Source organism: Juglans microcarpa x Juglans regia, chromosome 1S (assembly GCF_004785595.1).
Source record: "Juglans microcarpa x Juglans regia isolate MS1-56 chromosome 1S, Jm3101_v1.0, whole genome shotgun sequence".
Classification (NCBI taxonomy): Eukaryota; Viridiplantae; Streptophyta; class Magnoliopsida; order Fagales; family Juglandaceae; genus Juglans; species Juglans microcarpa x Juglans regia.
This window is the reverse complement of record NC_054595.1, coordinates 11,745,981-11,818,069: the sequence shown is the minus strand read 5'-3', so window position 1 is coordinate 11,818,069 and position 72,089 is coordinate 11,745,981. Positions and strand designations below refer to the sequence as shown.

Genomic DNA, 72,089 nt, shown 5'->3' with positions numbered 1-72,089 from the left:
TCGTAAAACGTTTCTCCCATCAGTGCCTTCATTTCTTAAAGAATGCTATGCATTCTTATATTCTTTCTTTTCACTTTCATTGGCTGGTATACACTGTTACTCCCCGTGTGTTGGGGTTAGCGATCTTCCTTTGGACTTGGACTCTGCCCGTGGCCGCTGGTTGTGAATCCTTTTTTAGTCAAGAGGCAGCACTATGTGCACTACCAGTACTACTTACCTGGCATTGCAATCTGCCCATTCATTCGGTACTCTTTTCATTCATTCATATAGCCGTTATGTATTTTCATGCATTAAAAGTTCATTTCGTTCAGTCCATTTATTTCAGGCCTTTCAGTCCTTCATTTTCAGTTCATTTTAGCTCTATTTTTCAGTTCATTTATGGAAAAACGTCATTTAAGAGCATGGGTTTAAACATCATCTTTTATGGCATCATTTAAAGCATCAGTTCATGGCATCCTTAAAACATCAATTCATAGGGACATTTTAAAACACTTTCTTCGCGTCAGTCAAAGCTTGAGACACAAGCTTCAACATTTCTTTTTATGGAAAATACATACAATAGATACTGTGTATAGTCATCCATTCACATGCGTACAATTAATACTTTAGGTGCGTAAAAAGGGGTTGCCTAGTAGGGTCGTACATACGTATACCTTTGAACACTTAACATGCTTTCGTAAAACATCTTTTGTGTCGTATCGTAAGGCATCGTAAAGTAAAAGCACTTCGTTTTCATTTTGTATCGTTTTGGAAAACTCTAGAAGAGTATGAATGTAATACTTACCTAGACTCCATGCTACTTTCATATCATGAAGTTCATTCATGTGCGTGTCAGATAGCAACATACATGCATACACATAACCTTGACGTCATTCTTTATCTAATGCATAAGTAATTAAACTTAGAAGACATAAACTACAATTCACTTGGAATACTCTCCTTCTATCCCTTGCTCTTATGTGCCTTTTACTATGTTAAAACCTTCCTTACGGTCACTACATCTTCCAAACTCAAGGTCTTATCTCGAGTGCTCATCCACTAAAGTGAAATCATGATTCACCCTAGGATTAAGACAAGATCTTCATCTTACTCTTCCTATTGACCACATTCCGACGCATGATTCTGACCGACGGAGTCACGCATCCCAATCCTAGATAATACACCCGTCACTACCTCCATGCACCTTAGCTCACACTAAATCCTCATTCCCATCCATACACACCACACGGCTCTAAGCCAACTCCGAGGCTTAAGTACCGTGTAATCATACTTAGGACAGATTACCCATTACATATGGTGAATCCGTCCAGCACATGTGTCTCACCAGATTACACATGTACCCTACCCCTTTATCACCTAAGACCAACATATAACACGTTGATCATATGCTCGTAGGGACAAGCGCCATGCTCCAATACCAACCTTTCCTTAACACGACTAGCTTGACTCTTCATGCTATCAGTCCCTTTTGATAGTTCATCCTAACACTTAACACGACAAGACTCCGTTCACAACTACGCCTTAGGTCACGTCATATAGCTCGAGACTACTCCCAAGCTATACCGTGACTGTGTCGCGTCACTCGACATCCCCCTACGTCATTTCTACACCAACTCCTAACTCATCACTAGTACGGTCCTCACGTACTCCTGTCACATCGTGACATCCTTTCACACCGTGACATCTCATGACGTTCCTGCTACGCCATTCCTACACTAGCTCCTTACCCATCACAAGCACTACTGCCAGTAACCATGTCACTTTGTTACATTCCCCAATCATGCTAACGCTATGCACTCTTACACTTGTACTGTCATTTCACACATACTCCCAATCATAAGTCAAACACAGTGACACTTGTCACCTCAGACTACATGCCATGTCTTAACTACCTCGAGACACTGTTCTACAGTTCCTGACACTACTCATCACGCTCTATACCCAACAATTACACAACAATCCTTACCTCTGCAACATGCCACACTGTGTATCACTGTACCTCATGGAGTACACCCCACGTGTATTTCCTTCACACACGCTACGCCACATCACCACTACGGCATACATGCCATATGGTGTATCACTCCACTACATGGAGTACACTCCACGTATACTCCCTTCACATTACTCTATACCACATAGAGTACACTCCACGTGTACTCTTCTCAATTCACACAACTCCACATCATCACTACAACACATACTTCACAACCACACCTTACAGCACGGTCCACAACACTAAGACTACAAAGATACGCCCAACACTTCACTACATGGCATATCACAATTACTAACAGCACAGTCCACAACCTAACCAACCAACTAACATCTAATATTAATAAAGAGGGATAGAGGGTCATACCATCGATGAGATTGACCCGTGCGTTACTCCCTGACCGTCACGGTTGATGACGTCGGAAGGGTCGTACAGGACGACTAACCCACGTACGGTGGCTATTTACCTTACATGGTGGTTGTTCGTTTGGATAGCTAAGTGTGGTCTTGGAAGGGCTCATGGTGGTCTCGTGGTGGCGGTGAAGGGCGTAACACGGTGTATCTAGCTGTGTACTATGGCTGTTAGCCAAGCACAGTGGCTAACCACCACGTAAAGTGGTGGTTGGGCTTAGGGCTAGGCTAGGTGATATGAACCCACTGGAATGAAATCTCTTGAACCTACAATCAATTTGAAAACTCCATAAGAAAGCCAAAATCAAGTCAATGGATGGAGAATCTAGATTCGATGAGAACTCGTTTCAAGAACCTAGATTATATTAAAATCTAGATCTGTTGAAGAACCCGTCTCAAGAACCCAGATTACAAAGGAGGAACGCTACAAAGGTTGTGATTTACCTTTGATAAGTTCAAAAGTTCAATTAAGAACAAAAGGAGTAAAACTCAACTCACAATGAATAAATTCATAAAAAATCATAAACTTCTTAAAATGAGGCAACAAAGAGTATTTAAACCAAAACCTAATTAAAATCCTAACCAAAATAAAACTCTAACTTCCAAAAATACCCCTGAGTGAATAGTGTCACGGCTACAGTGCGATGCTACAATAACTTGGCTATAGTACTTTTGAAACCCTAGTTCGCTACAGTACTTCTTAAAACCTTAGTTCAACAAAATAATAAATTTTCTAACATGCCCTTGAATAGACCCCCCTTAAGTCCATTTCATAATTAAACTCAATAATTCTAAAGTAAAAAAATAAGTCATTTAAATGAATTAAACAAGTTGAAACCCTTTAAGAGCCCAAAGCCTTTAAGTCTTGTCGTTACCCTCTTCCATAGCTTATCAAATGAATCAAAATTGGATCTTCATCCTTCAAGCCCATCTTGAATGTTGGGCTCTTGCTAAACTCGTCCCAAGTGGATTGCATCAATCCTTGAATTGCCACCTTGATCTTCTTGGCCCATCTAGAAGTTGCAAATGATCTTTAAGAGTAGGCTCATCTTGGTTCCCATTATTCCCTCTCTCCTTAAAAGGATTCGACCTCGAATCTCCACCTGGATCAAAGGGAAAATGGTTAGTAACATTAAAATAGTAGAAACATGATATTTTCCTGGAACATCCATTAGATATGCATTTTCATTAATTTGTTCAAGAATTTAGAAAAGTCCATCCAAGTTACTCCTGTCATCAACAGGTAATGGTACTAAATCTAAAGGAGTAAATAGATTAAGTCTATAAACAATTTCAAAAGGTGAAAATTGAGTAGTAGCATGAACACTCTAATTATATGTAAACTCAATGAATGACAAACAATACTCCCACAAATGTTCATGAAATATATCTAAAGCTTTCCTCACACCAAAATGACTACTCCATTTATATGTAAACTCATTGAAACGCAAATGATACTCTGCAAATGTTCATGCAACAAGTCAATGTATGGCAAATGATACTCACACAAACGTTCATGAAACACTTAAAGCTTTTCTTACACCAAAATGACCACTCCAATTATATGCAAACTCAATGAATGGCAAACAATACTCGCACAAACGTTCATGCAACACGTTAATCAATGACAAATGATACTTCCACAAATGTTCATGCAACACTTCAATGAATGGCAAATGATACTCCCACAAAAATTCATGCAACACATCAATGAATAACAAATGATACTTTCACAAACGTTCATGCAACACGTCATTGAATGACAAATGATACTCCCACAAACGTTCATGCAAAATATCAATGAATGACGAATGATATTTACACAAACGTTCATGCAGCACGTCATTGAATGCCAAATGATATTCCCACAAACGTTCATGCAATACAACAAAAGTCTTCCTTACACCAAGGTTACCCAACAAACCACCATGTCTATCGTACACAAGCAACTTACGTATAAAACTAGTAGGCATACAAAATCTATTCTCTCTAAACAAGTACCAATCTAGTTTATAGAACTTACCAAACGAAGCTTTCTCACATGTTCCATACACACTAGCAAAGCCATCATCATTAGCATGCAATTCCTTATCATATTCAAGTTTCAACAATTTTGTATCTAAAATGAAGACAAGGACATACCTTATTATTAAAGCATCAAGCACAAAATTTTCCTTACCTTGTGTGTATTTGAGTACATGAGGACAAGTATCAATACAGTTGTCCCACTTAGCATGCATTCTAGTCAGCAACTTACCTTGTCCATTCATGTGTGTCAATGACTCATGTTCTTGAAAGAAAGGTGGATTATGAATTGTCGCACCTGGCCCAAAATCAATGTAGAGCTCTATCTCCCTAATAGGTGGCAATCCACTAAACACATTGTTAGAAAATACGACCTCATATCCCTGCAACAAAGAGAAAACAATATTAGGCAAAGATACTTCAAGTTCGTTAGTACTAAGACTCGCCTTAGCATAAAAACTCACTTTTCTCTTTGTTTTTCTCTCACTTTCTTCACTCTCTCTTTTCTTTCCATTACTTTTTCTATTTCACTCACTCTTTCTGTTTCACTCTTTTTTTTTTCTATTACTCTAGTTTTCTTCAACTTTTTTTGTACTCTCGACCTCACAATTGTTTTCCAACTCATTCTCTCTTTTTCTTGAGGTCTTAACCTCACTGTCATTGTTTTTCTCTCTCTCTCATTTTCAGCCTCACTATTTCTTTTTTTCTCAATCTCACCTTTACACTTGCTTTTTAGCTCAATCTCACTTTCACTCTTGCTTTTTAGCTCAATTTCTTTTTCACTCTTTCTTTTTCGATCACTCTCACTCTTACTCTTTCTTTTTCGATCACTCTTACTCTTACTCTTTCTTTTTTGATCACTCTCTTTTTCACTCTTTTTTTTTTTAGCAACCTCACTTTTGAGTTCTAATTGGTCCCCATGGACCTGTGTTGGAGTTAAAGGAGCAAGTTTGATTATTTTTCCATCATTTTCAAAACTGTACATGTTCCTTAACCCATCATGGAACACCTTCCTATCAAACTGCCACGGTTTACCCAACAAAATATGGACAGCATGCATAAGAACTACATCACAAAGGATCATATCTTGGTATTTTCCAAATAAAAAGGAAACTAGCACTTGCTTATTTACCCTAACCTCCCCACAATCACTCAACCACTGCAACTTGTATAGTCTAGGGTGTTTTAAGGTAGGTAAATTCAATTTCTCAACTAAAATAGTGCAAGCCAAATTAATACAATTTCTCAAATCAATGATCATACCACATGCCTTGTTGTTGATGTGGCATCTAGTATGAAAAATGTTCTCGCTCTGCTTCTTTGTATCATCCATCTTAATTTGTGTATTGAGAGCACGCCTGTCAACAAGAGACTCATCATACTCTTCATTCTTACATTTATGTTCAATACAAGGCTCACTCCTCCTCCTCTTATCTCTCCTGCCTTGTAGATTTCTAATTACCATTTCTTGATGATCTATCATATCCTACACTTCACCCAACACCAAGTTTTACTGCTCAAACTTTTGTTGCATGGATTGCAACACAAAAGATGAGTTATCTACCATCTCTTTTGGTGAAGAGCCACTCCGGTGAGACATTGTAAAGTACTGTACAAAAGAATGTCAGTGGAAAACCTCACACACTCCCTTACGTGTTTACACTCGAATAATGACACTCCACTCGTGTTTTACTCTTAATTGGCTTTTTCCCGATAATAGTCTCACACTCTCTTGCCTTTTACCTCAATAGTTTTCCTGCTCAAGTTCTTTAAGAAGTAGTTGAACTAAATCAAGACAATAAAACCTTGTATTATTCCAACCAGTAATATAGATTCGAGAAACAAGAAACAATGAAGGCATAAAATGATGCGAGACTCAAGGAATTTATACAAGGGAAAAAGAAATTATGAAACAAGATACCAACTAGAAAAATGTATTCAGCCCCTTTGATGATAAACCTCAATCAATAAATATCTTTCTTTCTCTTTGTTGTAACTATGTAGCAACCTTTGAATATGCTACTTTTTCTTTTCTTTCTTTTTTTTTTTTTAATTTTTTTCCTTTTTTTTTTAATTTTTTCTTTTCCTTTCCTTTCCTTTCCTTTCTTTTCTTTCCTTTTCTTTTCTTTTCCTTTCTTTTCTTTTATTTTCTCTTCTTCTCTCTAATTAAATCACAAACAGCAATACTCAGTTGTGAAAATCAAGCAATTGAATTCAAGCACATAAGAATTGACAATGAAATAGAAGAGAATCAATGGAACGACACTCCAAGTAATTGACAAACTTAGAGATGCATGAAACTCTAGAATTTTGAAACCCTAGGTGATGCAAATTTCAGCCAAACCCAAAAACTCTAAGAATTTCGGCAGCCTACTTTTTGTTTTTGTTTTTTTATTTTTGGCAACCCTAGAACAATGAAGCCCTAGAATCAAAATTAAAGATGCAAGAATTAAAAGATAGAATTAGACCTAATTGGAAACCTTGCTCTGAATACCAAATGATGTGAACCCGCGAGAATGAAATCCCTTGAACCCACAATCAATTTGAAAACTCCCCAAGAAAGGTAAAATCAAGTTAATGGATGGAAAATCTAGACCCGATGAGAACCTAGATTATATTAAAATCTAGACCCGTTGAAGAACCCGTCTCAAGAACCCATATTACAAAGGAGAAACGCCACAAAGGTTGTGATTTACCTTTGATAAATTCAAAAGTTCAATTAAGAACAAGAGGAGTAAAACTCAACTCACAATGAATAAATTCATCAAAAATCATAAACTTCTTAAAATGAGGCAACAAAGAGTATTTAAACCAAAACCTAATTAAAACCCTAACCAAAATAAAGCCCTAACTTCCAAAAATACCCCTGAGTGAATAGTGCCTCTGCTACAGTGCGATGCTACAGTAACTCAGCTACAGTACTTTTGAAACCCTAGTTCGCTACAATACCTCTTAAAACCCTAGTTCAACAAAATAATAAATTTTCTAACATGCCCTTGAATAGACCCCCCTTAAGTCCATCTCATACTTAAACCCAATTATGAGAGGAGAAGAGAATCGGGTGAGGGAGAGGGCGCGGGCGGCATACGTTGGGGGAGAGGGATGAGAGAGAGAGAGGGAAGGGAAAAGTGAGGGAGAAAGAGAGGGGGCTTGGGTATTTAATCCAAGCCCTTCATCTTGGGATCCTCAAAACAATCTAACGGTGGGCTTTAAATACTGATTTGGAAATGCGTAAACATTAACCTAACTAAAAGCACTGAGAGGAATTAAGGTAAAATATTATTTAAATTAAACTTTAGTTTATAAAATAATATTCCTTTATCATTAATAAAATGATGAAGTCTTATTTAATATCTTTAAAAGAATAAAACCATTTAATTAATTAAAGGTTTCAACATAATTTAAATATCATAATATTTTAAATAGCTGCAAACATTTTAATAAATGATATTAAAATGATTTCCAACAATTATAATATTTTTGAAACTCTTCAAAAAGATTATAATTGTCTAATTTAAAATCAAGCTTAGTTCAATAATACTGGAAATAGCCTATATAAATATTTTCAGCGCAATAGAATTTGCTTATGTCAGAAGGAAGGAGCAAGGTATTACAAAATGACAAACTGCTCAGACCATTTAGCAAGGTGGAGATTAAGGAAGCAATAAAAAGCATGACACCTTTGAAGTCACCAGGTCTTGATGGTTTTAGAGCCTGTTTCTACCAAAACCATTGAGAAACAATTGGAGATGATGTGTGTGCAGCTGTGCTTGACCACCTCAATGGTAACACTTCTTTCTAACCTGTCAATTTTACCTATATTGCTCTAATTCCCAAGAAGGACCAAAAGTAGTAACTGAGTATAGGCCTATTAGCCTTTACAACGTTTTTTATAAAATTGTTTCCAAAGTGCTAGTTAACAGATTCAAAGGAGTTTTGAGAGAGATCATCTCAGGCAATCAAAGTACCTTCATATCTAGCAGAATTATTACTGACAATATCATGATTGCCTACGAGGTTTTGCATACCATGAAGGTGTTGAAGAAGGGAAAGAGAGGGAATATGGCCATTAAGCTAGACATGTCAAAAGTTTATGATGGAATAAAGTGGCCATTTGTGAAAGCAGTAATGAAAAAACTAGGTTTCTATGATGCTTTGGATAGAGCAAGTTATGGGTTGTATAACCTCAGTCTCATACTCTGTGCTAGTCAATGGATAGCTAGGTTAAAAAAAATTTCCTTTGAGGGGCTTGAGATAAGGGGATCCCCTATCCCCTTATTTGTTCATAATGTGTGCTGAAGGGTTAAGTTCACTGCTTAATCATTTAGATCTGATTGAGAATACTAAAGGGGTCACAGTTGTGAGAGGGGGAAGTAGAGTAAATCATCTGTTGTTTGCAGATGACTGCATTTTATTTGGGAGGGCTTGTGTTGAGGAATGGAAGAGATTGCAAGAGCTATTGCTAATGTATGAAAGAGCTTCTGGCCAATTTATGAATAAAGAGAAGACAATAGTATATTTCAATTCAAACACTCCAGTGGCAGACAAGAATTTAATCCTAAGTGAAGGGGGTCCATGGTGCAAGGCATCTATGAAAAATACCTTAGTTTACCAACCATAGTTGGTAAATCGACGTATAACACTTTTAGATGTCTCAAGGAGAGGGTGTGGCAGAAGATCAACAACTGGAAGAATTGCTTTCTGTCGGGGGCAAGGAAGGAGGTGTTCATCAAGGCAGTACTTCAAGCAATCCCTTCTTACACAATAAGTGTGTTTAAGCTGCCCAAAAAGCTATGTAAGGAGATCAATATCATGCTGTCCAAATTCTAGTGGGGAAATCAACAGAAAAGTAATTGGATACAATGGAGGAGTTGGGAAAAAATGGGGATAGCTAAGGGTAAGGGAGGTTTGGGGTTTAGAGATTTGGCTAGCTTCAACTTCGCTCTCCTTGCTAAACAGTCTTGGAGATTGCTACAAAGGCCTCACTCTTTGGTTGCTAAGATCTACAAAGAGAAATATTTCAAGAACACCTCCATCACAGAAGCAAAATTGGGGAATGCCCCCTCTATGATATGGACGAGTGTTTAGAGTTCATTGGGGTTACTGAATGAGGGGTTGAGGTGGAAAGTTGGGATGGAGCAAAAATCAACATTTGGGGTCAAAAATGGTTGCAAACTCCTTCAACCTTTTGTGTTCAATCCCTTATCTCGATCCTGGAAGCAAATGCAAAAGTTAGAGAACTAATTGATGATGATTCAAATGATTGGAATGAAGACCTAATCAGGTCAATATTCAATAAAGAAGAAGCCGAGCATATATGTAGTATCCCCATGAGCACTAGGGGTGTGGAGGACAAATTGATATGGGGTCCCTTAAGAAAAGGTGTTTTTTAGTTAAAAGTGCATGTTTTTTGAAAGAAAATAGAAAAAAGTCAATGGCGGGAAAGTCTTCAAGGGAGGCTGAGATGGATAGCAGGTGGAAGTCCATATGGGAAATGAAAGTTCCTGGTAAGGTGAAGCTTTTTATGTAGAAGGCAGGAAACAACCTCCTTCCTACCAGAGAAAACCTCTTTACAAAAAAAGTTATTGAAAACCCTTTATGCCCCATCTGTTTGAAATGGGAGGAGACTGTCATGCATGTTCTCTAGCTTTGGCCAGTAGCTAGTGATGTGTGGGCTGAGTCTCACAGAGCAATTTAGAAATCGGGTGCTATGGAGACTGACCTACTTATGCTTTGGGAAGATCTAGCAAGGAAGCTCAACAAAAATGAATTAGATGAAGTTGCAGTCATCATGAGGGGAGTGTGGATGCGAAGGAACAGATTTATTTTTGACAAAAAATTTCATAGCCCAAGTAGTATTATCAGATCTGCCAGAGAATCTCTAGAAGAATATCATTCAGTAGAGGAAGGGACAGCAGAAAGAAGTATGAGTAACCATTGAATTTCAATTGAAGTTATCCAGAAATGGTCACCACCAGGAGAGAATAGTTTTAAAGCTAATTGGGATGTAGCTTGTGATGTCAAACACATGAAAATGGGGATAGGAGTCATTATTAGAGACGAAAATGGGGAAGTCACAGTAGCTTATTGTGGAATCAGAGGCAATGTGGATCAACCAGTAATAGCAGAAGGAATTGCTCTTAGAAAAGCCATGAAACTTTGCAGTGACTTGGGACTCAACAAAGTGACATTTGAAGGGGATGCTCAAAACATCGTCAAAGTTGTTTATAACCCAGATGAAGAGTTATCATGCTATGGTAGTATCATTGAAGATTCAAAGTCTTTTTTATCTGCTTGGTCCAACTGGGCAGTTCAATATATACATAGAAACACAAATACAGTAGCACATTGTTTGGCTATGTTAGTTATACGATCAAATGTAGAGCAAGTACGGATAGAAGAGGCACCAACTTGTATTTTTTCTTATTTACAGAAAGACATGGAAGGTTTTGTAGACAATGTTCTATGATTGAATGAAAGAATGAGGTACTGTTTTCAAAAAATATATATATATATATATAGATAAATTAATTATATATGTATAAATTATATTTCAAAATAACATCAATGCAAGTCTTAAAAAGTTAAAACACATATTTATGAAACTCAATAATACTTCTAAGTTCTCAAGCCAACTATTAAAAAAAATCACTAATCTTCATCATGAAAAATGGGAGTAGGAATTTGATTTTTAGTTCTCAAGAAAATGAGATTAAAAAAAGTTAAGAAAATAATCTTCAAATGTGAGAATTGGAGTGAAAATTATGAAAATATAATAAAAATATAAAAAATACAAAATTTCGGTCGGTATACTGAAAATCGGTTGGTACACCGAAAATCAACCGGTATTAATCGAAACGCACCGAAATGACCAGTATTTAACTTTGTACGAAACATCTATCTCTTCATGCTGATTATTATTCCAACAAGGTAAATACCGGCCGTAGGTATTCAAAACCTTGGTTGTACTGCTTGCAAAATGGCTCTAAAACAAACAAAAAAAGGTGTGTTGCCCTCAAGAGAGACTGATGAGGTGGAGATAGCGTAAGTTTGCATGGCCCCAATGATTTGGGCCACACGTGATCTAATGGGAAGCAAGCAATGTCAACATGGCACTTAAGAGTTTTAAAAGTCACCTTAAAAGTCAATATAGCAATGTCAAAGTAGTATCAGCAAGGGTAATGAGCCATTTTTTTATCAAGTATATTAATTACCAAATAAATCTTTGTGGCCTTGTTATGATTTATAGCGTACTACATATTTCCCACTATCGTATAACATAAGAACAAAAGATATGTTGTTCAAGAATGAATAGAAAAATTTTCTCTAATTTGCTTGAGTGAAGTTTCTATTTAAAGCTCACTCGCTAAACTAAGTTGGACCTAAACTAAGATGTCCAGCGACAGTCTAACGAAGTCCCTACCGCAAGCTCACCAAACCCAACTGTCCTGCAGGGACTATCTAGCTAAAACAATCCGAAGTGCATATTTTGTAGTTTTTAGAGCAATTTATCAAGTGATAATTCTGATAAGACCCTACAATTACTTTAAGATGAAGATAAAATCAAATAGAGTAGTTTTTTAAGAAGTCTTAGATCTTAGAGATATGTGTTTTGTGTCCCTTATATAGATAATTGTAGGGTCTATAGATTATTAAGGAAACTTCAGCATATGCCATTGACAGCCCAGTTTGCCAACCCGATGACTTCCATGCAACATGATTTTCAGAAGCTTGATTTACGCCTTGATAGGCACTGCACCTATGTTTATATGATTCCTGTAAATCAGCGATATGTACATGATCCTAGGAGAGTTTGCCTTATACATGTTATACATAGCTATGGCTATAAATCTGTAATTACTCGACATACAATACACGAGAGTTTTTACCCAACATTGTCTTACTTCTTCCATGGTATCAGAGCGTCTTCGTGACCTCTATCTATTTTTGCTCAAATGGCTTCATCTCCTTCATCCGATTGTTCTTCTGTTAACCCAGTGAACATCCAGAGCCTTGTTACAATTAAGCTAACCAAAGACAATTATCTCTTGTGGAAAACTCAAGTCGTCCCTTACCTGCGTGGACAACGCTTGTTCGGTTTTGTTGATGGATCAAATCCATCTCCTCCCAACACCATACCCAATCCTAAAGCTGCATCATCGTCCGATGCTCTTCCAGAAATTCCAAACCCAAAGTTCAATACCTGGTTCCTCCAAGACCAGGCGGTACTCAACACCTTAGTGTCTTCCTTGTCAAAAGGCATCTTAGCCCAAATGGTAGGACTCTCTACCTCTAGAGAAGTGTGGCTTGCGCTGGAGCAAATCTGCTCATTCAACTGCTCAAGTCATCCAAACCCAACAATTTATGGCCACAACCAAGAAAGGAAACATGACCATCTCCGAATACTTCCAGAAAATGAAATCTTATTCGAACACTCTAGCTGCTATTGGCCAGCCTCTTCTGAACCAAGAGTGCACTTCCTATCTCCTTGGTGTCTTGACTCCACTTATGATGTAATTGTGACATCGATATCCACTCACATCGATCAAATGTCTACTAAAGAAATGTTCTCAATTTTGAGTCGTGTCTTGAGCAACATCAATCCACTCTTGAAACCATATTTGGATTAGCAAATGTTGCTATTCAAAACGATTCTCGCCATCATGGAGGAAAACAACACCACCAACAACGGTCTCCTCAACACAACCAACCAACTTATGAATAGAACAATTACTCCAGAGGACACGGTCGTGGTCACCGTGGACGAGGGAATCAATCCCATTCATCGGGCCAGTCTCAGTCTTCCTCTTCTACTCCTCGGCCTCCCTACCAAGTGTGTGGTAAGACTAGACACACAACTATTCAGTGTTACCATCGGTTTGACCAAGCCTACCAAGGTATACCTCCCAACATGGCTGCCTATTTGACTGCACCATCATCTACACCAGATGCAAACTAGTATCCTGATATTGGCTCCACAAATCATCTAACACATGCTTTTTAGAATCTCACCATCCATTCCGAGCCATACACAGGCAGTGACCAGATTCAAGTTGGTGACAGGGCAGGTTTGCATATCAACCACATTGGTTTAGCCACCCTTACCACTCCCTCAAAATCTCTCTCTTTATCCAATTTATTACATGTTCCTGCTATTAAAAAAAATTGATTTCCATGAGTCAGTTTACAAATGAGAACAATGTTTTTATTGAGTTTCACGCATCTAATTTTTTGGTGAAGTACGAAATCACGAGGACAATTCTGTTGTGTGGCCAAACTAAGGATGGCCTCTACACTTTTCCTTCCTCCATGCCATCCTCTCCATCTCCCCAAGCCAACACTTGTCAGCGTGCTTCTCTTGAAGTTTGGCATTGTAGGATGGGCCACCCTTCTTATTCAACAGTCCGACGACTCATCTCAAAATTCTCGCTTCCAGTCTCAACCAATAAAACTTTATGGGTGTGCTCCGTTTGCCAACAAGGGAAGAGCCATCGCCTTCCGTTCTTAGCTTCACAATCTTTTTCTCATTCTCTGCTTGAGTTAATTTTTTTTTTATGTATGGGGACCTTCCCCCACTTTGTCGACAAATGGGAATAAATATTATGTCTCTTTTGTTGATCACTTTAGCAAATTTACATGGCTTTTTCCTATTCCTCAAAAATCCGATGTCATGAAAGTTTTCTGTTCTTTTAAAAAATTAGTGGAACGCCAGTTTAATTGCCAAATTAAATCAGTACAAACCAACTGGGGTGGTGAATTTCGTTCATTACATACTTTCTTTGCCAACATTGGTATCCAACATTGCGTCACTTGTCCCCATACATCCGAACAAAATGCATCTGTTGAATGGAAACACCGCCACATTGTTGAAATAGGTCTTTCTCTCCTCTCCCATAGCAGTGTTCCTCACGGCAACATACCTCATAAATCGTCTCCCTACATCTCCCCTTGGCATCTCTCCCTTTTAAAAACTCTATAAACATTCCCCTGATTTTTCTCTCCTAAAAATCTTTGGGTGCACCTGCTTCCCTTACCTTCATCCTTTCAATCAACATAAACTTGATTTTCACTCCAAGCGTTGCATCTTTCTTGGCTTCAGTAACCTTCATCGTGGCTACAAATGTTTAGACCTCAGCACTGGCAGAATATTTGTATCTCACCACGTGGTCTTTGACGAACATTCATTTCTGTTTCGCACCCATAATCCTCAACATAATCTACTGGAAGCTCACCCTCCAGAAACCACAAACCTCCCACTACTTTTACCTCTGTCGTCTACCCATATGGAGGACATGTCCTCAATTGAAACGACGTCGCCCCCCTTTCTTCTTCGTCTACCTCTTCTCCACTACCTGACCTCACCAAAACTCTCATGCAATAATCTGCATCAAGTTCTCTCCCAACATCACCCTCAATCTCTTTCCCTCAATCTCCTATGATTGCTGCTGCTGCGGAATCCTCGACGCCTCGTGCTCATCCGATGATGACAAGAGCCCAGAATCACATTGTGAAACCAAAAACATACACTAACGGCACTGTAAGATATCCTCTGCCTTAGACCTTCCTCACCACCAGCTCCATCCCAGAAACACCCTCCTCTTATTCTTAAGCTTCCAAACATGCTGAGTGCGTGCTGCAATGGATGAGGAGTTTTCTACCCTCATGAAAAATGGAAAGTGGTCTTTAGTTCCTGTCCAACCAGGTATGAACATTGTTGGCTGTATGTGGATATTCAAATCCAATGGGACTCTTGACTGACGCAAAGCACGGGTGGTCGCCAAGGTGTATCACTATCAACACGGTGTTGATTTTGCCGACACCTTCAGCCACGTGGTTAAACCCACAACAATTCGGTTGGTGCTCAGCATTGCAGTTTCTCACAATTGGCCCATACGACAAATTGACATCTAGAATGCTTTCCTCCATGGGAACTTGTCTGAAGAAGTCTACATCCACCAACCTATTGGCTATGTACACCTGAGTTTCCCTCACCGTGTCTGTCGATTACATAAAGCACTGTATGGCCTCAAGCAAGCCCCCAGGGCCTAGTATTCTCGGCTTAGTGAGCACATTAGCACTCTTGGTTTTAACAACTCTGCCTCGGACTCTTCTTTGTTTATTTATCGGAAAAGTTCAGTCACTCTCTATGTACTGTCTAGATAGATGATATCTTGATTACTAGGTCTAGCTCCTCTGCCATCTGCAAACTGATCTCTGATCTCACAAACATGCTCACTACTAAGCTCGTGTCCTCACCAATGTCTTCCTCACAGCAACTTTCTCTTTTCTCTGGATCTCCATGTGCTGACCCTTCATTATACCGCAACGTTGTTGAAGCTCTACAGTACCTGTCCTTGACCCATCCAGACATCTCGTTTGCTGTCAACAAAGTGTGCCAGTTCATGCACAAGCCCGCCGAAGAACACTGGACAGGGGTCAAACGAATTCTAAGGTATCTCAAATTCACCATTGATTTTGGTTTACAACTTCAACCAAGCACTTCCACCCAGCTCTCCATCTATTTAGACGTCGATTGGGTAGGTTGCCCTGACAATCAGAAATCCACTTCTGGCTTCTGCATCTACTTCGAATGTAATCTGGTGTCCTGGAGTTCCAAAAAGCAATCTATGGTTGCTCGGTCCAGTAGTACCGAAATGGTATACTGCGTCGTGGCTCATGCCACTGCTGATTCTCTATGGTTACAAACCCTTTTACTTGAACTTGGCATCTATCTGTCCCAATGTCCGGTTCTGTGGTGTGATAATATAGGGGCGACATACTTAACAACCCACCTAGTGTTCCATGCTCACACAAAGCAGGTCGATATTGACTATCACTTCGTACGTGAAAAAGTTCAGCAAAAATCACTAGAAGTGAAGTTCATCTCTAGCAAAGATCAGTTGATTGACGGGCTTACCAAACCGCTTGTTTCTACTAGGTTCTCTTACCTTCGGACCAAGCTCAACGTTCTTCCCTCTCCGTTGAGCTTGTAGGGGCGTATTAAAGAAACTTCAGCATATGCCATTGATAGCCTAGTTTGCTAGCCCGATGACTCCCATGCAACATGATTTCGGAAGCTTGATTTACGTCTTGATAGGCACTGCACCTATGTTTATATGATTCTTGTAAATCAACGATATGTACATGATTCTAGGAGAGTTTACCTTATACATGTTATACATAGCTATGGCTATAAATCTGTAATTGCTTGACATACAATACACAGGAGTTTTTACCCAACATTGTCTTACTTCTTTTATAGATAATGTCTCTTTTACTCAAGGTGAGGAAGACTTTGAAATTATAAACCCACATTTGGTTAAAAAATAAACGGAGGTAGCATGTTAGCATTAAATAAAATGCTTGAGCAAAAAATTTTCATGGCCAAGTAATTTTTCATGTTCTAGCATTATATAAAAACTTTTCCATTGCATGACGATGCTAGATAAAAGCAGTAATTGTAATGTTTATGAGATAATTGCTTGATGTTTAAGAAAATAAATTAATGGTGCTTAATAGAAAAAACTTACATTGGAATATTGGTCTAATGCTTAAATGTCAATAACTAAGTTAGCTATTTTTAGTTATTGTGCAACGGATATATAAATACCTTGAAATTGACTTGTTTTTATGATAATCCTTGTAAATCTGGAAAGATCGATATTGGATTACATGTGGAGCCTGGTTTGTGAATAGAAAAGACGCAGACAGAGGTTTGCTCAAGATGCGCTTGATAGTGGGCTCAAGCGATGGTGAGACAAATTATTTGCTTAAGGCTCACACAATAGTGGGCTCGAGCGAAGAACCTAGTTTTGCCGTTTAGGATTTCCAGCACCGTTTACACTATATAATGTTTATTCTTTTGGAGGTGTGTTCAGCAATTCAGAGTGAACAAAAGAGGTAAAGATGTGAGAGCATATCGAGAGAGTGAAAAAGTCCTAGAGAGTGAGAGTTGAGATTGTGTGCATAGAGTGGTACTCTTGTAACTCACTATGTGAGATTGTAATCTTCTTTGGAATAAAATTCCCTGCAACTCTGTGACGTAAGCACATTGTTGAGCTACATTAATTTTGTGTCATGTGACTGTTGCTTTTATTTGTTTGTCATCGCTAGTTTCACAACAATTGGTATCAAGAGCTAAGGTTCAAATTTGAGTGAGAACGATGGATAGAGACGAAGTGAAAGCACCTGGGATCAAGAAGTTTGATGGCACTAATTTCGGGTACTGGAGGATGCAGATAGAGGACTATCTCTATGGGAAGAGACTCCATCTTCCACTGTTTCGATAGAAGTTGGAAAGCATGGACAATATTGAGTGGAATCTGTTGGATTGACAGGTTCTGGGGGTTCACAACATTATTAAGGAGAGAACCACAATGAATCTCATAGCAACTTTGTCATATATGTATGAAAAGCTGTCAGCAAATAACAAGGTGTATTTTATGAAGAAGTTCAATCTGAAGATGTCAAAAGGTATGTATGTGGCCCACCACTTGAATGACTTTAATTTGATCACAAATCAATTGTCTTCCGCAGAGAATGAGTTTGATGATGAGATCAAACGTTGATTCTATTGGCATCGCTGTCAAATAGTTTGGAGACTATGAGGATAGCAATGAATAGTTCAGCCGGTAAGATGAAATTGAATTACGATAACGTACATGACATGATTCTTGTTGAGTAGGTACACAGAAGAGACTTTAGTGAGTTATCGGCTTCAGGATTGGCCCTGAACGTTAACTATTGGGCAGGAAATATGACAGGTCAAATTCCAAGAACAAGGGTAGGAGCAAGACGAAATCTGAGCAACAAATCACTTACTAGAGTTGTTGAAAGTCAAGCTACATCAAGAGAGACTGTTGGAATTAGGAAAGTACTGAAAATGATATTGTGAATGCGGAGACAAAGCTTGGATGTGGATTGTGGCTGTTGGACTGGACATGAAGGAAGCCCTCAATGCAGGAGATATTGGCTATGTTTAAGAAAGAGAGATCTGACGGTCTGTGGGTTAGGCACGAGTGCCTTTGGGTTGGGTAGAAATTAGGTGAAAACGTGGGAGAAAATCAGAGTGCAGGGCATAGGGCTTGCAGGTGGAGGCATGGGTCAACTGAATGGTGATATGACACGCTAGATGATAGGTTGTGCTTCCGGCATTTGAAAATCACATATTAATATTGCACTATAAATCTTTAAAAATTTCTACAAATCCAATTGACAATTTGTTGTGTAATTATGATCCTAAACACCTAAAAAAAAATTCAAGTAATTTTGGGGTTTACTTTAAGGATCACAAATTGACTTAACTCTCTAATATGAAATTTCAACTAATAAAATCTGCAATATTCACGTATTTCAATAATCCAAAATTATTAAGAATTTTCCTAATATTGGTCTATTACAACCATCCAAAATAATCCGCTAAACCTTAACAGGGCAAAAATAAAATTTTGGGTCGATGGGCCTAACTAATCGTTATATAGATGCTAATCGTTATTAAGACAATCAGCCAGTGATAAGCGACATGGTTCAATTGTTATACAGAGAGAGAGAGAGAGAGAAAGAGCTCTTTCACGAATTAAAATGGCTATACAACATTACACACAATAGTTCGACATAATAGATGTCAACGTTGAAGCTAAAAGCTAAATTTCTAATAGGAAAAATGGAGTTCAAGCACAGGTTTTAATGCACCACTTCCAACAGACTTGACCAGCAAAGTAGGCAGCAACTTTTGGGAAAAGACCTATATATGCAAGTGCAGCTTTCGACATTTATTTGGAAACAAAACGCATATGCCTACTCCAGTTCGTTCCTGTCAAAGCCAGCATTTTTGGACACCTGCGTTATGCAGACGTGAGAGCTTATAAACTATCAGATAATTACAGTATGAAATTACCATAACGAACATATGTTGAAACTCAACTTAAAAAAAATTGATTTGCAAAATCTTAAAAAAAGCAATTAAATACTAAAATGACTCCTCAATTTTACTATACTAGCTCGATTCCCACACGAAAAATGTATCAAGTTTAAGTGAGTAAACGAATGCTAGAACACCATAATATGCATGTCTATAATAGTCTAACAATAACTCATGTCAAAGTGAAAATCATAGCCTAGTAGGACACAACTGAACAATCAAAAGAGTCTAACAACACATGTCCAACCAAGGGAAATAGTTCGACAGCATACACCAACATAGATGTTTAGTCCAAGTTTTTTTATTGTCTACGAGGACCCATCAAAACCAGAACCCAAAATACTGTAAATGCAACTACACCATCTTCATGACATTATCATGGATGGAAACAAGGCTACAGCAATAATGTGCATAGAGAGCAAAAGTGCTCTCCACCCAGGCGAGCACCAAGGGAGGCAAAGTGCCCACCACATAAGCAAGCACCATGAAGGAGCATGAAGCTCGCCACCTCAATGAGCAACGTGGAAAGGGAAAGTGCTCAACCCCCAAGTGAGAACCAAGGGAAGCAAAGTGCTCGACACCCAGGCAAGCACCATGGGAGGCAAAGTGTTCATACCCCAGGAGAGGACCATAGGAAGCAAAGTGCTCGCCACCTAAGCAAGAACTGTGGGATCAAAAGTGATCACCACCTCGACGAGAGCCATGGCAGACAAAGTGCTCGTCGCCTCGGCAAGCATCATGAAGGAGTGTGATGCTCACATCCTCAGCAAGCATTGTGGAGAGGAACAGAGCTCGTCCCCTAGGCAAGCGCAATGGAAAACAAAAGTGCTCGCCACATTAGTGAGCACCCTGGGAGGAAAAGTGCTAGCCTCCCAGGCGACCACCGTGAATCAGCATGAAGCTTGCCACCTCGGTGAGCAATGCAGAAAGGGAAAGTGCTCGCCTTGGATGGAGAGCAACAAGGGAAGCAAAGTGCTCGTACCCCAGGCGATCACTGTGAGAACAAAAGTGCTCATCACCTCTGTGAGAGAAAAATTGCTCATCACTTCGGCGAGCATCGTGAAGGAGCATCAAGCTCACCCCCTTGGCTTGTGAAGAGGTAAAGTACTCACCCCCGAGACGAGCACAATGAAGAGCAAAAATGCTCGCCACCTAGGTGAGCACCACGAGAGGCAAAAGTGATTGTCATTTTGGCAAGGACCATGAAGGAGCATGAAGCTCAACACCTCACTAAGCATCGTAGAAAGGGAAACTGCTCACCAAGCGAGTGAGCACTATAGAGAGCAAACGTAATCACCACCTTGGCAAAACACCATGGGAGGCAAAGTGCTCCCCCGCCAGACAAGCACCATGGAGAGCAAAAGTGTTTGCCACCAAGCGAGCACCATTGATGCAGTGGTCGATCCCTGGGTCGCTCTAAACCCATGTCGACGCAGTGGCCCATCCCTGGGTCGATCTAAACCCATGTCGACGCTGTGGTCCATCCCTTGGTCAAACTAGATGATGCATGGCAGCACCGTTGTTTATCTTTGGTAGATATGGACCCTTGGCTATGCCGTGGTTCTATTCGTGGGTTAATATCAACACACGGTAGCACCCAGACAAGAACCATGGGTCGATCTAGATGCATGGCGGTGCCATGGTCCATCTTTGGGTAGATGTGGACCCTCGATGGTGCCGTGGGTTGATATCAACACATAGCGCTGCCGTTGCCATGCATCTCCACACCACCAAATGTTCCCTGCCTACCTGCTTATAAATAGCAACCATCACCACCTCTACGACACAACATTACTACTCTCAACTGCTCTTGATTGCGTTGACCCACCGTGTCGTGGGTCACTAGTTCTCATGTTTGGGTGATGCTTTCAAGGAGCAAAAATGAAGAGTGAAATGAGCAATTACATTTTTGTGTTGAAGAGACAGTAAAAAGGAATAAGACAACCTTTTTCATGGCAGAGCGTTTATAAAGGGAGCTGACAAGAGAAAGAAGAAAGTATGCAAGTGAAAAGGCTCTATGCAGAGCTGAAAAGATAGTAGAAGAGAGCAAGTAAGCTAATAATAGAGTCAATTTCATAAAATGGGCACAAAAAATAGAACGACATTTGAGTATGTCCATCAATTTTACAGGCCCATTGTTAGTAGCAAGTGCAATTTTAAGGTTCGAGGTCAGATATTTGAACAAATTTTAAGGTTCAGGGTCATTGAGAATCATGTTAGATGTATAAGGTGACGATAATGACCAACAAATAAGTTTTTTTACGTAATCAAATAACTCTAAAAATATGAAAAGGGGCAATTTTGGCAGCAAGCCTAGAAGAAAAATGCAAAATGTGATGCAAAACTCACTCTTTTATTATAAGTATAGATTTTTAGAAGCCTCTTTAGATGTACAATTACTCCCTAACTTTGACCACAATTATCAATCAACTCATTTCGTCTATATTCTGTCAACATGGCTAACAAGTAGGGGTGCTGGGAGGGCACCTGCACCCGGCCTACTTGGCACCCGCATCAAGCAGATAGGCCACCCACCCGACCCACTTGGGATACATGTTTGCCCGCATATACATACATAAATATATATATAGGGTGCGATCATAAAACACTTATCAAAAAATATATATATATTTTTAAATGAATATCAAGGGAATTAGACCAAGTTACATAACCTAAATCTACTCCCCCCCCCCCCCCCCCCCCCCCCCCCCCCCCAAAACACATTTCCTCCCCTCCTCCGTTTCTCAAATTTCTCATTCTCATGCTCTTCAGGCTTCCACCGCTGTTGCATCATCACTGTTACCATCACCATAGCCCGTCGTTTGCTCACTTTCCACTCTTAGCCCTCAGGTAAGAATCTCCCTCATTCTAACTTCTCTCTAGTCTCTTCGAAGTGCTAATTTCTCCCTCGTTCTTTGTTGTTGTCGATCGCTCACATCTCCTTTGGCGCAACCTGTCACCATCATCGTTCCCACTTCCCATTGAGGCCCACGATCCACGAGTGGGTGGATGGCCTGTAGGCAAATTAGCTCGCCCAAAATTTAACGGGCCTACCTGCTCCCTTACTAACAAGTTTGCACTAACATTGACACCACGTCATAGCAATGAACATGAGATTGCATGTTGACTAAAACATGTCAACACATCATCACCACATTAAAAAAATAATAATAATGAGGCAAATAAAAAATAAAGAAACCTTTCCCCACGAGGAGGGGTGACAGGCGTGAGCCCCTCCTGAAGGATGGGGCAGGACCCCCCATGGGAAATCTATTTAGTTGATAGAATATGAATAAAATAAGCCGATTGAAAATAATGATCAATCAAGGGCATAAATTGAAAAAAATAAATAAAACATGGGAAGATTATATTTAACTCCAAAGATAACGCATGAACTTCAGAGTGTGACTTTCATCAAAATTATCAGGAAATAAGTTACTATTCTCAATGAGGCAATACTTAAAAACGAAAGTATAACTGGAATCAGACAATCATGGTAAAAATTATGATGAAAGGTTAAATGAAGACATAGCTAATCATTTGTCATAGATTCAACATCAATATAAATAATGTACCACACAGTTATATGGCTATGACTTATCGAAGATAATGACCATAATTTATGTTAAGAGCTGAATGGCAGAAGGAGACAAGTATGACATTGAAGAAAAAAGAAGAGCATTGACTTGGAAATGTGCAAAAACTGTATTTCAACTCATAGAGAACATTGAACAGAAAAAAAAAAAAAAAAAAAAAAAAAAAAAGCAATAAACATACTAAGAGAACACAGACCAAACAATGCCTAATGCATATGAACTGAAAAATGACCACACATTAAAATTTTAGACTTTAATGTGAAATTAGGGTCAACCTTTGTTTTTTATTAGGTAATTACTTTACCCAAATATATATATATTTTTAGCTGTACCATTTGGTTTCAGGATAAATATTTTGTTTATAGAGCTTGATGTTGCATTTCACTGGTAAGTGTACAGAAGTATTTATCGATTAAACCACCAAGGATTGTTTCCACACAATATGATAATTTGACCGCACTTGGACAAAATACTGTTATATCAGTACCTTTTTTGCATTTATTCACACCTATGTAATATTCACTACCTATGGTAAATTTTTTCCACAACTTGAAGAAATATCACTTGAAATCAATACAGGTAAAGAACTAGCTTGTGGGAGATATTTAAAAAGAAAAAAAATATTTAGGTATCCATTACTTTTTAACAAAAATTGCAGTTCAAGGTCACTGGCAGGCTGAACCGAGGGCTTGAAAAACTTTCTATAAAAGGCGGCTACTGTAAAACTAACATATATTTCAAACCATGTTTTCTTAAGAATTTTATCCTAGGAAAATAGTAAGGTTTTTCTAAGAAGCATAGGGTCCTAGCTTATGGTGCTTGGCATGGTTTTCTGCTCTGTTAAACAAGGGAAATGATTAGCACAGTCCTAGGGTGTGAAATCCCCGAGCGCTCCTTTTGAAAAAAGTGGACAAATCTGGAACCCAATGAAAAAACACACTTTTTAATAGTAGACCCTACTTTTTTTCAAAGGGAGTGCGCAGGGTTTGCATATCCTAGGGTTGTATCTAGCTAGCATTACTCGTTAGACAATTGCCTTAACCAAGAAAGGCAAAGTTAAATGCATGCTTTAGCACCTAGGAAGTAACTCATTTGGCATGTTTATACTTTCTTTTTCCATTTTCAGACTTACTTTTGGCTTAGAAACTCAATTCCTTTTTACATTTGTTACATTTTTCTTCTAAGAAACTTTCTTCTTTCTAGTTGTACGAGTTTCGTTCTATAACCCACAGCTTCCTAGTAAAAACTTATGATGAGTAACATAGAGATTTTATCAAGGATTCTTTTTTTTATAAGTAATAATATCATATATATATATATATCAATAGGAGTAACCAAATACACTGGACGTATACAAGAAAACACCTAACCCATACAAGAGAGTCCCATATGACCCAAAAAGCCCAGGAAACCTACCCAAAATACACCAAACCCGAATTGGAGTGTAACACACCTCCCCAACCACAGCCCCTTATTTCCATAAAACTAATCCTCTACCCGAACATCCCACTACGAGAACGTCTTCACAATGCCCTCCCTTTAGTCTTCCCTCGACTTGAGCTACCTCCCTTAGTATCATAGCTGATTGCCCATGAAAGACACTTTAACTCCCTGCTTTTCTTAAAATTTGATTTGGTTTCAAGTGTGTGGCTCGCCTCAATCGCAGTGAGTAATGCTTTAAATTGGTCTTCGTATTCTCCATGTTCTCCATATGAAAGCCCCAGGACTTGCTGAAACCTGTTAACTTTATTCAGAACCAAATCCGATGGTGAACCCGCATATCGTTTATCGGAGGAAGAGAAACCAGGGGAACAACATTTTCCCCAGCCACAGTACCCAACTGCACTCCCGACTCTAAACCTTCCCCCACACGAGGCACCAACGACAAATCGATAATTTCCTTTCCGCCATATGGTTGCTCGACAGCTATATGGTTGTTGTCCATTGTTTCTGTCACCATTACAGGTTCCTCCCCTCCGTCAACAGCTCCCTCGGGAATAGAACAGGTAGGGGAAGTACTACCTTCTGTGACCCTGTTTGAATCTTCTAAAAGAGGCTCGACTGTTTCTTCCAAAGTACTCAAGACCTTGGAGGGACTCCCATCTTCAACTAAAAATGAACCCTAGACAGAAGTACCAACCCCATCTGCATCTGGTGCCTGAGGCCCTACAGCTCCCTCAAGAGGCATAGTGACACTGGCATGGACAAAGATGTCAGCGTCCAACGACCCTATTTGTGACGGCATTGAAACGCCCTTTGCCAGCACACTTGTGGCCTCCAAACATAAAGGATCTAACCCCCACCCTCCCTCATCCATTCTCGACCCACCACCAAAAGCCACGACTAGGTCCAGGCCCTTATCCACTTTAATCATCAAATCTCTCACATACTCCATAACTCCCTTTAATTGAGCTTTGACATCCCACAAAACCCCCTCCACCTCTCCCAATGTCACCTGACGGCCTTTGTCTTCTACAAGTGCCTTACCCTTTCCTTCTGCTGCTAAGCTGATCTCGATTGCTACCCGCCAGTGACCTCAACACCACAGCGTATGAAGCACCTTTGACTGAGGAAGGCCTTCCCACTGTTTTTCCATCAACAAACTCCCCACTTCGAATAGTGGCTTTGGACTCAATAACACTTCGAATGGATTGCAGAAAGCCTTTCCATCCAATGCAATTTGCGCCCTACCAAATCACCAACAAATATTTCCTTCTTCCATTCCGGAATTCTAAGAGTTGCAAAAAACTGGCCCTTGCGTTAACATGATGTTGAATGATAAAAACTCCATTACCCATCCTTAGCTCTCTGAAGAAACCTTCATGACAGTTAAGTTCTAAACAATCCACAATCCCCTTAGCCACCCACGAAACTGTCATTCCCCCTAGACACATGAACTTAGCTATCCTTTTACTACGTTCACAAATACGGAAACTATTTCTTTCATAAAAACGAAAGTTTTTTATTTCACTTTCAACCACCTCTCGCCTACCAACTGAGACGAATCCACATTGCATATTGTCATCGTCAAATCCCATTGCAAATTTGTGCCCACTGCTCCTGCTTCATCCTCTTAAGGTAAAAAGCATACCTGTGCCCACAAAATGGACTCCCGATCGCCAGAGTCTGTCAAGTTGCGGGGTGCCTACTGTGTTAACTGAAAAAACAGAAGAAAACTCAGGTCGCAGGTCGCAGGCAAAGGCTCAGGTCGACCTCGCAAGAACCAGATTTGTGCCGACTAAATGCACCTCAAAAATCCCGGTCGCCAGAGGGGAACCGTCGTTGGAGGGCCCTCAAAAGAGACGCCGGAGCCCATTGACCTTGTCTTGGCCGGTGGTACAAAGTCACTCGCCAGTGTTTGAGGGCACGACGCCAAAGGGCTCCGAGAAAGATAGAGAGAGAAGTCTTGCGAAAAATCTAGGTCGCCAGAGCCAGGACCTACGCCAGACGGCCCTCAACGCTGTCATCGGGGCTTGTCAACCTTGTCTAGGCCAGTGGTGCGGTGTCACTCGCCGGTGGTCGACGTCATATCCAGAAATGACAGAGAACTAGAGAAAAAAAAAATAGGTCACTGGCACTAGGACCTACGCCAGACAACCCTTAGCGAGGTCACCGGAGTCCGTCGACCTTGTCTGTGCCGGTGGTGAGGGGTCACTCGCCGGTCTAAGGTGGTTGCAAGATGGCGGCTGTTCTTTTCTCTCTGTAGGGTTTTCTCTTGCTAGGTTTTCTCTCTGTAGGATTTCTGCAGTCTATCTTTTATTAATGTTGAAAAGGGTGCTACCCCAATACACAAGTATCTTGATATCCACTTAACATTCAAGAGGAAATAGAGCTAGGAGTTCTTGAAAAGTAGAAATAGAAAAAGCAACACCATATTGGGCCATTATCCAAAGATAAAGGATGTTAAGAACAAAGTTTTAAATTCCGCTTCGGCGACGGTTTCGGTTAAGCTATTGGAACAGAATATTTCGGTACCAGTTCGTTTCGAGATAATCGTTATATAGATAAATTATATATATATATATAAATATAAACAGTTACATATATATATATATATAAAGAGAAAAACTGTATTACAAAATAACATCAATGCAAGTCTTAAAAACATACATATCTAAAAAACTTAACAATACTCCTAAGTTCTCAATCCAACTGTTAAAAAATGCACCCCATAAAGAATGAAAGTGAATCTTAATTGAAAGTTAATTGAAATCCAATTAAGATCCACAATAATAATGATTTCATGTTCTGATGGATATTTCAATTTAACCCCAAAATAAATAATTTGGAAATCCAAATATTCTCTCTCTCTTTCTTTCTTTTTTAAGACCAGTTGCCAATTCAAATATTCACCAGCCACATGCCAAAAGAGGTGATATTATGAAGCATATTTATAAGCGTAAGAGAAAAACACAGCGGCCGATGATGAAGCAAGATGGCACTAATAACAACACAACTGATAAAAATAATAAAAAACTGACAAGAAATGACAACTGCACAAATATGACAAAGCTGACAAGAAATGACATAGTAGAGGTGATTTCTCTAGGAAGGAGAACCGAGAACGGGAGATACCATTTTGTCCCTCCTTTTTCAAATTATTTACGAAAATACCATTCAAGTATATTCTGGACGAAATAAGCATTCCGACTGGAATACCAGAAACTGGCCGGAATGGCTGGAATTTGATCCGAGATGAAATATCAACCTACACTGTGCCGGTTACTGTTCTGGCATGAAAAATTCCGTCAGTTTAGGCTGGAATGGAATGGTAATTAAAACACTGACTAAGAATGAAAGACTTGAGCTTCGACACCAATTTTCCACAATCCTTAAAGTTGCACTACTTTCTTTCTCTTCACAAAAACCATAATAAGAAATATGAGATCATCTTCCAGAAAGATGCACACTAATGATTACGAAACTGCTCTTCCCAACATTTTAGGGGTTATACCACTTGAGAAGGCATCAGTCAACCTATGCAAAGAGATCAAAGATCATGTCCCATAAGATGATAGCAACCTCAACATGTAAAAGAAGATTACCTACTGATTACCCACTTTTCTTGCACATGTAACAATGATCAACCACTAAAATGGTCCACTCCCTCACATTGTCCACGGTAAGAATCTTCCTTGATGCCACTGTCCAATTGAAGAAAGCCACAAAAGCATCTTTACTGCAAGCATTTCTAAATAAATTTGGAAACGTACTCCTCATGGATTGACCTGCACTACACACCACACATCATGCCAGAAGCTAATTTTAAGCCCATCACCCGTCATAGATCTAGTATGGCAGGAAGAGTCCCCAAAACGTCTTTTGATGTTCTTCCAAAGACCAAGCCCAAAGACCCATTTACCTCATGTGAGCATCAACCTCCTCCCAAGCTTTCATATTTTGTATACCTCCCTCCAAAGACTCTTTCGTAGGCATAATGGCATAGCCATTTCTCAAAAAGGGCTTGGTTAAAGAAAATTAAGTTTCTCATCCCTCACTTGGCTTCTGCAACCAATGAGCATACCTTCAATCACTTCATAAGATGGAACTTGTACTCTTCCCCTCGTTATAAGAAATCATATTGCAAGTTCTCCCAACGATTAGCAACTCTCACAAGGAGTAGGATGAGACAAAATAGGTGGAAAATTTGAATGGCAAGATTTTAATTAATCTTCTCTTTTCAATAATGCCATCCCTGAATTTGGCTTTGAAGAGAGCTCTCAGCAAGGAAAGCCCAAAGAAGAGATCCTACAACGTAATATGTCCGCCAAAATAGCTGCTGCATTCTCAACTACACCTACAGAAAGCAATTCTGACTTAGCCAAGTTCACCTCCAGATCAGACAATGTAAACAACACAGGTAGCAGAGATGGTCATGGTTGGCCTCAAAAATACTGAAATGTCATCTGAATATAACAAATCAGAGATGCTAAGCCTGATTCCATTCTTGGGGACCACCAAAAAACTCAACAAAAAACCCTAGTGCACCATGGTAGAAATAATCTATATAGAGCCAACAATAACACAGATTAAAGAGGATAAGGGATCCCTTGATGTGTACCTAAAGCATTGCTGAAGAAACCCATGGGAGTGGATAACATTCACCAACAACGAAAAATGGACCGAGGATATGCATTAGGTGAGTCAGCCACACCATTTCTCTCCACACCTTCTCAGCAAAAAAATTAAGAAGCTCCAATTCACTTGATCGTAGGCTTTTTAATTTCCAACTTACAAATCACACCTGCCTCATTTGATCTTAGTCTACCATCAAAGCATTTGTTGGTATTAAGAACCAAATATCTACCTATTATTGATAAATGCATTTTGCGAGTTGGAATTTGTTTTTATAAGTAATTTTATTAGAGACAAATGTATAGGCGATGTCCATGTACACAACAAGTATACAACAGAAAACACCTAAATACATTCTAGGAAACAGAAAGCGATAGAAGAAAATATGAACAGAAGTTCCGTTAATCACTAAAGCAAAAAACTGAAACAACAAAGAGTGCACAAAGAAATCCCAGAATTGCTCCAAAGTATGCTCCTTGTCATTAAAACACTGCTCATTCCTTTCCATCCAAATGCACCACATAAGACACAAAGGAACCATCTTCCAAGCCGCATCCACTTGAGAACAACCATGGAACCCGTTCCAATATGCAAGAAGATCAACCACTCTCAAAAGCATCACCCAAGCCCAACCGATTCTACAAAAAATGCCATCCCCCAAAGCCCCTACACCACCACACAATTCAAGAGTAGATGATCCACGGTTTCCCCATTCTTTTTACACATGAAACACCACTCCATAAATATAATACCCTGCTTCCTTAAATTATCCAACCTCAAAATTTTTCCAAGAGAGGCAGTCCAAATGAAAAAAGCAACTTTGGAAGGCACGTGAGATATCCAATACACTTCCAAGGAAAAGGAGGACCATTATCGAAAGTCAAAAGCGTATAGTACAAACGAACAGTGAACATTTTACACCTCTTGGACTTCCACAACATCCTATCCTCATCATTACCACCAAGCCTCAGACTATAAAAAGCTGATGAAGGCTGAAACTTCATCAATCTCCCAATCCTGAACAGCTCTAGTTAAGCAAATATCCCACTGAATCGAGCCATTAGAACAACAAAGCAAATCAGATACAGCAGCAAATTAATCTGAAGCCAAACGAAAGATAGCCGGAAACACACTATTGAAGGCTTGATCACCACATCAAATGTCGAACCAAAAATGGATCCTAGATCCCTCTCCAACAGCATAACTAACATGACTAACAAAACTGTCCCAGCCCTTTCTAATGAACTTCCAAAAGACCCACGCCATAAGCTCCCCGAACTTCATTATAACGACAACCCCCACCCCCCCTCCCCCTCCCCCCCTAACCCCCCAAGCGCTTCCAAACTTCCGATCAATGACTTCTCTCCAAAGCAACTCTCCCTCCGATTGATATCTCCATAGCCATTTCCCAAATAAAGCTTTATTAAAGATCATCAAATTACGAACCCCCAAACCTCCAACCGAAATAAGAGAACAAACTTTATTCCATCTAACAAGATGGAATTTCATTTCCTCTCCCATGCCACCCCATTAAAAAGCACGAAACAACTTCTCAATCTGGTTGATCACCCTACAGGCAAAGGAAACAACGATAGAAAGTAGGTGGGGAGATTGGAAAGGGTACTCTTGATAAGAGTAAGTCTGCCCCCTGCCGCTTCCAACCAACCACCCTTGCCTCAACTTTCACTACAACCCCATCCCAAATAGCACTAGCCTTAAAAGGCACCCCCAACAGAAGGCTCAAGTACTTCAGAGGTAAAGAAGCAATTTTACAGCCCAACAAACTTGCCAAACTGTCGATGTTATACACCACCCCCACCAAAACCAACTTCGCCTTTCTAAGATTCACCTTGAGGCCCGATATAGCTTCAAAACATAATAACACAGCCCTTAAGGCTTGAATCTTTGACCACGATCAGCATCACAAAAAATGAGTATCATCTGTAAAAAGAAGTTGCGAAAGTGTAATTAACCCATTAATAGCATTACCAACCGAGAAACCTGATAGAGACCCTCCCCCAACAGCTCCACCATCCGATCCAATGCCTCCATAATAATGACAAAAAGAAAAGGGGACAAAGGGTCCCCTTGTCTCAAACCACATGAGCTATGGGAAAAACCAGCACAGTTACCATTAACCAACACTAAGAAACGGGCAGTAGAAACACAATGTCGAAGCCCCAAGTTTCTTGGGAATGAGATAATGAAAGTAGCATTGAGTGATTTTTCAAACTTTTTAAAGGAAAAAAACTCCTGAAAAACCCGCATCACATCGTCTTTCACAATCTCCCAACAAACTTGAAAAAAGGCCATTGAAAATCCATCCGGGCCAGGAGCTTTGTCTTTGACCATCCCATTAACCACCTGATAAACCTCATCTTCATCAAACGGCCTCTCCAACCAAGTCGCACTAAGAGGATCAAGAGAATAAAAAACCAACCCATTAATTTTAGGCCTCCAGGAAGCTAATCCGGTGAAAAGACCTTCATAATAATGCACAATAAGGTCCTGAATCTCAGGTGGAGATGAAATCGCACAACCATCAGAGTGAAGCATCTCAATAGCATTGTTCCTCTGGTGTGAGTTGGCCGTTCTATGAAAGAATTTAGTAAATGTATTCCCCCCCCTCCCCTTTCAACCAAAAGCCCTCGATTTTTGCCGCCAATAAATTTCCTCCATCAACAACACCCTCTCGAGTTCAGCCACTACTATTTTTTCTCAAAAGGACCTCCTCAGAAGGAATCCCATGCTCCTCCCCAGACTCCAAATCCTGCAACTCCTCCATGAGAGAATTTTTATGCTCATTAATATTTCCAAAACCTTCTACATTCCACATCTGAGGAGGTGGAAATAATCGTCAATAACACAAATTTTAGTCTATTTGCAAGAAATCTAACCAAAATCTTATAAACACCATCTACTAAACTAATAGCTGAAAATCCTTAACAACAGCCCTAGGCTTCTTTGGAATAAGGGCAATGAGACCTTGAGGCTCTTCTCAAAGTTGCCTCTTGAGTGAAACTCAAGCAACACCTTCATAACTTCCTCCTTCAATGCATACCAATATGTTTGGAAAAAGCCATGGAGTAACCATCTGAGCCTGGTGCATTATCTCCATTTAGGGCTTTCACCAACCCCCATTCCTAGCTTTCCTCAAATGGTCTTACCAACCACATGGCCTCATCCTTTTTTGAGGATGCAAAAGAAACTGCATACAACTTAGGCTGCCAATTCGGTGTACAAATTTTATAAAAACTGCACAATTCGAGGGATTAGAAGAAATTGTTCATCAACAAGGAGCTAATGGGATTATTTCTTCTACAAGAGTTTGCCACCTGATGAAAGTACTTTGTATATTTATCCACTTCTTGTAACTACAAGGCCCTCTATCTGTATATTTATCCACCTCTTGCAACTACAAGGCCCTCGGATCTATCTCCAAAATGCTTTATAACAGATGTCCTTTGCAGCTCACTGATAATCTCTATCTCACTTGACCCCTCTTCCTCAAACAATGGCCTCTCCTCAATCACCTCGCAGCCTCTTAGCTCTTCAGAAAGAAGTTGCATCTTTTTTTCCAATATTCCAAACACCTCTTCATTCAAGACGCAATAAGCTTTTAGAGTTTTTAGGTTTTACATGCCAAAGTATATATTTTTAGCCAAATATTTTCAAACTTGAAAGATCCTTTTCCACCATGAACATCCCCACAATCTAAAAGAAATGAAATCAGGGCAAAGTTTATCTAATAGCCTCTGAGACAATAAAAAGGTGTTCTTACCAATCGGAAATTGAAAATCAATCCAATCCAGAACAACCATGAATGCCTCAGTTATTAGACCATGTGAAAGCTCATCCCACCAGCAACATATCAACAAGGTTTTTCTCAAATATAAAATTAAGAAAACTCCATCATATATGGACATAAACAAGCTGAACCCTCTTTTTTGCTAGGAAAACAAGTTACACTAAACCACCCCCAATACACAAAGGCATGTTCCACCAACTCATGAGACAAGCTAGCTCATCCCAAAGAAACCTTCGCACATTGTCACAATTTGGCCCATATACCATAGCAAAGGCCCACTCAAACTTGTTTTCTACATTCTGAAAGCATGCAATAGAAAACTTACCAACAAATATATCATTTTTTCCACCACCCTTCCATCCCACATCAGCAAAATATCCCCCCCCCCCCCCCACCTTCCTCCCGGCACGCGCGCTAGAGAAGGCATCTACTAAATACAACTAGGGCTATCAATTGCCGACACAACCCATGAATTTGATGCAAACTCAATGCAAAATTAGTGGCTTAGATTTGAGGGGTCTGGCCCATTTGATTAAATAGGTCGAGTTAGGGTTGACTAAAATATGACCCAAACTCGATACTCAAACCCAACATGCGACATTTAGTTGACAATTGTTTTCAAAACTTATGAACCTAACACGAACTCAACACAAAATTAGGTTTTAGGGTTAAGGGATTTTGGTTGACTCATATAAGACCCGAACCCGACACGACAACACAATCTACCAGCCCTAAATACAAGCAACACCAACCTACAAGTTGACCAGTCCAAAACTTGCGAACGACTCCGCAAGACTGGCTTCAGGTTCGTTTCCTAAAAATAAATGATATCCACATTCCAATTTCTAAGTAAATACCCAACTTGAACGCACTTTCCTCTTCATCTAATTCTCCAACTTTCCAGGATAAAATATTGAGCTTCAAGACTAAGCTTGAGAGCCCTTCCCCTTAGCACAACTACGACTTTTCCTACCACTCTTAACATTATAATTAATGAAATACGGTAGCCTCTTTAACTCTTCTTGAAGCTTTTAACCCAATTTAGAGCTGCATGACATATCTTTCAAGTCTCTATTTCACTTCAATAGCTACAAACAAAGCAGTAAGTTCCTCCTTTCTTAGGCCTCGTTTGTTTTCACAAACCATCTCATCTCATCTCATCATTACAACTTTTCCAAACTCCCACACAAAATACAATAAACAATTCAACTTTTTAAAATCTCAAAACAAAAATCATATTAAAAAATTATATTCTAACAATATTTTATTCAACTTTCATCTCATTTCATCTTATCCAATTTCTATGATGTGTACGCTGGCCGAAGATACTTGCAGTGTTAGTTCCTTCACATGGTTCTTTGTTGTCTCGGTGGTAGGTTGTTTCCCCCACTAAATTGACTTGTGGTCATTGACCGGCTCTATTGTTACTATCTTGGGTTTCATTGGCATGGTCCGAGTGTTGTCGGCAATTTTTCAATAAGATTTGAAGACAAAGATCCTGTTTGGTTGTGCATGCAAGGCGTTTGCTATCCAAGATAAGGCAGCTCAAACCAAGACGTCTATCGGGGCATGTAACACCCCGTATTTTAGTGTATTTTTATTGAAGGATTATTTTTAATAATTCAAAAATATTTTTCTCTTGTTTTAAAATTATCGGATATTTTTAGATAGTTTATTTTATGATCTTTAAATTGTGAAAATTAATTTGAGATATTTTCTTAATATTTATTATTGTGATGCATTTAAACTGTTCTTTATTTTAAATTAATTGATTGTTGGATTTAATTATTTTATTTTCATTTTATCATTTTCGTTGGATCATTTTCTGTGACCCAAAATGTGAAGATTGGACCTCATTTCTTTTCCCCACTTTTCTTTTTCCTCTTTTCTTTTTCTTTCTCCTCTTTCCTCTTTCTTTTTTCTTCTTTTTCTTTTTCCCCCCAGCTCTCTCTCCCGCGCGCGACGTCCCTTTCCTTCTCCCTTCCCCATGCGTCCGTGTCTTCCTCACCCAACCCACCGCTGTCGCGCCGCCGTGTGCTACACCGCCCAGCCCAACCTCTCCCCCACCGGCCGGCGACCCTTCCCCGTAAATCCCCCCTATCGCGCCGCCGTTAGCCTCCACGAACCGCCCAAAGCCACGGCCTTCTCTTCGTTCCAGCGCCGCCGTCGCGCCACCTCCGGCCACTATTTCTTCACCACTTTATCCTCGACCTCATAGCAACCCAATGGACCCAACCTCAGCTCCGATCCGTCACCGGTGAAGCACATCCAACCCCATTTCCGATTTGGGTATTTTTGGTCTTCAACCACCCTTTACGCCGCCACTCACGGCAAACCACCACCACCATTGGCTTCACCGACCTCTCTAAGCCCTACCCTATCAATTTTGGGTCTTACTTTGTCTCCATTCAAAAGTGGATTTTTGAGGCCCACGGCCACAATGCATTTGGCACTGTTCTGTTGTTGTGTTGCTGTCTCTTGTACCTCCGTGATCCTCTGAAAATTATTATATAGCACTGTAAGTATTTTCTCAAATAACTTTCATGATTTAAATGTATTTTTGCACTAACTCATTTTATCTGTGAACTAGTTGGTTATGTCGGACTAAGTCCGAGGAGTTCGGGGGTCAGATGGATTGTGGACGGAGTTGTGTGTTTGGTTTGCATTGTTGGTTATTGTTATGGCGTTGTTCATGTACATGGCGTATTGGACGAATGATCATGTTTGTAAATGAAACTGGGTTTTCGTGTACATACATTCATGTTCATGTGTTTATTGAAAACTGGGTTTTTATGTGTTTATTTGAAAATTGAATTTTCATGTGAAATGATTCTGTGTGTTTGAAATGACTGGATTGACTGGTTTGAGAAAAAGGAAAAGAGACTGTAGGGATGGTGGTAAGCAAGGATGGTGGTAGAGTCCCGCCTGTGATTCCCGCCTACGGTGCCCCCAATAGGGATGGTGGTAAGCAGGGATGGTAGTTGTGTCCCGTCTGTGATTCCCGCCTACGATGCACACGATAGGGATGGTGATAAGCAGGGATGGTGATATAGTCCCGCTAGTGATTCCCGCCTACAATGCTCTGATAAGTATTCATTGTGTGTGATAAATATTTATTATGTGGAAAGGAACTGTAGGGATGGTGGTAAGCAGGGATGGTGGTAGAGTCCCGCCTGTGATTCCCGCCTATGGTGCACGCGGTAGAGATGGTGGTTGTGTCCCGCCTGTGATTCCCGCCTACGGTGCACGCAGTAGGGATGGTGGTAAGCAGGGACGGTGGTAGAGTCCCGCCTGCGATTCCCTCCTACAGTGTCCGATAAATGGTTTGTTTTGTGTGAGTCATTTTCTGGAAAAATGACGGACTATGTTTTTGGGCCAAAATGAGATTTTGGCGTGTGTTGGAAATAATCATTTTTGGGGAAAAATGGTGTTTTATGGCTAAGTGGATTTTGTTGTATGAATGCATGTTGGTTGCATTAATATGTTTTTATCCCGAGAGTTGTTTGGTTTATACTTACCTGTGGTACCATTTTATGGTATCGCAGATTTTGATGCAGATGAGGATGACGAGCCTTAGCTTGGCTCCGTTGGTGGAGTGATCTAGGATTGCTCCTGTTTATCGAGTTTTGTTTTTATCAATTTATGTATTGCCTTTGTAATATATTTGGGATGACTGTATAACTCTTTAAAGGTAATTTGTTTTGAATATTTGTATTTAAACTTTTGGTACTTAGATGACTTATTTATATTATCCGCTGCGATTTTTATTGTACAATTTTGCATGTTGCATACACTTGAGCACATTTTGTTGGGATGCGTGACCCGTGTTGTCATCATCCTGACGTCACAATTCTCTTATTTTTGTACGTGGGAGTCGGGGCATCACAGGGCAGCCCAACCAGCCTAGATCTAATATTTTGCTAGGTTCTCAAATTGACCTGATACATAATCAGGCCAACCGGATATCAGTTGGTGTGACTCGAATCTGGTGATTCATTTAGTGTGGCTCAGTTTTTTCGGAAAGTTGTGGTTGGTATTCCATTTTTCGGTGTGTTTTGCCATATTTTAGCCACTTCAGGTCAGTTTTCAGTATTTTTTGGCTGGTTCTGGAGGGAATTTATTGTTTTCCTGCCAGTGCGTCAGTATTTTGGATAGTTTTGCTCTATATACATCATATTTGACTGATTTGCTTCAGTTTAGCCGTTTATAGCCTATTTCATTGCAATTTATGGTGCTTTCTTCTCATTTCAAATGGTGTAATGTGGGCAATTGTCAGTTGCATCGTGTTGGATGGTGATTTACATTATTCCAGCTTATTTGCCGATATTGTTACTCTTATTGGTGATTTGTATTACATTATTGCAATTAAATCAGAACTTGTTATGTCAACTACCTTAGCTAATAATCCTATGACTTCCATGAAATTAAATAGAAGAAATTATGTTTATTGGGCAGGATCAATGGAAGTATTTCTCAAATAAAAATGCTTTATATGGTCTCAAGTAATCTCTAAAAGCATGGTTTGGAAACTTCTCGAGGCAATTTTGAAGTTTGGTCTCTAGTGATGCCAAACAGATCATTCGAAATTTCGTTTACATTCCGATGCAGATTATATTCTTCTTGTGGTAGATGATATTGTTATAACTGGAGATGATTCAAGAGGTATAGCTAAATCGAAACAATCTCTGCAGCAACAGTTTCATATGAAGGATTTGGGAAAACTTCGATATCTTCTGGGGATTGGAGTGGCTAGATCTCAAGCAGGTATTCAAAGAGAGCATGTGCCTGATTTGTTAAAAGAGACAGATTATGAGTGCTCATCCTGTTGATGTTCCTATGGATCCTAATCAGAAATTACTAAAGGATGAGGAATAATTATTTGAAGATCCTGGTAAATATCATAGAACCTTATATCACCAGACCTGATATTTCATATGTACTTGGTGCCATTAGTTAGTTTTTGGAGGCTCCTAGAACTTCTCACATAGAGAAAATGGTAGAAGGTTTTACTGATGCAGATTCGGCAAGCCCCCCATCTGTCCAAGAGATAAGCAAGCTACCTTAGGTTACTTGGAAAAGTGAAAAAAAAAAAAAAATTAGTGACAGTCTCTGCTGAAGCAGAGTACAGGGCAATGACTCATACTACTAGTGAGTTGGCATGGTTAACATTTCAATAGGAAATTGTGATAACCAAGCTGCTGTACATATTGCATCTAATCCATATTTTTCATGAAAGAATCAAGCATATTGAAGAGTTGTAATAAGGGTTAAAATAATATGTTAGCACGGGAATTTGTTACATGTGTAGTATAATTATTTTACTACAACATAACCTATATATATCAATAAGAGTTTGTGAGAGACAAAGTAAATTTGATGGCTTCCTTTTTCTTTACTTACTAATCTCTCAATGTCCTCAAACACATCACACGAGACTCCAGTGACATGATGGAATGTTCTGATTTTTAGCATGACCCAATTAGAAATTCCCGACTTCCCACTCTCCAATCAAAGGCACTTGGCCGGCAGCTTACAACACAATGGTTTCCCTTTATCGTCTATATTTGCCAAAAGAACTTGATTCTGCAGTCATTCTTTTGTCTTACTAAAGGTCCCTCCATACACCTACCCATTAAAGATAAATTAGAGGCCTCCCCAATTACTCGAGATATCCATATTCCCTCTGGACTTCAAAGTAGGAGTCTAAAGCCCATGTCTCTTTCTGCTCGCTAACTCCATTCCAAAGAATCAAAACCTGAAACGGGCTCTGTTTTATTTGGGTACAACCCTGGGACTGATGCCAAGGCTTCTCCTGAGACAAGGCTGCCCAAAGAATACCCCCCATGTGTCCAGACTCCAAACCCAACCCCACCCCCCCACCCCCCCGAAAAAAAAAAAAAAAAAATTTGAGAAGTGAAGTCACATTCTGCATATATAAAACAAACTTTTGTGAAAACTGCTAAAGTTGATACCGAATGCAAACAGTTGAAAAGAGATGCAAAGAGGGTGGATAACACAAATCTTGACTCATAAAAAAAAAGTAAACAAGGTAAACAAGCTTAACAAAAAATGATGACCAAACAAGAAATAAAATAAAAAAGAAAACTTTGATCAGATAAACACTCACCTCAGCTTTTCGAATCATTTAAGAAATCACCAATATAGCCTGCACCAAGAGACATGAGGCTCAGCTTGCAATTTCTTCCTTCACCAAAACTTCAATTCTATTTGCCCTTCTTGAAGCTCTCCGTTTGGCTTGAATTTGGCGTACATATTCTGCCACTAGAACATGGAACTTGGGAGCAAGCTTACTCGATGAGGAAACATTCAGACCCGCCTTCTTCAAAGCCCTTGTGACATGCTTCTGGGCCTTTTGGAAATGGACACTACAAAGAGAAGGAATGGTGGATCTCAATATGGGCTTCCCACATGTTATAGGTCCAGCCTGAGCACTACATATTTTGAAAAAGCAAAAACAAAGGATCAATTAATAAGCCAGTTGAGAATACAATCTATGCACTTATTGGAAGAAATAAAAAAGAAAACTCAATCTCTACCACTCACAACTGAAAATGCAAAAGTTGTGAATTGCCTCACAATAGACTTATGCAATAAAACTTAACTGGTGCCGACTAGTGATCTTCAAAAACTTCTAAGGTCATTTTTTACAACTGTAATTCCAATTTGTGGAATGGAATGCTAAATTTAGATGTTAGCTAACACGTGGAAGTCAATCATAATAAGCTAAAGTGAGCTCTAGAACAATTTTGAAAATGTTTCTCAAACATTCCGATTTCTGCAAAGAATTCGCTCATTATGTGGTGTATAAAAATATTATTAGGTGGCACATACCATATTTTCGGGCCTCTGGAAGAATCCTTAAAAGTATTTTTTTCCTTTTGGGTTCGTAGAAGAATCCTTAAACTCTGAACCACTTTTTTTTTTTTTTTTTACAAGTCTGAACCTCTTTTTCACAACCTATTATATGATCTGAATTTAATTTTCCAAATGAGAGTACTAAAATATTAAAATTGAAATTATCAATTTTTTTATCGGTAAACAAATTTTATTCATCATAAAAATAGACAAAGGCCTAAGTATACGGAACATATACAAGAGCATCGTCCATGCATGCTAGTTTAGTGATACAATGAATTGATGAAAAGTCATACCATTAAAATCAATTACAATCGACCAAGGACTAAAGTATTGAAAAATAGATTTCTAAGCTCATCCACTAACCGCTCTCGATCATCAAAACTTCTTTCATTCCCCTCCCTACTAGTACACCACAATAGACACATTAGAAAAATCAACATCTTCCATACTGTTGCAACCTGAGAGTTGCCCTAAATGCCTCTCCAAGAAGCTAGGAGGTCGATACTTTCGATGATAAGGGCAAAAAATTTATATTACGCAATCATTACTGTTCCATCTTTATCAGCCAACTTCCCTCTTTCCATCTTTCCTTTCAGATTTTACCACTCTTCAAAGTTTCTTTAACTTTTTTTTGGATCCCCCATCACAGAGGAAACTGCTAGCACTAATGATGGTGTGAAAACACTTCCTGATGTCGAATTCCAAAAACCAGCGAGAGGTTCCCCACTCTTCTTTGATCCGTCTTAGGGCTAAGCAGCAGCCTTGACCCGAGCGGAAGTGCGACGTGTCTGGAAACTCGGGATCGTAAATGGATTCGAGGTTGGCACAGCGCTTTAGCTTTAAATAAATCTCGCTCGTCTGGTCTGCCCGGTCAAATCAGCTCTCCTGCTTGTTTACCCTTTTTAGCATCACCCAAGCTAGTCCCATCCGAGCAAAGAATTCATTCAACAAGATCATAGAAATCTCATAATGAAGAAATAGATGATCGATGGACTCTCCACTCTTTTCGTACATACAAGACCAATCCATGACCATGATGAGGCATTTACATTGGTTGTGTAGTGTGAGGATCTTCCCCAAGAAAGTCGTCCAAACAAAAAAATTGCCTTCAAGGGTGCCTTTGTCTTCCATATACTCTTCTATGGGAATGGATTTGTATTATGTGAGTTGATGGCTTGATAGAAGGAGCAGACTATGAACTTCCCTTAGAGGGGCGCCAAAAAATCTTGTCTTCAACTTCCCATATCATACGGGCAGAGTACACTAGATCACAAAACTTCGAAAAAGTGTCAACTTCCCAATCTTGTGCATCTCTGAAGAATGTAACGTTCCATTAGAGAGTACCATTGGATAGGATTAAGAGGTCTGCAATTAAGACTTCTTTCATTTTTGCCATGCCATAGAATTCCGGATAAGCTTCCTTGAGTGCCCTACTGCCACACCATCCATCATGCCAAAATTTGATTTTGGACCCATCACCCACCACAAAACAAATATGTGTGCCATCCTATTCTTATGTATTTCCATAGACCCACCCCATATGGCCTACTTACCTCATTCGAACACCATCAGCCCCATGGTTCACCATACTTCGATTCTATGACGACTATCCACAATGCTCCGTGTTCATTGTGGTGTCTCTATAGCCATTTACCAAGCAAAGCTTTGTTAAAAGATTGCAAGTTCCGAATACCCAATCCTCCTCCAAGAAAGGGGAGCACATCGTGGCCCATTTTACCAAGTGGAATTTAAACTCATCCTTCATCCCCCCCCCCCCCCCAAAAAAAAAAAAAAAAGAAAAAAAAAAATCCCATTGGTGTTTCTCCATGCAATAAGGAAGCGAAAACAATGATAGGAAATAGGTTGGCAAGGTTGGAAATGATACTTTTGATTAAAGTGACCCTACCACCTCTAGATACATACATCATTTTCCAACTAGCCAATTTCCGCTCCATTTTTTCTAGTACATCATCCCAAAGGGAGGCCCAGATATTTTGTGGGCAGCTGAGATATCTTGCATTCCAAAATGGAAGCCATGCTCTTCAAGCTCAAAACATCCCCCACCGAGACTACTAATTTAGCCAAGTTCACCTTCAACCCCCAAGCGGCTTCAAAGCATAAAAGGAGAGCCCTCAAAGCTTGAATTTGATCATGGCTGACTCCAAAAAAGATTAGGGTATCAACAGAAAATAATAGACTAGATATGTTAAATGAGCCGGTATTTGCCTCCCCTACTAAGAATCCGGATAAGACCCGCCCTCCAAGACACTTGAAATCATCTTGTTAAAAGCTTCCATTACAAAAACAAAAAGTAGCGAAGATAGAGGATCACCTTGTCTCAAGCATTATGAGCTTTTAAAAAATCCCTTTGGTGTGCTATTCATCAAGATAGAAAAACAAACAGTAGAGATACACTGTTTGATCCAAGAACACCATTATGTACCAAAGCCACATCTCTCGAGCATTTAAAGCAAAAATCTCCAATTGACTCTGTCATAGGCATTCTCCATATTGAGCTTGCACAAAAGCCTTAGCACTCCGACTTGAATCTACTATCCAAGGATTTGTTGGCAATAAGAATCGAGTCGAGGATTTGCCTACCTCGGACAAAGGCATTTTGGGACTTTGATATTAACTTATTAACCACCATGCTCAATCTATTTGGCAAAAATTTTGAAATGATCTTGTACATCCCACTCACCAAGCCAATGGGACGATAATATTTTACCTTTACAACGCCATGTTTTTTTGGAATAGAGCAATAAATGTTTTTTTGATAGGTAGAGCAATAAATGTTGCATTGAGACTCTTTTCAAACCTACCATTTTCATGAAAATCATGAAAGATCCCCACTTTTATCTTCTTTGATCACTTCCAACAAGTTTGGAAAAGAGCCATAGAGAAGCCATCTGGGCCTAGAGCTTTGTCATCCACCATGCTTCTTATCGCTTTCTTGATCTCCGTTTCTTCAAAAGGCCTCTCAAGCTGTCCTTGTTCTTGTGAATCAAGAGCATCAAAATTAAGCCCATCTAATCTCGGTCTCCAAGAGAAATGTTCTGAAAGCGGATTCTTGTAATGGTTGACAATGTGATCTATGATCTAGGTTTGGTTTGAAAAGGCTGCCCCATCAACCATCACCGTCTCTATGGCATTGTTTCTACTATGTGAGTTAGCCACCCGGTGGAAAAATTTGGTGCATTTGTCCCCTTCAACCATAGTGCTCTCTCAATTTCGGTATCCAAAATATTTCTTCCAATAGAGAGATCCTTTCGATATCCAGTCACTTGAGTTTTATGTGCCTTCTCCATTTCAAATAATTCCCTCTCCTCCTCCAATCCTTTGAGTTCCTCAAAGAGTGTACACTCGACCTTCCACATTGCCAAACACTTGCTCATTCCAAGCCTTCAAATCTTTCTTCAAAGACTTCAATTTACACACCATGATATAACTTGGGTTTCCATGTAATTGAAACCCACTTCAATTTACTTTAGATATCGAGGATTCCTTCTAATTTAAACCACATATTTTTGAACTTGAAGTAACTTGGCCCTCCATGAATACCTCCACAATCAAGAAAGATGGGAAAGTGATTTGAACACAACCTAGGGAGCCTCTTTTTTTTTTTTTTTTTTTTTATCAGTAAGAAAGAGATTTTATTAATCCATGTAATTAGACGAGGCTCAGGTACACAGGAAGTATACAAGAAAAGCCTAGTTACAAGCTAAGCGCTGCAAAAAGCAGCATAAAAGTCATTAAAATTTGTTCTATTCAATACAATAGATGATGCCCAAAGTAGCAATATATGAAAGAAAAAGTCCCTAAACCCTTCCGGTGAGCGCTCCCTATCCTCAAGCAACCATTCCTCTCATTCCATGTGCACCACATTAAGCATAAAGGCACCATCTTCCAAACAGCCGCGATATGCCAGTTGCCCCGAATACCTCTCCAACATGACTTGAAATCTATCACACTCCTAAGCATTAACCATGCAATGCCAAGCCTTGTGAATATTTCATCCCATACAGCCTTGACTACTTCACAATGAAGAAGGAGGTGATCCGTTGATTCACTATCATGTTTGCACATGAAGCACCAATCTATTATGTAGAGGCCACACTTTCTCAGCTTGTCAATAGTCAATATTTTCCCATGAGATACCAGCTAGCAAAAGAAATCAACCTTAAGGGGAGCATTACTCCTCCAAATGCACTTCCGAGGAAAGGCATTCAGGGAATGGGTCGATAATACCATGTAGTAGGATCTGACTGAGAAGTTCTTGTTCCACGTAGGTGTCCAAAGCAATCTATCCTCCCCATCTGTAGGTAAATTCAGCGCATATAATACGCTGTAAAAGTCAGCAATGTCTCCCATCTCCCAATCCTGTACAGCTCTAATAAATCTCACTGACCAATGAGTGGAATTAGAAGAGATGTCCATGCTATCATCCACTGAGGCATCCTTCTCTAACGCAATCCTATAAAGAGAGGGGAAAGCGTTCTTCAAAGCAACATCACCACACCAAATGTCGTGCCAAAATCTAATTTGAGTGCCCCTACCCACCTCGAATCTGCAATTAACAAGTCATCCCAACCATTGCAAATAAATTTCCAAACACCCACGCCATAAGCCCATCTTACTTCATTAGAGCACCAACCTCCCCATATGCTCCAATACTTAATATTAATAATGTTCCTCCAAAAAGCATCTCCTTCCCAATGATACCGCCATAACCATTTTCCTAAAAGGGCCTTATTGAAGGTTCTCAATTTTCTAATCCTCAATCCTTCGTAGGACAAAGGTGTACAGACTTTATCCCACTTAATCAAATGAAATTTTTTCGCATTCTCTAAACTAGGGTTGTAAGCCAGTCGGTCCACACCGGAGAAACAGACCAGACCGGCCTGAAGTTGAGACCAGTGACCGGTCGGTCTCGGTCCAAGAAATTCCATTTTTTCGATTTTCGGTCCGATCTCAAGGTGGGGTTTTCCCGAACCGGACCGACCAAATAGGAAAATATATTTTATATATATTATTTTATATAATAATTTTATAATTAATTATGTAATTTTCATCTAATCTATCACCATTAACAATATTAAATTTTAAAAATGTAATTACAAATTAATATTCTATTAATTAACTAATGTATATTATCAACTAACCTATCACCAATTCACCATTAACTAATTACTAACATCTACATCTATGATCTAATTAAATTTATTAGATAAGTTTTTTGTAAAATACCTAAATATAAAGCATGTATGGACAGGGACCTATGGATAATTCAATTATTTATGCTTCATATACAAAATGTAAAAAGTTTAATATAGCTCATTATGCATTAACTATCATAATATATTGACATAATCTAAGTTCGTAACAAATTAGCAATTAACATCATCAATATAATTATAATTAATTATTTTTTTAATGAGTTAGTTACATAATCCACATTAATAATTCACTTAATTTTACTTATCAAAAAAAATAATTCACTTAATTTTAATTTAATAATTTAAATAATTTTTTTATTAATTTATTTGAAAATAAAAATAAAAAATAATTGAGCCACACCAAATGGACAAACTAGACCAGACAGGACCGATCCGGTCCCTATGGATGTTCGGTCCGATCCGGGGAAAATGATGGTCCATCACCCCTAGACCAAACCGATTTACACCCCTACTCTAAACCACCCCACAAGAAATCACGAAAAATATTCTCCAATCTGTTCGCCACTCCCGTAGGCAAATGAAATAAAGATAGAAAGCATGTTGGGAGATTGGATAATGTGCTCTTAATTAATATGATTCTGCCACCTTTAGATAAGTAAATTCTCTTCCAACCCGCCAATTTGCATTTGATCTTCTCAACAATCCCATCCCACATAGCCTTGGATTTATGAGGGGCCCCCAAAGGAAGTCCAAGGTACTTCATGGGCAAGGATGACACCTTGCAGCCCATGATGGCAGCCAAGTCACTTAAATTATTAACCGAACCAACTGGAACTATTTCAGATTTTGATAGATTCACCTTAAGACCAAAGATAGCTTCGAAACAAAGCAAGAGAGCTCTCAAGGAACAAATCTGATTGGGTTCCGACTCATAGAAAATCAGCGTGTCATCAGCGAAAAGTAAGTGAGAGATTGATAGACTACCATGTGAGCAACCACCCACTAAGAAACCCAAGATGAAGCCCCTATTTACCATCCCTTTCAACATTCTACTCAGAACATCCATTACTAAAATGAAAAGAAGAGGGGATAAAGGGTCCTATTGTCTCAAGCCCCAAGAGCTATTAAAGAAGCCTTCAGGAGTGCGCTAACCAAAATAGAGAATCTGACTGTTGTAATACAATATTTCATCCACTGACACCATCTTGGCCCAAATCTGTACTTGCCAAATATATACACCAAGAAATCCCAATTTATATGGTCAAAGGCTTTCTCCATATCCAATTTACATAAGATACCTGGAATGCCAGCTTTGACTCCTCTCCTAGCATTCATTAGCGATGAGGACCGAGTCTAGTATTTGTCTTCCTTTTACAAAAGCGTTTTGGGACTTCAAGATGATCCTCCCCATGACTTCGCTCAACCGCTTGGCTAGAACTTTAGAGATGATCTTGTAAACCCCACTCACCAAACTTATAGGACGGAAATCTTGCAACTCCACTGACCGTGCCCTTTTAGGAATAAGGGCAATAAATGTGGCATTAAGGCTTTTCTCAAATTTCATAAAAGAATGAAATTCGAGAAAGACCTTCATGATGTCCTCCTTGACAATGTCCCACTAGCCTGGAAGAAAGCCATTGTGAAACCATCTGGGCCTGAGGCTTTGTCCTTGTCCATCCTTTTTAGCACACTAAGCACCTCCTCTTCGAACAATCTCTCCAACCAAGTTGCACTCGATTGATCAATAGAATAAAAAACCAACCCATCTACCTTGGGTCTCCAATGATGTTGCTCCTTCAGAAGCTTATCATAAAAGTGGACAATGTGATCCTTGATAGTGACTCTATCCGAAAGAACCCTCCCTTCCAAATGAAGAACCTCGATGGCATTGTTTCTTCGATGGTAATTAGCTACTCTTGTGGAAAAACTTTGTGCTCTTGTACCCCTCCAGGAAATCTCCTCCATAAGTGTGATCTTTTCCAGCTCAACTACTACAACGATTTTCCTTGCTTTGTCATCATCTGCGAGGACCCCATCCACCTCTTTTTTATCAAGATGCTGCAGTTCATGAAATAGATTATTCCGCTGGTCATTAATGTTCCCAAATACTTCCATGTTCCATTTTCTCAGATCATTTTTCAAGGCTTTAATTTTCCCGACTAAAACAAAACTGGGAGTGCCCGAGAATTGATATGAAGACCACCATGTTCTAATCTTGTCAGTAAACCCATCTACCTTTAGCCACATGTTCTTGAATTTAAAATATCTCTCTCTCTCGTGGAGACCCCCACAATCCAATAAGAGGAGAATGATCAGAGCAGAGCCTACGGAGTCGTTTTTGGCATAGGTTGGGAAAGTGGGCCACCCAAGAGGGAGAAACAATGAATCTATCCAACCTAGACCAAGCCCTCCCGTTAGACCAGGTATAATCTCCCCCAGCTAAAGGTAGATCAACCAAATCCAGCTCAAAAATTAAAGCTGAGAAATCAGTCATGGCTAAACCCGAGCTAGAGTCCCCCAACCTTTCACTCAAAAACCAAGTGATGTTGAAATCATCTCTGATACACCACGGGCCATCCCACCAACTGCACAAACCGACGATCTCATCCCAAAGAAGCTTTCTATAGCTGTCATTATTGGGCCCATATACTCCTACGAACCCCCACCCGAAACCATCTTCCACATTCATGAAAGAACAAGCTACCGAAAATTCTCCGATATTCCCCTCCACCAAATTTACTACTCTCTTGTCCCACATCACTATGATGCCCCCTGAAGCACCTTTAGAAGCAAGGCTAGTCCAACCCGCATAAGAACAATTCTACAAGTTACTTATTACATTCCTATCAATAAACCTCAGTTTAGTCTCCTGTAAACAAATAACGTCAGCCTTCCATTCCCTTATTAAGTTTTTCACTCTAAGGCATTTGCTCGGGTCATTTAGTCCCCGGAAATTCCATGAAAGGATCTTGGGCTTCATGGGACGTCAAGGTTCGCCCTGTCGTTGTGCCTCCCTCTACTGGCACTTCCCATGCATCATAATTTATAGAACAAGAAAGCCTCTTGAGCTCCCTTTCTTTTTTAGAGGCAGTCTATGAGGGGTTGTCCTGCTTCGATGGCAGTAAGGAGTGCTTTAAACTAATCCTCAAAACCCTTGCAAGAGATCCCTATGCAATGGCGAATTTCATCTATCTTCTTCAGGACCCAATCTGACTGTGAGCTAATCCATAGAGGCGCTAGAGGCAGAGAGCAAATAGGATTGGGTTTGTCCCCCGAATCCCCCAGATCATTAAAGGTAGCGATCTCTCCAGACTCCTTGCAAACTAATTATAAAATAGACCCAATTGATGACCCGTCATCTGAGAGTGCCTCATCTTTGGGAGTAGTCTCATCCTCTTTTCCAACATGCACAAAGCCCTGGAGGGGGTCTCAGCAGCTACCACCATAAATGACCCCTTGACATTAGAGTCTTCCTGGGTCATTGAGAGGGGACTGAGCCCTGGAAGAAGCCTTTAGAGGTGGAAGACGTGGACCAGCAGAAACTTCAAATCGAAGCAGCCCAGTTGAGGCCACCACCTCATCGCGACTGTTCATCCCCTCTGAGGCCGAGAGTTGTTCCAAGTTGTATACCGTAGGGACGGCAGTGGTCGGCGGCTCTATTTGTGTCAACGACGAGCTCCCAGTGGCCTAAGAATGGGCAGCAGCTTCATTTTGAACTAACACAACAATCGTCATCGCCTCTGTGCTTCTATTCTTCCCTGTCGTGGCCTGTAACTGGGCCCTACTTGGGCCCGCCGACGGCCGGCAGTTCTTTCTGTGTCGTTGACGAGGCGGTCGGCGCAACCACCGGAGGATTTGGGATTCTCAAGCCCGATACATATGAATCTCGGCCTGAGATGTTTCCTTAGCTCACCACTCAAAGACGAGCCTACATGATGTCTCTCCAACCGTCACGGGCCTAACCCCTGCAGTCCTTACAACATCATTTGCGAGCCCCTTTCTACTCGAGCCCAGCCCAGCCTTATCAGAACTCACCGCAGGCTCTCCATTCTTCATGAGCCCACTACCTTGACCCATAACCAAACTTAAGCTCAAGTCCACTTTCCTCTTCAACACGTTAATTTCCTCTGATATCCCTGACAATTGTGCTCTGACAGCCCACAGGATCCCTTCTACTTCCCCATCTTCGTACTATCGACAGAGGAACCCTCACCTCCCATGTCAGTCTATGGAAAAAGATGGGTAGCCGCAGGTGGGACAGGCATGCAGCCGTGATCTCCTACGTTGCTAATCCCTTTACCCTTCGACCAACTCCTGTCAGCCACCATAGCAGAGCTGCTCCCTGTCTAAGTACTCACCGGTAACCTCAGGACTAAAGCGTAGGTGGCACCTTTTGAGGGGAGAAACCTCCCTGCCTCCATCCCACTACCAGTCTCCCCTCCCCTTTGAAAGCCACCCTCTGTTCACACCCTACTTGCATTGGCAGCAACAGAGTCATAGAAGTCGGTAACCTTCTCAAGGTGGTAAGCAAAATCTTCCTAGCCACTGCCCTTCGAACCTTCAAGGACAATCATAAAGCCCCTCTTCTTGTCATTCCCAAGCTCTACCAAATGCAAGAAGCATCCCCTAGAGTTAATGTGACGTTGAATGGTGAGAACTCCATCACCCACCCTCATTTTTCTGAAGAAGCCTTCATGCCAACGAGAGTCTAGACCTTCTTCTACCATTTGTACCACCCATGAAGCCAACGTCCTACTTATGACAATAAACGTAACCATTCTACTGCTTCTCTCGATGATACGAATGCTATTGCCACCCACTTCCAAAAGAACAAAGGTTTTTGCTTCCACCATAAATTGCCTATCACCCGCCATCTTATTAACACTAAAAGAAAGACTACTAACAAAAGGTAAAAGAGTTGCCGACGAGAAGCATTGTGGGATAAGGGAGTTAGCTCTAGTGAGAGGCCCCGGAGGTGAGATTACTGACAAGCATGAGAATAGAGAAATTGTATGGAGAGAAATTGTACAGAGATGGTTGGTTCTTCACGCAAGCTCTAGGGAGTGTCTTTTGAACGAGATCCAGGTAATGTGCTTCCCATTCGAGTGATACAATGAATCTATCGATCCTTGACCAAAAGGGGTGTTCTTGGTTGCTTGACCAAGTGTAATAGCCACATGCAAGAGGAATATCTAATAAATATTTTTCATACATGAAGTTAGAGAAGTCTACCATTGGTGATTGAAGCTAGAGCCACCCGATCATTTACTCGTGAACCGAGTAATATAGAAGTCGGCACCAATACACCAAGGTAAGTCCCATATGCTACTTCGGCCTACCAATTCATTGCATAGTAAACTTCTTGCACGATCTAAGTTAGGACCATAAACACCTACAAAGGCCCACTGATATCCATCCACAACATTCTTGAACGAGCAAGCCACCATAAAATCCCCCATATCTTCTAGCATCAATCTCATAACACTTTTTCTATTTATATTTAGGTGTTCCACTTTTAGTCTTTTATACTTTTTTTTGTATTTGTGCCATATGCCTTTTGTGTTTTCTAATAAATTCTTCAATTAAATATCAAAAAAAGTTTGTAACACTACAAGATGACATAACACTTCACCCATGTCATGCTCAGTGTCGTAGATTTTAACATAAAGCTCATTGATCCGGGACAACAGAAAAGAATTTCAGGGGATTGATGCAAAATATAATGCTTACTCATATCTTGTGATTAGAGATCCTTTAAAGACTCCAAAACGAGAATTCCTCTTTTCTTTTTATAAGCAGAATTCCTTTAATAAAGAGTGAAAAACCTCTCAAAAGTCTGGTTATTCATTTACTGCTAACCCTCCCCAACCTCCAGGCCAGTAATGTGTATCATGATTCAACTCAAAAAAGAAGATTATCTAGTAATATAATATATTTACTTCCACATCAAGCTTAGTGTGTCAAATGCTATGCAATCCATGTTGGATATTATATATGCAGGAAATTATTGTAGGGGATATATCTCACTATTAAGTTTGTGATTCTCATCATGGTTTACATTTCGGCATTCCCAGCTACATTCAGAAAGCCTAGCCTCAGATAAACCAGTGATTAATACCCTCTTCTTTGAACCCAACAGACCTCCTTTACACATTTTTTAGTCCCTTTTACACAGTCTGGCAAGAATAAAACCTTGAAAGATTCAATCTTAAAACTCCCAGATGTGTGTGTGTGTGTGTGTGTGTGTGTGTGTGTGTGTGTGTGTGAGAGAGAGAGAGAGAGAGAACCACATAAATAATATGAAAAAAAAAACAAAGAAAAATCCAGTTAGAGCTAAGAATTAATAACATATACTAGAGTTTGAAATCAATTTGTTTATTCTGAAAAGAGTATAGGTTCAAATCGATTTTCATATATTCTATCAAAATCAGATGCTTCTGAAGAAGGAAGCCATTAGAGAACAAATAAACAACAATCTCAACCAAAGTAAACATAAACCACTAATTTTCATAACTCAGACATACATGAAAAGCGTGTAAAACCTGTCTCTCGTAACTCAGTGAAAGCATACCTACGAATTACCAAATACCAATTAAAGAATTAAATCAACCAAATTTTCCCAGATACATACATTAGTGCATCAATAATCTACCACAGTTGTGAATTATCAAGCGCCCATTACAGTATCAAGAAAAATAATTAAATATAACACGAAAGAGAGCTGATAAAAACCTCTTGATAACATAACTGCAAGCCTTGTAGAGCTTCTGCTTGGAATCAGAAAGGATGTGGAGATGGCAGAAGCTCGTCAATGGCATAGCCTTAAGCTTACACCCCACGAACACGCACCGCTGGTTGCATTTCAAGTCCAAACTCATATTGCTGCTGTTGTTGTTGTTGTTCTCACCACTGCCTTCGAGATGACCAGCTTCGATTTCTCTGTCGGAGACATGCTGTTGTTGTTCTTGCTTGAAAGGGCTGACACCGTACTCCCAGTAGTACTCTCTGAACTGGATCTTGAGCTCCTCCATGAGGGCCCAGTAGTGGCCCCTGTAGCATTTGGATAGCTGCTTGAGGTGGCGTGAGCGACGGCGGAGGAGCTGCTGGCGGGTGAGGTGTGAGGCGCGCGAGAGGGCGAGGTCTTCGGAGCTTGTGAAGAATCGGGTGACGGCGGCCGTATTGGCAGAGGGGTTAGGGTCTTGGGGGTCAGTGTGGGTGATGGGATTGAGGTTGACTGGGGTTTTCGGAGGTTTGGAAGATGACGGGTTTTGGTGCTTGGAAGCGGAAGCCATGGGCGAGAGAGAGAGAGAGTTCAACGAGACAGGAGAGAGGGTGTTGGGGCTGGCGATGGAGAGTTTATGCCATACTCCGAACTCATCTTTCTTTACTTTCCCATCGTTACAGAGTAAAGTTTCTATTTTAGCGGTAAACTTTAGATATGCCTTTGAGACCATATCGATTCCTCACTTCAACTTCCTCACTGATTTATCGGCAAATCGTCCGATTATTAGATATGACTTTTATAAGGGTCTTATTTGAAGATTTTTACAATACACGTATATGATATAATTTAATTTATAAAATTTATTTTTTAAATTAAATTATACTACATAAGGTGTGGTATAAAGACGTTTAAATATAATTATTTAATTATTTAATATCTTAAAATATAAAACAATTTTATAATATTAAAATTTATTTTTATTAAATTGAAAATAAATTGTAAAAGAGTTGTGCTGTATACTTTTTACGTTAATTAATGTATGGGTTAAATAGAGAATCACTCAGTTTGTTTCTTTTTTAAGGGCTCGTTTGTTTTCAGATATGATATGAGATGAGATGAAATTAAAGTTAAAAAGTTAAATGAAATATTATTAGAATATATTTTTTAATATTATTTTTGTTTTGAGATTTAAAAAAGTTAAATTGTTTATTTTATTTTGTGTGAGGATTTGAGAAAGTTATAATGATGAAATGAGATGAGATGAAATATTTACTGAAAACAAACGAGGCCTTAGTCCCATGAGTTTGAATTTTTCGTACAATACAATTTTGAATTTCAAGAAATTTATACGGAAATTTTGTTCAAACATGCCCTATGCTTTGGGTTACTAACTTACTTGGACAAACCTTTGTGCTTGGCAAGATTGGGAATGAAATTTTTTTGTTAGAAATTTTGTCATCGTCCTTTGTGGAATGGTGGTCTATCTGAGATTGTGGCGACATTTGTTAAAAACAATAAGAGAAAAAGTAAAGTAAAATGTAAAATTAATAATATACGACACAAGATTTACGTAGTTTGACAATTTATCTACGTCTAGAGAGTTGCAGAAGATTTTATTAAGATGAAAATTCAATACATAATAATGCAATACGATGGTCGTATGGAAATAATATAATATATATATATAATAATAAATCCTACTTAGCGAATAAATCTTACTTAGCAGGTCGGGTTGGGTCGGGTCGATTCAAGAGCTAAAAATGGATCCAAAAGCTTTTCCAGAGTGAAATCCCTAGAAGCCTCGTTGAAAATTCACTAAAAATTACAATGAATTCTTGTCAGATCGAGTCATCAAACCGGACTACCACAAAACAGAACCAACTTTACAGAGAAAGCTAAACACCATTTGTACAACAATGGACTTGTATACTTGGCAAAACAGTGGAGATGACTGGAATGCCCTTGGTGAAGCTTGTGTCAAAATCCCCAAGCCTGATCACTCCTATTCCTTCTTTGGCTTGCTCGTTCGAATTATAATCTGTCTAACACAAAAACTGATATGCTCATTGACTTCGTTGTACTCATCGGAAGTGGGTAATCATTAGAACATCTCAACCTTCGATTTATAGTGCCCGTAGATCAAATATTTTTCTTCAAATTTGTGGACCATTTTTTGTGCATTTTAGGTTAACATTATGAATGTGAGCCTTGCTTTTAATTTCTGTTAGCAACTGTTTGATACAATGTCAATATAATGTCTAGAGTATTTGGGCATGGCGACTATAGAAAAGCATATCCTTAATCAAGCAACTCAATGTTAAGCCAAAAGAGTGCCAAATCCAAATAAAATCCACATTGCTCTGATATCAGTCTATTAATTCCTATTGAGAGAAACTTGAATCAATTTCATGATCATTGATTTGGATAGGGGTGTAATCGGTCCAGTCCAGTTCGGGAGAGTCACGAATCGAAAATTTCAGTCTATTATTTTTTACGGACCGAACCGTTAGCTATCGGTCCAATTCGGTCTATAAACATTTTTTCATTGTATATACATGGTTAATAAAATTAAGTGATCTCTTTAATATTTTTATATATAGTTGATGAATATTAAATAATTTCATTGTATTTATGGTCAATGGCGATTCCATGGATGAAAAATATATAATTAACTTATACAACTACTATATAAAATAATATTATATATATAAAATATTTAAATATATATACATTCGGCGGGTCTCGGTCCAGTCCAAAAAAATACACCTCGAGATTGACCAATAAGACTATTGGTCCGATCGATTTTTTTGGTCCGGTCTAGTCCTAGATTTGGAGGTTTCTAATTTGGAGATTTCGAACAGAAGCACAATTTCGGAGTTTAGGGACTTTTATAATAAGGTTTCAAATTAGGAGAGACGGGTATATCAAGAGCTAACGTGCCTTGTGTGGACATTGAGGGCATTTTCAAAAGTTTTGTTTTTATTTTTTTAGTACGGTGCCACATGGCATGGATCTGGCTTGCCTCCTGTTAAGACTTTAACGGCCAGTATTGCATGTTGGCAAGCAAAATCCAACCATGTTAAGAATGTCCTTGCAATTTTAATAAAAATAAATTTAAAGAGACCATTAAGAATCTCCTTGCATTTGCTATGTTATTTATGTGTTTGTATATAAATATATTATTTATTATAAATACTAAAAAAATATAAATATCTTTGATACTAGTTACCATGTTTAATGAGTAAATAGACGGTTTTTATTATTATTAGCATGTTTAGTGGTTAAATAAATGATTTTATTTTTATATTTTTGTTGAAACAATTATAGTTGATGCAATGTGTTGGGCATACGAGAGTAAAGTTATTGCAAGTGCCAGCGTGTAAAAACATAACATAACATTGCATAAACGCTCACGTAGCTTAAGTAGCTTCCGTCAGTCGATAAGACTGAGAATAATAAAATCCAAAATAAAAAGTAAAGACAACATTTCAAAGAGAGCATTGAGAAAGATAACCGCCCAACACCCACCCTAGAAAGACATCGTCAATAGATGATTAGATTTTTGTGCACAGTCGTTCTGCAACTGAAGGTTTTGTAAAGCAAATCAAGCAAAAGAGTAAAGAACTTCATTTTTCAGACCTTTTTGTGGTAACAGAGGTATGCTAAACCAGCTGCAGTTTAACACATTAGAAGTAAGAATATGGACACTAATTGAACAAAATTAACAATTCCAGCAGATCCCACGAGATTTTGGCCTCGTTTGTTTTCACAGATGATATGAGATGAGTTGAGATTAAAATTAAAAATTGAATAAAATATTGTTAGAATATATTTTTTTAATATTATTTTTATTTTCAGATTTGAAAAAGTTGAATTGTTTATTTTATTTTGTGTAAAAATTTGAGAAAATTGTAATAATTAGATGAAATAAGATGAGTTGAGAAGAGTTGTGAAGACAAACGAGGCGAACACTTTACATGCATACGTCTAGTTAAAAGTCAATAGAAATTGAAACAGTTCCTTTTGGCTATTTTTCAGTAATTTCTATTTTTGCAGATTAACTCACCGAGTACATATAAAAAACTATATCAATTCACCCAGTGTCTATACATATGGGATATTTCCATTCTTCTTTTTTTTCCTTTTGTTTTCTTCTATTTTCTTAAGTGAATGTTTGTACATAACATAATATGTCCTCTACATACAGCAATATAGACTTAGACAGTACATCAGCATCAAACAAATAACAATTTCTCTCAAGCACTTACTATTCACCTTTGTTAAAAGAGCTATGATAATTTATAATTGACACACAAAAACAAACACACCATGCAACTCCTTTGATATTCTATATATGTACAGAATATTTCCGAGCTATATAACTTAGGAATGAATCTCTTCATTAAAAGGAATCAACTAGCACACAAAGAAAGAGGTATCACATTCTTTATCTAACTATTATTGAACCTGTACTTCCTTCAATCACTATGTTAGGGCTTCCATAGATTTCTGTATTCTGGTGCCATCTGTCTGAATCACCAACTTGGATGCCTGGTGTAAACTTTGAATCCCACGTCCCAAACTGGCAATTGATGGAGCTGCAGGAAGAGATTCAACAGCACATTCAATCCCATCTCCAAAAGCAAGCAAGCCTGTGCAAGTTGCAACACTACACCCAAATGTGGCCCATGGTAGGAAACCAATTGGTCGAACCTGTCGTTTTCTCATTATTTCATAGAATGCTGTTCTCATGGCTGAAAAACTGGTCTTCTCCACGGAGGCTATAACACTGTGGCTTACTACCCGGATCTTCTCAGCAGAAGCAGCTGCCTTCAAGATAGATGTTTTTGTTCCATGACTAGCAATACCTGGAGCTACAGCTTTTGATGAAGCAAGAATCTTGCTAAGGGGCAGTGCCACTGCCTTCTGAGTTTGGCTCAAAAAAAATTTAAGATAAGCAGGAATTTTAAATGTTACAACCTTCATGACTGTTGATGCAGGAACAACTTTAGAGAGAGATGAAGCTCCTAAAACTGCTGTTGCACCCGCCCCAACTGCCACCACAGGTTTACCAGTCAATAACCGTTTCTTGTTTGTATGATTTGAATGCTCGTCATCATCTTCACAATTCATAACAAGCTGTTCAACCAAATCCTTGACATCCGGAGGAACAGGAGTGTTCCAGTGTTTCCTAAGACCTGCTAAGCTAGTAGCATCCACTACTGCCACTGTAGTCTTGAACTTCTTAGTTTGGCTTCGAAGAGTCTGTGCAAAGAGCACATGTGACTTATCCTCTATTGGAAGCTCTGAAAACTCCATCTTTACCGATTTGGGATTCCCTATTTTGTTAATGGGTAGCCGACCAGCATTGTTTAAAGCAATTCTCAGCCCCTCAACTGCAATTCGAAAGTTGTAGACCTCAGATATGATGCTGGTGTCCACAGTTGCACCTCTATTGACATCAAGAAGCATTTTCTGAGCATGAGCTAGAGCCCTTCCAATTGATGGGAGGCCAGCAAATATATTATGTAGATCCAAAAGTAAAGGATAAATAGACTGGGCAAATGGTGGTGCCTCGTAACTGCATATTGGTTGAATTGCATCTGAGCCCACCTCTGATACAGAACTCAAGTGATGAAACCTCAATATTGATAAATCCATATATGGGGATAATGACTTCACCATCTGTTTTTGAACATCACTAGTTAGGCAAAATCTCTGTGAATTTAATAAAACAACAGAGCCTGCTCTCTGAGGAACCAAACTACTTACCAGACCTTGAAACTTGTTCCCTGTATCAAGTTTACCCAAGCTATCATCCTCACCACAAAATTTCATAAATGGGGATTCAATCACCAAGAATGAAGACCCAAACTCCTCAGCCGCTCTCTTGGCTGCTATAAAATGTCCATGAAAACCAATCCCAAAAATCTCTCGCAAAACCACATTGCCAGCAACATTCTCAAACTTCTCCTTATTACTCTTATCAATAAAACACCGCTTAAGCACTTCAAATGACGATGTGGGGACTGGGTCATGAACCCCATCTCTTAATTCACTCTCTTCTAATTGAATTTCTGTCAGAGGTAAATGACCAACCTGAGCCACAACTGCATCAGGTCTAACCTCCCTAATTAAAGATTCGGCGTCTAAAGCTGATCGCTCAGACAAATTCTGAGCAGCGAGTATGTAAATCACGGATTGCGTTTCAGGCTCTTGTACTGCAAAAATGAATTGCTTCGTGTGTTCAGGTACCGAAAGTTTGCGAACCAATTTATCCGACACTCTCAGGTCATCATATTTCAGTACTGAAAAAGGCCATGAATGTTGTAGGTTCCAGAAAAATGCGAGTGCCATTGCAAGAACATTAACGCTCCGTTGTGCGAATCACGCGCCAATAAGGAAAATCTATTTGAATTTTATTTCGCAAAAGAATAAAGAAAATCAAATCTTCCCCTCTAAAGAGTCTTTACAGACAAAACTGAGCGTAGATTGCTAAAAAAACCCACAAAATCCTAAACCCAAATCTGTTCTACCCCAACCTTTTGTCATCAACCAAACGGGGCATAATCGAAAACCGACTAAACCCTAAACTTTCACACTGAGAACTTGAACGAAGAAGAAGGAATCAACAATAGACTTCAGCAGAATGGTTAAACTGGAGGTGACAAATTCTCAAGAAAAAGAAGGAAAATTAGGCGAGGAAAATCAAGGTCAATCCGGAAAACATCTTAAAATAAATACAGTATGATTCGGGTATGCCGTCAAGGTACCTGGTTTGTTTGCCTAGAATGATCTCGTGCTCCTTGAACTTCAAAAGTCTTCGAGAAAAACTCGGGGGAAGTTCTATGGTTGGTGTGCATCGCTGGGAAACAAAAAAACATGAAAGGTTGCCAAGGGGACTTGCGTTCCGAGTCGGACTGCTGATTAACCTTTTTTATTTTTTTTTTCAAAAAAAAAAATAATTAATTAATTAATTAATTTATATTTACTGATAAACTTGGCCCCACAGTCCTGAATCCTATTCATAATTTCATATTGTTAGTCAATAAATTTCAAGATCTAAATAGCCACTGCTCGAGCTTAGTACATCATTATATTTTTAAATAAGACGTCGTTTGGTTCCTTAACTATTCTCAATTCATCTCAATTCATTATTATAATTTTTTCAAATTTCAATATAAAATATAATAAATAATTCAACTTTTTCAAATTTTAAAATAATAATAATATTAAAAAATAATATTCTAACAATATTTTATCATCTCAACTCAACTCAACTCAACTCACTTCAACATTCAAACACACTCTAAATCTTCTCGTTAAAATCTAAACCACACACCTAATATGACAAATCGGATTCACGAATTAAATATAAAAACACTCAAAGCGGCTCCAGATCCTTTCCTCGTTCACGCGTTTCCTCTACTCTTCTTATTAACCTAAATCAAGATGAGGCTGCTCCCGGAACCAAGAAGCAGCAAAAGCCACCTCAACAAAGCTAGAAGATTCCAGACTTGGTATTTTCCATTCCAGAATGAGTTGGTTGTAACAACCTTTATTCCTTTTGTACTGCCATTGTTGTACTGCCTACTGCATTCCTCTTGTCTATATAACGTGCACAACCATGTACGAATATAATGAATGAAATGAATATTTGGAAATCTCTCTCTTTCTGATATGATATCAGAGCTGCTAGACTAGCAGTCTCTCTGATCCTTTGCCATGGCAAACTCATCGTTACCTTCTTCTCTTCAGTCTTCCTTTTCTCACTTAATGTCTACTAAATTAGATTCTAAAAATTATATGCTGTGGAAAGCTCAAATCACAGCTTATCTCAGAGGACAAGATTTGTTCTTTTTCGTGGATGGCACTCAGATACCTCCACAAAAAATGCTTGTCTGAAAGCACTACACATCCCAAAACCAATCCAGCCTCATCTTGATTTAGGTTAACACTTCTCTCTCTAAACCCACAAATCTCCTCGGCCCGAAGGACTCATCTCCTCTGCTCATGCTTCATCTCCCTGTGCACGAAGTCATCCACTGAAACGCTGGCCTTTCTCTCCTCATGTGTGTTGCAGAGTACACAAAAACCTGAATGAGTTTGTTTGTATTGATGGGTAAAAATATCGTTTCACAAAGAATCAATATTGTTTGATACGAACAATTATATTCGTGTTTTTGTCTCTTTGCGTCTAGAAAACTTGATGAAAAAATAAAAATAAAAATGAAGCCAACCCAAAACTTGGTTTCAAAGCAACAAGTAAATAATTCACGCCAATACATGCCTGGCTAACATTACAGGAGATAGGATCAAGGGAACACAACATCTTCAATACCCGAGTATAGGGGATAGGCTCAAGGGAATACTCCGTGTAAGAGCATGGGACATAAGTTAAAACCCTAAGCCCCAAAATCTTCAATACCTAACTCACAAAATCCATAACCTATGCAAACAAACGTGTTTTTCAATAAGTAAATCTTAGAAGAGCCCTAAATATGGCTATTCCTCCCAGATATTCGAACAACCCACACAATCCTTTGTGGCCTCCCTTCACCTCCCTTCGTACCCAAACAAAAATCATTTTACACAATTTAAAGAAGAAAAATAGATCTCGAAAGTTACTTGGAAATTTGAAGAACTATGCAGAGGAAATGGTAGGGCGGCCAAAGAATTTTCACACGAAGAGGAAGAAGAAGCTGAGAATTTAGCAATATGTCGGAGCGCGAGTAGGGTGAGAAGAAGAGGAAGAAGAAGCTGAGCAAAGGGGAGTGCGGGCTATCGGAGCATGAGACACAACATATTACCTCACCTCAGTTTTTAAATAAAGGAAAGGCGCCATATATTGATGTAGAATGATTTAGTTAGTCTGTTTGTCATCTTTCGTTGTTGTGCTATACATAAAGGTATTAATGTACTTTAATAGTTTGTTAGAAGATTCTTTTATGCAATTATATATACATAGTCCATGTAAAGTTGTACATCACAATATATATTCAGAAAACAATTTTCTCTCCCTTTCTCTGTGTCTTCTATGCACTTTTTCTTTTTCCTTCATTCTGTTATATGGTATCAGAGATCCCCTCGATCCTAAGCCTACGCCATGACATCTGACTCTGAAAACACAGACCCTAAAACACTTCACAATTCATCATCTACCAAAATGTTGCTCAATTTTTCAGATCCTTTTAACCCCTTTTGTATCAACAATGGTGACAACCCCACTGTTGCATTGGTTTCGGATGTATTGACTGTTGACAACTATGTCAGTTGGTCTCGTGTTATGAGTCATGCCCTTCGAGCCAAAAACAAGATTGGTTTCATCAACGGGACTCTTTCTAAACCAATTGATGCAACTGATCCACTTTTGGAAGCATGGGAACGATGCAACAACTTAGTCGTCTCTTCGCTTCAGAATTCTGTAAGTAGCTCTGTTAAAACCAGCCTCGCCTTGGTTGATGATTCCAGGGTTCTCTGGCTTGAGCTTTAGGATTATTTTACCCAACAAAATGGTCCTCGCATATTTCAACTTAAATGAGATCTTGCTAGTCTCTCTCAAGGTCAAGATTCTATTAGCCTTTATTTTGGTCGCCTTAAATGTTTATGGGATGAATTGGCTATTTATGACCCTCCACCTGCATGTGATTGTGGCAAATTGAAGACTATCCATGAGCGTTCTGACAAAGACTGTATTGTACAGTTTCTTATGGGCTTATCTGACTCTTATTCCCCTTCCAGAGATCAGATTATGCTACTTGAACCCTTACCCCCTCTCAATCGAGTTTTCTCTATGATCCAACAGGAGCGTCAACACCAAATTGCTTAATCACTCCACCTTTCAGAACTCATGGCCATGATGGCTAACACCAATTCCTATCATCTTAAACATGTCCCGAAATCTACTAATTTTGGCGGACAGAAATTAGCTTGCCTTTACTGCAGCTATTGCAAAACTCAAGGTCACTCACTTGATAATTGCTTTAAAGTTGTAAATGCTTCACCTCCCCTATGCACTCATTGTTACATGATTGAGCATTCTATCAATAAGTGCTATAAATTACATGGATATCCCCCAAGTCATAAGCTCCATGGCAAGAACAAGAGTTTTGTTGTTACTGTTACTCCTTCTCGGTCTTGTTTAAGTGATGAACACGATGCAGAACTTGCTGAGACAATGGCTTTGACCAAGAAGCAATACAATCAACTGATTGCTTTGCTACAATCTAAGGACACCAGCTCAACCATGGCCACCATTTCCGTTGCTCAACCATCCTCTTCCCCCTCCCTTAATCAGCTTAGTACATCAAAAATTTCCTATATAATTGCTTCGCACAAATCCATTTCTTCGCACACCACTCCTTGGATAATTGATACAGGAGCAACATATCATATGATTTGTTGCCCTTCCTATTTTACCTCTGTCAGAGCCACAGTTTCCTCCTTAGTTAAGTTACCAAATGGTGCAGATGTTCTTGTCACCTACATTGGTGTTGTCCACTTAACAAATAATTTGGTGCTGAAAAACGTGCTCTGTGTTCCTTCTTTTAATTTCAATTTGTTTTCTGCTAAAAAGCTTGCTCTTCATTCTTCATGCTGTCTGGACAATGATTGGGATGAGTGAAGTGAGAGGTGGCCTATATCACTTGTTGTCCTTTGGTGTATCACCCTCAGCTTTGGTTGATGTTTTACCACCTTTCCTTCACAAGACCAGCTCATTAGTAGTTCTGTTAGCTGCCCAAATTCAATCTTTGATTTATGGCATTGTCGTCTTGGACACATCTCTTTCTCTAGATTACTTTTAATTGATGATCCTCTTGTAAGAGAGAATCTGCATTCCAATAATCAATAAGAGAGAATCTGCATTCCAATAATCAATCACCTTGTTGTGTTTGTCCTTTAGCAAAACAACATCATCTTCCTTTCTCCATTTCCACAACTAAGGGTATGTTTGGGGTTGAGGTGGGAGGTCTGAAAAGTGCTTAAATAACATTAAAAATACTTTAATAATAAATAATGATTGTTTGGATATTCTATATAAAAGTACTTTTTAAGTCCAAATAAGTTAGAAATTACATTGGCAGAAAAGCTTCATTTTGATACTTTTTTACCAACATACTTTTCATCATACCGGAAAACGTGGGTATAGGTTTGTCAAAAGACTAAAATGTTTCTATAATTTTTAGTAATTACATATTTCAACCTTTGGGATTCCTCGAAACTCGCAACTCTCACTCTCGTTGCTCTCTCCTCCGTAGGTGTTTACAGATGAGAGGAAATAGCTCTGTGGGAAAGTGTATAACCCAGGAGAAGTCTACCCCTTCACTAGCTCTGGATTGAAAACCCAAATGAATCTACCTATCCAGAAGGAAACTCATGGACCCTACCTTCTATTCTTTGAAGTGCGTGTTAAAGAGATGTTCATTTTGGTGTTCTGGAAGCATGGTAATTTCTCATTAATATTTGGTGATTTTATAGGTCTTTTATGTTCTTTCACTGGATACACGAGTATATTCATGTAGCATTTTAAGGATCTTCTCTTCCTTTGGTGTTTTGAAAGCACGGTAATATCTAACCAATGTTCTGTGATTTTTTTTTTCATTTCTTCCTTCAATTTTTCTAGTGCAAACTCGTGTTCCAAACTGTCTGATCAAGAGAGAGAGTCCAGCGAGAACCTATTATAATACCTTTGAGAAATTCACTCTTGATTACGAGGGACCTGATAATCCAAAGCAAGAAAGTCTTATCTTGTTTGAAGATTGATTTCTATATTCCTTCACTTAGCAACACAGGAAAATTCTCCCACTAATCTGATTTTGAAGTATCCTTTTCATATTTGATTTCTACAACATGCACTTATCACTCTATAATGTTGTTTCCTTCTTAAGTACAACCTCCCTAGGGACGTCCAAAATTACCAGATTGATTCTCATCAATTTCCATCCTACTGAAACTCTATCTCTCCTCGTACTATATATATATAACACCCACAGGTCACTTCCTCTTTGCTTCTCAGTGTGTATGGTGTGGAGTGTGAATGCATTTGATGGTACTGCTATTTGTGAAAGTTGAGTTCCAATCTTACATTCACAGTGGGCATCATCATTGGAAGGGTTAGCTGGACTTTAGGTATGCTGTAATTGATATTATTTGACATTTATTTGTTATTTTTTAGAAGATTTGTATTAAGATTTTCTGTTTTGTGTTCATAATATATCGTTTATTTGTGTTGAGAAGATGTTTGTTTTGTGTTGAGAATATGTCTTTTTTGTATTGAGAAGGTGAACTCCTCTTTTTAGCTAGTCGAATCTCTCTTGATTTTGTATCTTTAATTTCTATGAGAATTAAATTTTTCACTTTCTCTCAAGTTTAAACTAGTAAGTAAAGGTATGAAAAATATTCATACCTAAATATTCAGCACAAAGATCTATCTTTACAATGTCACTTTTGGGTTCTACATGTTGGATAGGTGGGAGTGTCATGTTTTCAGTATTCTTTATTTCCTCCCTTTTTCCTAAGATTTGATTAGCTTCACGTATGCTCTCCTACTTGTTGTTATGGATCGACCCTAGATTTTGCTTTTTTACCTATAATTGTGATGCAATATTATATTTCTTGTAAACTGATGAAATTATGGAATTGATTGTGTTCAATTTTGGATAACTTTTACGAATTAGACCCATTGCCTAAATAATGAAATGAAAATTCTGTTGGTCAAGTGCCAACATGTAGAGCCCAAAAGTGACATTATAGAGTTTCCAATGCATTACTTAAATTCTCACTTGTCTTGCTGGAATTCATTCTTTTGTACTTCATGTCTTTCTAGTTGTTAAATTTCTTCAATAGTTTATTTGAATAAATGTTGGGTTTTCCTTGCAATTATGTTTGATTTATTTTCTATTTCGATTATGTAAAGATGAAAACCTCTCTTGTATTCAAATTTGTAAACTTACTTCTTCCTTCTATACTTTTTAGCATATAACAATCATGTCTAATAGAAATCAAAATAATATTGTTGCTGCTGCACAAATGCAAGATAGTCAGACAACGAGATTAATTTGGACAGAAAAAATGCTAGAGGATTATGTAGACATATGTATTAGTGAGATTTATGCCGGTAACCGTCCAGGAACCCATTTTAATAAGGTAGGGTGGAAAAATGTGGTTAATAAGTTTAGTAAGAAAATTGGTAAAGAATTTAACTGCAAACAACTTAAGAACAAGTGGGATAGTTTAAAAAAGGATTGGAACATTTGGATGAAATTGGTTGGAAAGGAAACTGGCCTTGGATGGGATCCGGTGAAAAAGACAATTGATGCTACGGATGAGTGGTGGGCAAAAAAGATACAGGTCCTATGTTTTCATCTATTTATTTTCTTATATATAATCAATTAATATTTACTATAACTGATTACATTGCACATACAGAAAATTCCAGAAGCAGCTAAGTTTTGGAATGCAGGTTTGGCTCATATTTCCAAGTTGGATATAATGTTTAAGGGTATAACTGCAACTGGTGAGGGAGCTTAGGCACCATCCTCTGGATTGGGTTTTGAAGATACAATAAGATGTGATCAGTATAACGATGTATTGTTAGAGCTAGAGAAGATTGATGACTTAGATGACGAACCGGGTGATATTCAAACTAATTTAGACACTCAAACGAAAGAAAATAAATGGGTTAGTCCTGCAGTCCAAGATAGGAAAAGGAAAAAAGGAACTCAAATATTTGATCAACATTTCATACATATTTGTGATGTACTTGAAAAGCACATTACAACATCATCCTCCGATAAACCTGGTCATAGCATTGACGAGGTTATGGCTGTTGTACGGGAGTTAGCTAAGAAAGAAAATAACTATGAGATTTTTAGGGATGTAAGTGAGGTATTCCTTTCGAAATCACATAGAGAAATGTTTATTGTCCTAAAGGACCCAATATTTCAGATTAATTTTATTAAACGAATGAAAAATAAACGAAGTCAATATTGACTATTGTGATGTCATTTTAGAGATTCATTATTACTTTTCTTTTTTTCTAAATGATTTATAATGAACTATTTTAGAGGTTGTGGAGACTTAATTTTTTTTATTATATTTTTTGGGTGAATTTTGACAACATTTTTTTAGTGATGCTTGTTCTTAAGCATTGCAACTTTATTATTTTTTTTCTTCATATTTTTATCTTTTTATAGACATGGAGAATAATGGTCACGAAACTGAAGATTACACAAGTGATGCTGATAATGGTGAAGAAGAAGAAAAAGAGAATGATATTGACTTTTTAATAGCATTACAATTGCTGGTGGTTTCTAAATATTACACATCATATATTGTAAAGGAACCTTGTAGGACATCTCCACATATTGGTCATAAGTTTGTTATGGAGATTCTAAATGGTCATCATGATAGATGTCATCAACAATTTAGGATGGAAAAATATATATTTCATACTTTATGCAAAGAGTTGAATGAAAGATATAACTTAACTAGTACTCGAAACATAACTATAGAAGAAATTGTAGGAATTTTCTTGATTACATTAGGTCATGGGTTCGGGAATAGAATGGCACAAGAAAGACTTCAACATTCGGGAGAGACTATTAGTAGGCATTTTAATAGTGTATTAATGGCCATTTCACGAATGACGGTTGACATTATTAGCCTCATTGATAGGGAATTTAAGGATGTTCCGAAAAAATCCGTGAATATGAGTGACATTGGCCATACTTTAAAGATTCTATTGGAGCTATTGATGGAACCCATGTGTCAATTACTATTTCTCCAACAAAACAAATTCCCTTTATTGGCAGAAAAGGCATACCTACTTAGAATATCATGGTTGTTTGTGATTTTCATATGTGTTTCACTTTCGTTTGGGCTAGATGGGAAGGTATAACACATGATATACGTATTTTTATGGAAGCTATTTGGAAAGAGAAATTGCGCTTTCCACATCCACCTAGAGGTTTAAATTTAATAAGAATGACCTTCATGAACTTTAAATGATTTTTGCATTACTTTTGATTTATTATCCTAAATTGTATGCAAGTAAATATTACTTGGTAGACGTTGGATATCCTCATATGAACAGATACATGGGGCCATATAGAAGGGAGCAATATCATCTACCAAACTTTCGTCGTGGTCCTCAACCAATGGGTATGCGTGAAATGTTTAATCATGCACATCCGTCGCTGAAATGCACTATTGAGAGAACATTTGGAGTTTGGAAAAATAGATGGAAGATATTAGATCATATGCCAAATTTTCCTTATGATAAGCAAGTTAAAATTGTTGTGGCGTCTATGCCTATTCATAATTTTATTAGAACTCATGCATTGAAGGATATTGAGTTCAAGCCATACGATGACGACAATGATTATCTACCCCCTGGAAGCACGGAGGATGAAGAAGCAGAAGATTACTCGAGCATGCAACAATTAGAGATATCCAATGAAAATGTTATGAATATTGAGCATGATTATATTACTCTTTCACTTATGCATCGTTGAAGAGATTTTTTTTCATTATAATTACTGAAGAACCTATTGGACCATTTTCATGGTTATTTATTATAATATTTGATTTCTATCAAGGATATGCCCTTTTATGTCATTTCTACCTCAAAAAGTACTTTTTAAATTTGTTTCCAAACAAATCTAATATATTTGAAAGTGTTTTAGACATAAGGATTCCAAACACTAAATAGCTTTTTAATAGTAGAGCTTATTACGTTAAGCTTTAAGTTATAAGCCTTAAGCTAAAAGCAATATTTACCACTGTAATCCCAAATATGCACTAAATCTCTGCATGGTTTTGACATTGTTCATTGTGACATTTGGGATCCAAACTCCACTGTTGCAATTGATGGTTCCAGATTTTTCCTCATACTCGATAATTTTTCAAGGACCACATGGGTCTATATGCTTCAAACTAAGTCCGCTATGAGATCATGTATTGAGAGTTTTTACAACCTGATCGAAACACAATTTCAGACAAAAATAAAAATGTTTAGAAGTGATAATGGCAAGGAATTTCACATGAATGATTAATTTTTTACCTCCCAGGGTATTATTCATCAAACAAGTTGTGTAGAGACACTCCAACAAAATGGCATAGTTAAATGTAAACATCAACATATCATGAATGTAGCTCGTGTCTTAAAGTTTCAGTCACATATCCCTCTCAAATATTGGAGTGACTTTATCCTATCTATTGTCTACATAATAACCAGAACCCCCACCCCTTTACTCCATAATAAAATCCCTTATGAAAGTCTTTTTCATAAGCCCTCTAATCACATGAAAGTTTTCGATTGCCTTAGTTTTGCTTCTAACTTATTCCATGGAAGAAAGAATGATCCGAGAGGGAGAAGATGTGTCTGTTTGGGTTATCCTTTTGGAATGAAAGGTTACAAATTGTTAGATTTAGAAATTGAACAAATATTTCTCTCCCATGATGTTGTGTTTCATAAAAGCATTTTCCCCTTCAATATAAGTCTCTCCACCATTAATTCTCCTCCTACTTCCTTTGTTCCTCTTCTTACTCCTACACCTTTTAATGTTCCATCACAGACCCTTCCTGTTTTCCCATCAAATTCCCCTTCTTAGGATTCACCCATACCAAACTCTTCACCATCATGTCCTGAAACCTTACCTGCCACTGCTTCCCCTTCCACTTCACCTTCTAACTATTCTTCCCTTCCCTCTCCACCACCACCACCTCCCCCTCCCTCTCTCCCTCCCCTCCTCCTCATAGGTCAACCAGAACTTGGAGTGCACCCAAGTACTTGCAAGATTTTCATTATGACCAGATCTTTCTCACTTCTTGAACCCAGTTTTTGACCAAGTAGCAAGGTCCTCTACAAGGTACACCTTTCCCTTTAGCTAATATTTTGTCTTATCATAATTTCTCTCCTACTTATCATGCCTTTTCCGCTACTATTTCCACCCACCTTGAGCCTCATACCTATAAACAAGCACTAAAATATCCAAGCTAATGTCAAGCCATGGACACAGAATGGTAGCTTTAGAAGCAAACAATACTTGGGAGCTTACAGACTTACCCCCTGGCAAAGTGCCAATGATTGTAAATACATTTACAAAGTGAAATATAATTCCAATGGGTCAGTTGAGAGGTTAAAGAACCGCTTAGTAGGCAAGGATTACACCCAACTTGACGAGGTAGACTATCACGAGACATTCTCACCTGCTGCTAAGTTGGTTACCATGAGATGTCTATTGGCAATTGCTTCAATCAAAGGCTGGCATTTACATCAATTTGATGTAAACAATGCCTTTCTACATGGGAGTTTAAATGAGGAAATATACATGAGAAAACCTTCCGGTTATATCAAAGAGACACCTACCCAAGTCTGTAAGTTACTTAATAGTTTATATGGCCTCAAACAAGTTTCAAGGCAATGATACTCTAAGTTCTCTAATTCTCTAATTGATTCTGGTTTCTCTCAATCAAATTCTGACTATAGTCTTTTCACTAAGAAATTCAATAGCTCATTCATAGCTTTGCTTGTATATGTTAACGATATTCTTGTGGCCAGCAATGACATCAATTCTGTGAACCAATTGAAGTCTTCCTGGACAACAAATTCAAAATTAAGGACCTCGGTTCTTTGAGGTATTTTCTTGGCATCGAGATTGCAAGGTCTTCAAAGGGTATTCATTTGTGCCAAAGAAAATACACGTTGGATATTTTGGCAGATTTTGGAAGTTTGGGCAGCAAACCAACTAAGGTTCCTATGTAACAAAATATGAAGTTGACTCAATCTACTGACACTCTTTTATCTGACCCGAGTGTATATAGAAGATTAGTGGGTCGCCTTTTATACCTCACTGTCACTCGGCCTGACATATGTTATAGTGTTCAAACATTGAGCCAATTCATGGCTCAACCCACTGATATGCATTTGCTAGCTGCCTAGAAAATTCTCAAATACCTCAAGGCTGCACCTGGTCAAGGGCTACTTCTCTCCAGCTCACCTCCCTTCAACTTGCTGCATACTGCAACTCGGATTGGGCCTCCTGCCTTGATACCAAGCGTTCAGTAACTGGCTAGTGGATATTTCTTGGATCATCCTTGATTTCTTGAAAATCTAAGAAGCAATCCATCGTCTCTTGTTCATCTGCCGAGGTAGAGTATCGATCAATGGCAGCTACTTGCTCTGAGCTTACTTGGCTGCATTTCATTCTCTCCACACTCCAAGTACCTCATCTTTAAGCTGCCTTATTTCATTGTGATAACCAAGCTGCCATTTACATTGTCGTCAACTCTGTTTTCCACGAGATAACTAAATATATCGAGCTCGATTGTCACTTGATTTGTGACAAAATTCAAGATGGAAGTGTCTTTACTCGATATGTTCCTAGCAACCTCCAGTTGGCTGATCTTCTAACAAGGCTCTGCCCTCCACTGTTCTTCATCATCACTTATCCAAGATGGAAGTTCTCAATCTCCACTCTCCATCTTGCGAGGGGGTATTGGAGCATGAGACACAATAGATTACCTCACCTCAGTTTTTAAATAAAGGAAAGACACCATATATTGATGTAGAATGATTTAGTTAGTTTGTTTATCATCTTTCATTGATGTGTTGTACAAAGGGTATTAATGTATTTGTACTTTAATAGTTTGTTATAAGATTCTTTTATGCAATTGTATATACATAGTCCATGTAAAGTCGCACATAACAATATACATTCAGAGAACAATTTTCTCTCCCTTTCTTTGCGTCTTCTCTGCACTTTTTCTTTTTCTTTCATTCTGTTACAAGGGCAGAGGGGAGAACGTAGGGGAGGTGGAAAAATTTTGAAATAGGTTGCTAAATGTGCGTTTCAGTAGGTAAAAAGAAAAAAAGCCACATCAGTGGTGTTTGGTGTTAGGGTGAACAGTGGTTGGTGAGTAGAATTATTCTTATACTTTAAAAGAAAATGATACTCGAACTAACAAATGAGACCAAATTTTTACCCTTTTTTTTTTCCAAAAAGTGAAAAGAAACTTGGAAAAAAAAACTCGGACTTATTTGTTAGTCCGAGTACGAGTGTCCTATATTATTAAAATTCTAACTAGAAGTCACCATCTCAATGATCAAAATATATCCTCATAATTAAAATATTTATAGTTTTATTAAATAAAATGCCTAAGTTGATCAATAATTACAAATTTAAATTTTACAAGTCATTAACAATTATTTAGATACTTGGTCCATTAGTCTCACTAGGCACTTCTAACTCATATTTAGGAACTGCATGAAATATAAAAATAAATGCATGCCCATTGAATAAAAACTAATATTAGAAAATAAAGAATTTCATTAAATAGCTACATCATTCAATTGATTTTTAGGACAATCATGACAAAAAAAGAAAAAAAAATACATAAATTAAAAGTTTTATTAGAAGTCCCTAATCCATTTGATCAAGAAAAATCTAATTTGGACTTAACCCTAGCCGAAATCCTAAATGAAACCACATTGAAATCCCGAATTGAGCCAACTCGGTTAAGCCCATCTTTGGCCCATCGAAACCACCACGTAGCCCAAGCTTATTGAGTAAGCTTCTTCCTCCATCCAAGGCCACCCTATGGTTGACATGCCACCTCATGGCTAGCCTCAAATAGTGGCTTGATGGCAATCAAAAAGGCTACATAAAGCAGCCCATCATTTCAGCCAAACAAGCAGTTGGAAATCAGCTGCTGTGCAACTCATTTTCCTCCACCATTTCAGCTGCCACCCTCCCATCATTTGTTCATTCCACCATCCACCATCCACCATCTCAACCCTTCCTTATACCCCATGCCCCAACCATTTCAGCCCATACTTAGCCACATTTCACTTGTTTTCTAGAGAGAAACTGAGAGAGAGTGAAGAGGCAATTTTTGGGCAGCTTTTTGGTTACTTCATTCTAGCTATTTGTGAGTATTTCCTATGACTCATTCTTCTTCTATCTTGTTTTATATTGAGTTTAGTTTATTTGGGTGTATGTTGGTGAAATTTCCGTCGAGTCTTGATTGACAAAAGTTGAGTTTGGAGATGCAAAGGTCTATTTTGACAGTTCTTGGCGTTCATTGATGGACCTTGGAAGTTTGGTGTTATTTTGATGAAATACTGTATGGATCTCAACTTGATAAAGTGCTTACTTATAGTAATGTAATAAAAAAAATATCTCCAAATAAAATTAAATGAAACAACGGAATAAAGTTTGTCATAAAAAAATAACTTTTTTAAGAAATTTGGAATTTAATTAATTGCTCTATCTAATCCTGCCCCCCTGCTCATTTTCGTCTTAATCACTTGGGTGGTTAAAAACATGAAATAGAACTAAAATGAATCGAAGACTCAGTAAGAAACTCATCACAACGTATACTTTGGATTTTTCATAAAACATTTCATGTTGATAATTTAAAGACATGATCATTCATACATATGCTCATTCTGAAGTGAACCGGGTATCTCTGTTGG

The 72,089-nt window shown here is 38.7% G+C and overlaps 3 protein-coding genes and 1 long non-coding RNA gene across 7 annotated transcripts; 2 read left to right on the top strand and 2 right to left on the bottom strand.

Annotated features, from left to right (window-relative positions):
* Positions 1–18,997: 18,997 nt before the first annotated feature.
* On the bottom strand, positions 18,998–52,330 carry LOC121246590 (INO80 complex subunit D-like). 3 transcript variants are annotated; one of them, XM_041144768.1, is made up of 4 exons: positions 51,619–52,324; positions 38,958–39,282; positions 37,753–37,866; positions 18,998–19,269 (listed from the first exon to the last, which is right to left on the bottom strand). In XM_041144768.1, the coding sequence occupies exons 1-2, from the start codon at positions 52,176–52,178 to the stop codon at positions 39,018–39,020; spliced, it is 825 nt and encodes a 274-aa protein (XP_041000702.1). In that variant the 5' UTR covers positions 52,179–52,324; the 3' UTR covers positions 18,998–19,269; positions 37,753–37,866; positions 38,958–39,017. The 3 variants fall into 3 exon arrangements, with proteins under 3 accessions (XP_041000702.1, XP_041000703.1, XP_041000701.1); XM_041144769.1 differs by lacking the exon at positions 37,753–37,866 and having other exon boundaries at positions 38,958–39,216; positions 51,619–52,330; XM_041144767.1 differs by lacking the exon at positions 37,753–37,866 and having other exon boundaries at positions 51,619–52,323.
* Positions 40,973–41,198, top strand: LOC121246591. Its single transcript, XR_005937146.1, has 2 exons — positions 40,973–41,014; positions 41,073–41,198. It is a non-coding gene; the product is annotated as an uncharacterized LOC121246591 (long non-coding RNA).
* A 3,522-nt stretch (positions 52,331–55,852) lies between the features above and the next one.
* On the bottom strand, positions 55,853–58,485 carry LOC121246894. Of its 2 annotated transcripts, XM_041145207.1 has the most exons (2): positions 56,324–58,091; positions 55,853–56,208 (listed from the first exon to the last, which is right to left on the bottom strand). In XM_041145207.1, exons 1-2 carry the CDS (start codon positions 57,965–57,967, stop codon positions 56,146–56,148), a joined length of 1,707 nt encoding a protein of 568 aa, XP_041001141.1. In that variant the 5' UTR covers positions 57,968–58,091; the 3' UTR covers positions 55,853–56,145. The 2 variants fall into 2 exon arrangements, with proteins under 2 accessions (XP_041001141.1, XP_041001140.1); XM_041145206.1 differs by having other exon boundaries at positions 55,853–58,485.
* An 8,223-nt stretch (positions 58,486–66,708) lies between these two features.
* LOC121247305 lies at positions 66,709–67,125 on the top strand. Its single transcript, XM_041145674.1, has one exon. The coding sequence runs from the start codon at positions 66,709–66,711 to the stop codon at positions 67,123–67,125; it is 417 nt and encodes a 138-aa protein (XP_041001608.1).
* Positions 67,126–72,089: the final 4,964 nt, after the last annotated feature.

Excerpts from the sequence above, each read along its gene's own strand:
- LOC121246894 (XM_041145206.1), bottom strand. The coding sequence starts at position 57,967 with ATGGCACTCGCATTTTTCTGGAACCTACAACATTCATGGCCTTTTTCA.
- LOC121246590 (XM_041144768.1), bottom strand. The coding sequence starts at position 52,178 with ATGGCTTCCGCTTCCAAGCACCAAAACCCGTCATCTTCCAAACCTCCG. Across the intron at positions 39,283-51,618 it reads TGCAGTTATGTTATCAAGAG|TGCTCAGGCTGGACCTATAA; the intron begins GTTTTTATCAGC and ends CAAAATATGTAG.
- LOC121247305 (XM_041145674.1), top strand. The coding sequence starts at position 66,709 with ATGGGGCCATATAGAAGGGAGCAATATCATCTACCAAACTTTCGTCGT.